Raw genomic sequence first — 60,948 nt, 5'->3', positions numbered from 1 at the left:
GGCCTGCTTTTCTCCAATTGTGACTGTTAAAATGTCCCTTTTGTATTTTCAGCCACTCAAAATGCTTTTCTCCCTTGCAATTACAAGCCTGCTTTCCTTCTCAACGTTCTGGTCTAGTTTAATGGAGCATTTTAAATCACCTTCTGACAAAACATGATTCCTAAAGTAAGTTGTAACCAGCATAATAGACCACTATGTAACTGGATGTCATCAATATGTGGATGACACCCAACTCTATATCTAAGTTCCCCTGGTGATGCAATAGAGGCCTTGAGTTGCTACCCAACAGCTGCAGTAATTGGCTGAAAGTAAACAAATTGAAACTAAACCCAGACAAGATATAAATGGTGCTTCTTGGGAATCTGGAGATATTGAAGGATGTGTGCCCCACTTTTGATGGATTCAATTTACCCTTGCAGATTCATTTAAGAGCCATAGGGTCATATTGGATCCAGCACTGCTGCTAGAGAAGCAAGTTAATGCAGTCGTAAAAGAAATGCCTTCCGTCTAGCTCAGAAGTTGACCCACCACCTTGACACTCTGATCTGGCCACCTGGATTCACACTATGGTAATATCAAGATTCCTGTAATGCACTCTACATAGGCCTTCTCTCAAATTCAACTCAGAGACTCCAGCTGGTGCAGAATGCCTTCACTCCATTACTGGAAGCTAGATGGAGCATGCACGTTACTCCTATTCTGCAGTCACACTATTGGCTACCCATCAGTTACTAAGCTCATTTCAAGGTTTTGGCTATCCCATGCAATGCTCTTTATGGCCCCTCTCCCTATGTTCTGTCCCAGCAGTGAGAAAGGCAGACTATAAACTGTAACACATTAAAAAAAACTTATACTACCACAACCACCACTTACTCCCCCATACAACTCAAAGACCTTTAGGGAAATAAAGGTCTTCTAATTAGCCTGGAAGGCCTTCAAAGATGGGGCCACTCTACTTCCTGAGGAAGTCGGGTAACTGGGAACCAACCGTTGAAATGGTCTTCCTCCAGCTCCGAGCCAGCCAAACCTGTGAAAGCTTGACACAGCCCCCTCCTGGGTTAATGCCCTATGTAGGCCTCAAGTCACTTTTTCAATAATAAAGCATTGGTGCAGGTAATTTTAGACTTAACAGGCTTATTGAGGGCCCTTTAGATGGTAACGTGTACATCAAACATTAAACTACAGCTTACCTTTGTGCTTACAGACCTGAGCCAGTCATGAGCATCACTGGTAGGAAATGTCCTTTAGATACTCTGAGCCCAATTCATTTAGTTGGCTATTACTGTATTACTCAAATGTAAGACTAGGTTTTTCCTGCAGGCATGCCATAAAGGGGGGTTGGTCTTGCCTTTGTATACAAGTTATGTCCAATAGTACTTTGTGTGTATGTAATTGGGAGAGTGGAATCATACATTCAGGGTCACCTTCAAGTAAATACAACACTCTCATCAGTGTCCATATTTGTTGCTTCAAGGTTCCCACCCTTACTTCTCGGGCCTTGACTATGTCCCATTTTCATTTTGCATAAACTAACTTACTGTTTCCCTTTTCCCATTCTAGCCATTGAACTGCTCCTTAATGACTCATTAATACTACGTCTTCACTTGCTACTCATTTATCATGAGTAGGCAATAGTTAAGTGGCAGAGTACATGTTCCTAAACCGAATCCCCATTTCCCAAATCTACATTTATGATTTTAGATGTTTGTATTGAGGAAGACATCTGCTAGACAATTTTTGCTTGTTAACAATAAAATGAATTGTCCAAAGGCTTGCTAATACAAAGAACGGCCATCTGTACCCATCTGCCCTCCAGTATTCAAATCTTTCATATCCTCTTCTTCTCTACTTTTGCCTTGTATTGTGTATGAAACCACCAAGGCCTTTTCCGTGTTTTTTTTTTTCAATCTAGTCTGGTTATAAGCAGAAACAAGAACCTTCACCTTTTTAGCCAAATTGGACCCCCTTTCAGCTTTATTCCAGCCAGCTGAAAGCTCATCATTCTTGGATGCAGTGCGTTAAGAAATGCTTTAGTGCAACTTGTATTTACTTACAGAGCTGTAAAGAAGGGACATCCCCAACAGAATTCTATTAGAGAGATTTGATTTCTACAGCTATATAGACTGTATATAGACGCCCTTTGAAACCCCAAATATTTTAAAACTGGGTATTTTCAGAAGAGGCAAAAGATCTTGATCTGTAAGTAGTAGCTGACCCTAAATACTAGTGCTTATATCCAAGTACTGCATTTGTTTCTATATGGAAATCGTGAGTATTAGTCCTGGACATGCTTGGTCATGCTACAAATCATAGAAAAATATTTAACACAGTAGTAGTGACAATAAACTATCATTTTTAGCATGCTCTATTTCAGCTAAGTATACAGGATACCACCACCACCAGATGAGCCTGGTAACATTTTGCAAAAGGAATATAATCATAACTTCACACTGGTTGGAACCTTCTAGAACCCAGTACATTCACAGCAGAAGAATGCCCTGAAGCAAAGTTAACAGAAATTTAGAAGACTTGCCAGATGAGGTAATTTAGTTTCATTTGGAGTCATTTCTTTTTCCAGGAATGGTACTTTGTAATACTTAACTGTTTTGGTAGAGTATCATAGCTATGGTACAAGATTGCTACTATTCTAGTAACCAGAAAAGTTTGTTGTGTGTGTGAAAGATTAAGATATGATAATATGTATTAAACTGAAATTATGCTTATATTGCTTGTGTGGTTGTGTATTTGTTCAACTGAGCAGAAGGGAAAATATTTCACTGCAAAGTCATTTCCTTGGTTAAAATGATTAGTCAGTGGTAAGTATGATCTTGGAGGAATTAAATAATCAAGAGGAAAAGAAACTATGGGATAAACCAGAAAACCGGTTTTTGACTGCGTTATGACATGCAGGTAGGTGCTGAAAAACAGTGTCAAAAAAAAGCAAAGCAATTACAGAATTAAACATATACAGTGGCTTTGTTCTACTCGATTACCCATTCAAGTGAAGATCGCAGTATCAGAATCTACACATTTGTTCAGTTAAAGACACTTACACCGATATAACATTGTTGTAAGTTTTAATGTTTATTTTCCCCAAGACAGCCTAGCCTGCATTCTACTTGGATAAATTTCACAAGCTAGTTTTCTGCTGCATCTAGTTTTAAACTTTTAACCATGTTTCTGATGACAAGAAATGCTGCAAAAATACTCTAGTCCAACAAAGAGTTATGATCACAAAATAATCTTTATCCATTCTACTGCGTTTCAGAATTACCAGCTGATTTTAAAAAAAACACAAGGTAGATATAGATGCTAATGGTGGCTAACCTGGTATGTTTTCTTATAGCAAACTGTTGTTCATGCAACACTTGTGCTCAAAGGGGAAGGCACAGCATTTCCTACAATGAGCCACCTTATAAAGAGTTCTCCTTTTTTTACATATTAGTAATGTCACTTTTAATTTAGTGTGCAGAACCTCAAAACTGAGGTATTATTCCAATTATAAAAAACACTTGCATTAGGTATGCAAGTTAAGAATACAAAGTTCTCTCTAAAGTGGCTCAAAATAGATTGTTCATGGCTGCCTACATCTAAAGATAAAAAGTCTAGAACAATTGGACAGATTAGGTGGTATTATTAACTGTGTTCAAACCATGACTTGATTTGTACATCTATTCACATCTCTTATCCAATCTTTATTCAGCAGTACATATGCACCAAATTTTATTTTGAGGTTTCCATATCATTTTCATAGAAAACAAAGTTTGAAAACAAATAACATTGAAACACAGCACAGTATCCTACCACAACAAAAACAGCTGGTTACAAGACTTAACAAAATCTAAAAATGAGCTATGCTGTAGATTACCACATGCAAAAATAGCTGTATGTCATCTCTGAAAATGAAAAAGGGTGGTAAGTATTTTACTGATTTCTAGAACTATGGCAATTTGTGTACTGCAACACAATAGTTGGAAGAGGGAAATGTGTGTATGGATTTCATGCAAAAGTCTACACAAATTAGTTCTGATGATATGGAAAGCTTTTTTTGTAACACAGATCTGGTGCAAATGCACAGGGAAGCCTTCCTCCAAGTTTTCTGACTTTACAAGCAATTAGTAATAAGCCATACAGAAAAGAAAATAACTAAATTAAAAAGGGGGAAAAAACAGGCTGCAGGAGTAAAACCATAGTCTGCTGCTAAACCGGTCTCTGTTTTCGTGTCCAGTGTTAACACTTATGCACTCCTTTTGATGATTGACTAGGGTTATTATCAGCCCCCTGAAGGCAAATCAAGCTTGCATGCGTTCACATACAGCATCACAACCACACTCTCGTACACACCCCACTCCATGACTAGGAGTTTGCTTCATGAGCAAAGAGCCCCAAATCTGAAACACACACGTGGCCCCACAGCACTGAGTCCAGCCATTCACTCAATGTTGTCCATTCACACGGTGCTTCATAGCAAGGCCTGGGCTCATTCTCCTTGGACTTATATGGGCATCCTATTCTCCTTTATGCTTACATGGCTTGATGATGGTATAGTACTGCATTTCCCCCCCACTTTTGCGCTAATTAAGTCAATGTTCCTCCTCAGGCACTCAAGATCTTTTGACCTGTAGCCCTTTTTTCCTTTGAACAACCTATATAAGCATTCAGTGTGAAGTTTTTCATTACATTTTGCCACTCACTCTCACTCGCACCCACTCGCCATCTTGACTTCATTCGGGCTTTTCTGTGATTCCAAATGAAATCTTCACATTTTCTTTCCCGATTTAATGCAGCAGCGGATCCCATGAGCCAAGCTTGATGGATCAAACCTTTTTTTATTCAGTGCTGCATTGTACCTAACTTCCAAAATACCACTCTAGAACTGGAACCCTTCTGCAGGTACATTGGCAGATGAATTGAAACCAAATGTTCCACCTTGTATTGCCTCTGGAACAAGGCTTGGATCTTCATCTATCTGTAAATAAACCACAAAAAACAGAAATAAGAACTGTAACATCCAGCTCAAGACATATCATATTTATCACTATATATCATCATGAAATGACTGGCCCCCAATGCAAGCAGTAAAACCAAGCCAGACAATGTGAAGAGACTCTACATACTCAGGGGACTCCAAATACAAAAATCCTATTTTATAAACAGTAACATTTGATATGACTGAGATTAGATTACATAGTTACTTACATCATCTGAAGAGAAGAACTGATCAATGATCTCATAAGCCAGTTTGTAGATGTCTTCATTTTCATGATTTTGTAACTGTTCAATTTTCTCCAGCCCTATAAGAGTTTAGAAAAATGAATGGAACGCCAGACTTAGCTTTATAAAAGCAAACTAAGAAATAATTCCTTCCCAGAATGTTTAGAGCCATTTCTCAAAATATTAAGAATATGTACATTTCTCCAGAGAAATATTCCCATATCAGTTACAATACATGATAGTTATGAAGAAACCTAACTAGTAAGTTCACATCTCAAACACCTTTGTGTCATTAGCCAAGCATTCACTCATACCTCCACATTCTTCAATAAGGTTGGCTATGGTTTCTGACTCATCTTCAGCCATTTTTAATATATTACTTAGTCCATCCAGCACTACTTGTACAACCTGAGCATCTTTTACTGTTAACAAGTTGCAAAAGGGAGGAATTACATTTTGTTGAATTAGGTATGCCACCTAGAAAAACAAAAAAGTACATTAATCAAGTTACAATTGAAGAGAAGGACATATATGGAAGAGCAGAAGAATAGCATTTAAAAACATACATAAATGTTCTCAGTACACAAAACATTATCTTGTTAAAGAAGTAGCAGTTACTAAAATTAGTCTCCCCTAATAAAAAAAATTACTTAATTTATACCACGTTTCTCCCCAATGGGTACCCAAATTAGCTTACTGCCTTCTCCTCTCCTCCATTTTTCTCCTAACAACAACCCTGTGAGGAATGTGAGTGTGTGAGTGTGTGACTGGCCCAAGGGCACCCCAAGAGCTTCCCTGGCAGAGCAGAAATTCAAACCTGGGTCCCAGATCCTAGTCCAATACTCTAGCCACTATATCATGACCTTATCTATAAGTTAGTTTGGGCTACTTAGAAAAGACAGGGTAAAAACATTTCTGAATCTAATAGTGACAACAGGGCCAGCCACAATTACAATTTAGGATTCTGCAAACTCAAAAGGTACTCAAAAAATTCACACAAACTCTAATGTGGTAATAACTCCCTCCCAAGAGAATAGCAACTTCAAAAATCCATACGCACTTTCTCCTTGCTGTAACAGAAGGTCCAACAATTATTCCATAAGGTTTTTTGTAGAAAATTCTGAAAAGCAGCTGTGATTTATCCCTTATTCTAATGGGTCATCTAGACCCAAGGTATCCCATTTCAAAATGTTTCTTTTTCAGAAAATCAGTCACTTCCACAATCCTGAGCGTAATACTTTTCAATAATGTCATTTCACACATCCAGCAGTTGATGGGTTGGATCAAGGGTTTCCAACCTCCAAGTAGGGCCTGGAGCTCTCTCTCAGCATTGTAACTTCTTATCTCCAGACTGCAGAGATTAGTTCCCCTTTTTAAGTAATGCCCAGGAAGTTCTTTTCTTCTTGCTACATCAAGATGGCTCATCCAGGAAGCAACGAGGAGCATGAATGGCTTGCACAAGGGGGTTGCAGGTAGCAATTAGGGTGAAAAATCCTCAACAGTATAGAAATATCCTTAGAGGGTAGTCATTGTAATGGCATTGCCGTTCTTTTGTATTTCAACTAGGGAGGTGCATGGGGTACAGAAGAGCCCCCCCCCCACCACTCCTTTAAGCCCCACTCTTTGGTCTTGGTCCCAAGCAGGTCCTTCCATTTCAGCTCATTCCACATCAGACTACTGTTATTTTAAACTAAGAATTTTTTTACATATGTTTCTCCTCTTTTTTGTGCAAGGCTAACAGGCATTATTTCATTTTCTCCTAGAACACACGAGGAGCTGCCATTTAGAATGGGAGAGCCAGCCCTAATTGGGGAGGGGGATGTTTGTAATCGGAGTAAGGCAGTCCCTTTGATCGCCTGCTTTGTGCAGGCTGAGGAGCCATCTGGGCAAAAAGAGGGTTTTACCATCTGGTCTCCTGAAATTTTTATTTTGCATTGTAAGTGAAATTTCTCTGGCAGCAGCAGGAGGTGTAAATATACCACTCAGAAGCAGCCATGAGATTTCAGTCACCATTTTGGTTTCAAAAGCATCCCATCAGAACACTAAATCATCAACCTTACATTGTGCTATGGGGAATATGCATAGAGTTTAGTGCCTTCTCTCAAGCTTCCCCAGTCTACAGCCCGTTGGTATCTGCTTCTACTCCATCCAGGAGCGGGTAAGGAGAAAGCAGTAACTAATGGGGAGGGAGATAGTGCTGGTGGCAAGGAGTGGAAATGTATTTCTTCTCCCCTGCAATTTCTTATGGGTCATTCTACTTTCTTTAAATAATGGATGTGAAGAATGTGGGTAATCAATTTTAAGATAAAAATTGGTGTATTGTGGTAGACTTTCTAGCTTTGATACCAAAGAGGTTTGTTCATTTTAAATGCAGATTGACCCTTCATGTGTGTTCCTAGTTCTTGCTTTAAGTTGCATTATCCAGTACACCCAGAATGTTTACAATGATTTTAATTTAGTCTGTTCCCAGTAGGCATAGATAATTTAAAAATTAACCAGAAGAAATATTGAATATACAAAGAACAAGGTACATATAACTTTAAAGACTACTATACTGGACATGATGAATTTAATTTTACCAATGAATGGAAACAAGGCACATAACAAATGATCATCATGATACATTATTATTCTTAATATGAATCCATGTCGCAGCTCCAGTTCTTTGATCAATTCCTTTCACTGTCCCCTCCTGCAGGGCTGTTAAATCTGCCACTGCTTCATTAAGCTTCCTCAGTAGAGGCCTACACATTGTGGCAGGACCTTCTAAAATGTGCTGGCAAGGTATCCTCTCAGGTTTTAGGACACAGTGCAGGGCAGAACCATTTAATACAACATTTCATTAGATATATTGTAGTTGTGTTTTTAAAAATGGCTAATATTTTATTTGAAATTGGTATATTTGTATTTTTTTAGACATCATTATTAGCTGCCCTGAGCTTCTCAGCAAAAAGGTAAGACTATTTTTTTAAAAAAAATTAATTTAAATAGTAACGTTCCCTCAAGAGAGTCTCTAGGACAGTAAAAAATCCTGGCCACAACTCAGCTAAAGCTATGTTCTTTTAAGTCGCAATGAATTCACCTTCAGAGAAGAGCGTGGCCCATGTTAGAGCACTAACAGAAGGTCACAGGTGCAGTGGTATCTTCAATTAAAAGGATTTCAGGTAGCAGGTGATGGGGGGGGGACTGTAATTTATTCAGTAACACTTCCTTCTCAAATGCACACAAGTTCAATAGTCAACCAAGCTTTACTCACCTGATCTTTTCTTCCACTGATTGTCAGGTTGCTTATGGCCCAAGCAGCTTCTTTTTGTGTACCAAAATCACCCTAAAAGTAACAACACATAATTAATCCCTCCACATGCCACCCTTCCTACAGCATGCATTTTCCAACTCAGAACGTATGCATTACACCTAGAAAAGCCATGTATGTCTATCAACAAGTCTGACCAAAAGGCAGTAGAGGTGATACCAACCCTCTTCCCTCATTTCCCTAAGCTAGCCCACAAGCTAACCTAGAACAGATATCACAGATGAGACTGGCATACATTAACTCACAATGAGCCAGCTGGGGATTAGATAAACTTTTGACAGGGTTAGGAGGATCTACGCATTTTGATACCTCTTTTCCTACAGCCTATGTGATCCTTCTGTCAGAGGAGCCAGGAATTGTCCACTCTTGCTCACTACTCAGGGAGTTCTCAAGTATACAGAATGGCAGGAATTAGAGCACCGGACCCTCCATCTTAAACAAGGTACTAGAATTGTCTACCCACTGCCAATCAGAAGGGAGATCCAAGGGCAGAATTACATGTTGTGAGAGAAAGTTTAACCTTGTTTACCCCTCAAAAAAGAGTGGTGCTTTAGCTAGGGAGAACTGATAGGCAGGAGTAGATGCTAAACCCTTCATCCAGCTACCAATCCTTCCCTATGAATCTCTCCCAAATCATTTTTTAAAAAAAACTGCTTCTTACCCCCTGCAAGATTCTAAGAGAGGAGGGAAAGCAGTGAAGGAGAGGGAGATCTACAGAGGTGAATTTAGAAGTATAGAAAGAGCTGCAGGCAGCTAACAAATTTAAAACAAATTAAATTATCATCTTAAAAGCCATTAAAACCAACACATAAACACATCATTAAAACAATTTAGAATATATATATATATAAACGATAAAAAATAGTTTAAAACATTGGGGAAGGAAGAGGGATTACTGAGGGAATGACAAATGAAACAAAAAAGTCTTCACCCTGTTGGCAGAAGACTGCAACAGAAGGGGACAGGCAAATCTGTTTGGGAAGAGTGTTTCAGAGTTTTAGTGCCGCTACTGAGAAGGCCTTCTACTCATCTTAGAAGCCAAAGGTAGTAGGTTCCCACCTTCATTCTATTTACCAAATAAATGTGAAGATGAAAAGTAGTCAGGGCTGTTTTGTATTGGTACTAAGTAAGATGTTAGGTAAAAAAAATCCAAACACTTTAGCCATCTTCTGCGGTGGTGGAAGATGAAGAGGTGTATCTAGCAGAATCTTCTTTCCCCTTAATTTATAAGCATGAATAAGGAAGAGGTGCCAGCATAATGATCAAATAATTTTCTGTTATATAAATAATTACCTGAACAAAAAGATGGCATTCATTGTTTTATCTGCCTGTCACTAGAACAGCACTCTCCAACCTCTTTAAGCCTGTGGGCACTTTTGGAATTCTGACACAGGGTGGTGGGCACAACCACAAAATGCTGCCACAGGAGGCAAAGCCCTCCCCCCGCCCCCAGGTAAAAGTCCAAGTGCAGGGAGAAGGGGGTAATTAAAAATATATATACTGGAAAAGATGAGTGAGAGAAAATAAAGCCAACACTGTATGGAAGCTACCACTGAAACAATGCTATTTTAATGCCCAGCCAACCAGATCTCCAGTGGCCAATTAGAAGCTCTGCTGGGCAAGTGCTGCATGTGGCCCCACCTACTTTTTAAACACACCTGACGAGTGCCAGGAAAAGTGTTGGCAGGTGCCATAGCACCCATGAGCACCATAATGGGGACCCCTGCTCTAGAAGGTAAAATCAATCCCATCCCATCTGGTGGAAATTCCTGTATACTTTCCTGTAGAAGTAATGCCATTTGTACAGCTAGTTATATACTATGGAGTAGGATTTGGCATTTTTAAAAATGTGATTGAAAGGCGCACATAAGTGTTAGCAGAACATACATTCAGATGCATTTGACTGCTCTCATGTAGAAGCTGAAAGGATTGCTATCTGCAACTGCCTACAGCCATAACTCATCAAATCATTTTCTCTCTATAAAATGTAATTCTAAATTCTTGGACCTCTTATATCCTTATAATTCTTAAAATTACCCCAACTGTGAGTCCTTTGGAGGCAGAAAGATGTGTACCTGGAAAGACTGCTGTAAGCCATTCTGAACATAAGAGTAGTCTATAAATCAGCACAAGTATCTAAAGATAAGATTCAATAATGTGCAAGAGTTTCCTATACAACAAATAGTCTAATACAGTGAAAAATATGCTTTGTAATATTGGGGAGGGGGGGGTCTAACCTTATCTAAGAGGTGAATTATCATTGGAACAAGGTTTGCATCTATCACAGCCTGAACTTGCTGCTGATTTCCTGCAGTGATGTTAGATAGGAACCATACAGCTTCCTGCAACAAAAAGTGTAATTTTAAAATACTAGAAATACCACAAACAATCGAAGTATGAGTTGACCTCTGAAAGTTAAATGCATTCACAGAGCACAATAAGAGCACAATTCAGCTAAGCTTAATATTTAAATCCTACATTTAGCACTTTTTTAAAATTCAACTTAAAATCTGCATAACTTTTCAAATTAGTTTGTCATTTCAGACCTTGCATCAAATCAATGTTAGCATAAATCACCATTTCCCACTTCAAGCCAGTGTTTCTAATTGCAGTTTGCCAGCCAATCACAAACAGCAGCTTGTCAAATTTCTTAACTATGGTTTGTCATGATGCCTAATTTGAGCCAAATAAAGTATTTTATGCCAAGAACTGGGCACTTAAATATTCTACCCACACGAGTACCGATCTCAGTGGCAAGAGCAACGGAAGATTTTATATGATTGACTTAAGGAAGAATGAAAGAATTTAGAATTTCTGTGTGTTTAGGAGTATGAATCAATTTGTAAGGTGTTGCTATCTTAACTTCAGTGCTATCTGCCAACACATGAGCTGGCTTAGAACCTAAAACTCCAGGCACACTACATTTTCAGGCATCAGCTGCAACACTGAACATACTGTATAAATCTTTAAAAAGAATTTAGTACATGGCATGCCTGTTTAAAGGCTGGATTTCATAATGCCATTTTTTTAAAATAGCAAATGAGCAAGAAAGGTATAATGGCATAGAGCCTTTTACATAAAGCAAGCAGAAAGTGTCAGAAAGCACAAAACTTGCATTTATTTATTTATTTACTTAATTCATTTATACCACATCTTTCACTCCAATGGGGACCCAAAGCGGCTTATAACATTCTCCTCTCTTCCATTTTATCCTCACAATAACCTAGTGAGGTAGGTTAGGCAGAGCGTGTGTGACTGGCCCAAAGACACCCAGCAAGCTTCCACAGCAAAGCAGGGATTTGAGCTTTGTCATTAGAGGACAGTTAGGGGTAGGCCCCCTGCAAATTTGGTGAAATTTGGTCAAAAAGTGACCACCACCACCCCCGGCCACTGGACAGCCCTGAATTGAGTTTCCCAAAGGAAACAATGGCCAAATTTTACTGATTTTTTTTTTTTTTTGCTTTACCAAACCGAACTGGAGAATGAATTCAGTATTCAAAGGGTGCCGATTTTTTTTTCTTCAATTCAGTATTACCGAACTGAATCAACTGAATTTTTTTCCTGTGCACACCCCTACACTGAAGCCACAGATCTGGGATCAAAAACAAACCAAATGAGAGGCGGTTCCTCACAAGACTGTAAGAAGAGTTGATCACCGCAAGGAACCCTTATCAATTGTACATAAATCACAATAAATCAATGCTAGTACCAATAACGTATAAACTGTAATAATTCTCTCTCACATCAATCATAATAGTTCATTCTCATATACAATCAATTATGTCAATAAATATCATCTGAATACACAGTCGTGAAGTCCTTAGTTCACAGGCGTAATCAGACCGTCTGTCTCCAACAGAGCCTTCCTGTGGCCATGCAGTCTATTGCCTCAGAGATAGAAATTCAAGAATTCAAAATTTGGCAATTACTCCATGGACGTTGAAAATCATGGCCAAGCAACCCAGAGGTTAGAGATCCTGATTAGAAAATAAGGAGGTTGAAGTCTTGAGACTGGAACTGTGGACAGTCCAAACTTTTTAGATGGTAGAAAGTTGTGAGGTGGAGTACAAGATCTCAGAAAACCACAGGGTTCTCTGGGCAGCAGACAGCCTGTGAACTAAGGACTTCACGACTGTGTATTCAGATGATATTTATTGACATTATTGATTGTATATGAGAATGAACTATTATGATTGATGTGAGAAAGAATTATTACAGTTTATACGTTATTGGTACTAGCATTGATTTATTGTGATTTATGTACAATTGATAAGGGTTCCTTGTTGTGATCAACTCTTCTTACAGATCTGGGATCAGCAACCTATGCTCTAGAGCAAAATGTGGCTCAGTACAGAACCAAAATGGCTACTTTTAAAAAAATGAAATCTTAAGTTCAAGATATATTAGAGGGTAAGCTGGATCCTCGAAAAACCAGTATGTGAAAGGAATGGCAGGCAAAGACCATGGGACTAAACAGCTTCTTAGAGATGCTTTACAGATAGAGAAATGACAGAGGTGAACAGCTGCCAGTAATCCTGGTACAAATCACATGCATATTTATAGCCAATGCACTAAAACACCTGTGCTGGATGCTCCAGTATATATTTATTTACCTATGGTGAGACATCGCGTGTGCCACTTCCTAATTAAAGGGACTGCTCAAATATTTCCATGAATATTGCATCAGGACAAGGAGCTTGACTGAAAAGACTGCTGCTGAACCTGCCGGGGGGGGGGGACGGGACTTGAAGCAGAATCCTATGCACTAAAGCAACGGAGCAGCTTGTCAAAACTAACTGTTGGCCTGCCAATTAATTATCCTACTATATAAAAGGCTAAGCATATTCAAGACGCTTAGGCAGAGGTTCTTTCTCTAGGCATCCCGTCACGTCCACTTGGCTCCCACTCGCCACAGCCAGCTCCCCTTGCTCCCCTAAAAGCACTCTGCAGCCAGAGGGAGCCAAGTGCGTGGGCAGTGGTGAGAGGGACAAGGAGCCTATTGCTGCTGCCAGCTCCCTCTGACTGGGTAGGGGAGCAAGGGGAGCCCACTGGCAGGGGTGAGAGGGACGAGCTGATCACTGCTGCTAGCTCCCTCTGCCTGCCGCCAGTACAATCAGTTCCCTCTCGCTTCTGCCCGCATGTTTGGCTCCATCTAGCTGCAGAGTGCTTTTAAGGGAGCAAGAGGAGCCAGTGGCAGCAAGAGGGAGTCAATTGAGTTAGACAAGATGCCTAGAGAAAGAACCTCTGCCAGGGAGAAAGGGCCTTTGGACACTTACCGTGAAGGGTCCTTCTCCTCTGAGGTTAGGAGGACATCCTGGGTGTTTTCCCACCAACCTATCGGGGAGGCAGGAAGTTGAAAACTCTTCCTCTTCCTGTAGTGTATGGATGGGAACACCCCCTCAGGGCTCAGTTCGGGATGTTCCCCTCAGCAGTCCTTATCTAAACATAACTATCCTATAACAGTAACAGGAAAAACTTTTGGAAAGAATTGTTAGTCAACTTATCAACGAGAAAGATATAAGGTATCTATTACCCTATCCGAATCAGTGATCAAAGGGTGAAGCAAACAGAGAAAACGAAAGAGAACTGGGACGAAGACCTTGGGAGGGCAGGATGTCCTCCTAACCTCAGAGGAGAAGGACCCTTCACGGTAAGTGTCCAAAGGCCCTTTCTCCCTCTGAGGCGGAGGACATCCTGGGTGCTCCCAAAGCAGTCCCGAAAGGTTCAGGGTGGGATGAGGTCTTCGTCTTCCATAACGTGTTGTAGCACTCTCCTGCCAAACGCCGCATCCGCCGACGCGTAGGTGTGAAGGCAGTAGTGCTTGATAAAGGTCGAAACGGAAGACCAAGTAGCCGCCTTACAGATGTCTTCCACTGAGGCATTCCTCCGTATGGCCGCATTAGTTGCTGCACTCCTAGCCGAATGGGCAGTAATTCCCTCTGGAATGTCCAATTTAAGGGCTTTGTATGCCTCTCTGATGCAGGCCTTGACGCTGTAAGCTATGGCAGAAGAGGACAGACGTTGCCCCAATCTTGGTTTAGAAATGTTAATGAACAGAGAGTCCGTCTGTCGTATGGGCTCTGTCCTGATAATGTATGCCTTTAATGTTCTCCTGACATCTAGATTATGCCAGTCCTTTTCCTTTGGATGCCTTGGGTCTGGACAAAAGGATGGGAGGTTAATCTCCTGTTCTCGATGAAACTTTGAGAAGGCTTTGGGCAGAAAAGTCGGGTCAGTCCTTAAAACTACTTTATCTTTGTGGAAAATACACAAGTCCGGTCTTACTGAGAGTGCGCCTAGCTCGGAAACACGCCTTGCCGACGTGATTGCTACTAGGAAGATGGTCTTTAGTTTCAGCCATCTTAGAGAAATGTCTTTCACTGGCTCAAAGGGATGTTTGGTGAGCGCGGACAGAACAACATGAAGACGCCATGTTGGGAAACGATGAAGTGTGGGAGGACTCAATATCGTAGCACCCCGAAGGAACTGTCGTATATGGGGATGAGCTGCCATAGGTACCTTTCCCATTCTAGGAATGATGGTGCTGATAGCGGCTACCTGTTTCCTTAATGTAGCCGGTTTCAGGCCCCTATCAAGACCCTCCTGGAGGAAGCCCAAAATGACAGTAGTCGATGGACAAAGAGGATCTACCTTCTTGCGACGGCACCAGCGAACGTAGGCTTTCCAAGTGGAGTTGTATATTCTCTGAGTAGACTTCTTTCTTGAAGCTAGAATGGTGTCTACGACTTGTGAACTGTATCCCTCCTTTATGAGCGATCCCCGTTCAATCTCCACCCGGTCAAGGACCACCATTCTGGGTCCGGATGCCAGATTGGTCCCTGTAGAAGGAGATCTGGTCGCACTGGTAGATGGAATGGGGGATGGTCTGCAAGGCAAAGTAGCGTTGGGAACCACGGTCTCCTTGGCCAGTAGGGTGCCACCAGGATCACGGTGGCCTTTTGTTCCTGTATCTTTCGGAGCACTTTCGGGAGGAGTGGTAGAGGCGGGAAGGCATACAAAAGTCCTCTGGGCCAGTCTGATGTCAAAGAGTCCGTACCCTCCGCCTTGTGATGAAAGTATCTGGTGAAGTATCTTGAGGTCTGGTGATTTAGGGGCGATGCAAACAGATCCACTACCGGACTGCCCAAGCGAGCCGAGATGAGTCTGAACGTCTCCTTGTTGATCGACCATTCTCCCGGATGCAAGGTCTCCCGGCTCAACCAATCCGCCTGAACATTGCAAGAACCCTTTATGTGTTCCGCCCGTAGCGAACGGAGCTTGATTTCCGCCCAACTGATGATGCAGTTCGCTTCGTTCTGAAGCCGGGAGGATTTGGATCCTCCTTGCCTGTTGATATAAGTTTTGGCTGCCACATTGTCCGTACGTATGAGAACATGTGTCAGAGGTATCAGTTGGTTGAAATGTGTCAGAGCTAGAAATATAGCTCTCAGTTCTAGTACGTTGATTGGCAATGTCCGTTCTGTCTGAGACCAGACCCCTTGAACTGGAGTTTTGTCCATGGTCGCTCCCCAGCCCGTTAGGCTGGCATCCGTGAAGATTTGAGTGTATCGTGGAGTGAGGAAACTCTTGCCCTGTCGGAGGTTGTCCCGGCACGTCCACCATCTGAGGCTGTCTTTGACCCCGCGGGGAACCTGTACTTTGATTGCCTGTTTCTGAGCTATCTGAAACTGGTAAGGTCTCAGCAGAGCCTGCAGAGGTCTGGAGTGAAAACGACCCCAATAGATAGCTTCTGTGTTGGACACGAGGAGGCCCATTAGCTTGGTCAGTTCCATGAGAAGTGATCGTTGTTGTTTGATGACAGTCGATGCTAGGTGTTTGGTCTTTATTATCTTCTCCTCGGGAAGGGTGAAAGTGCCCTCTCGAGTGTCTATAATCAGACCTAGATGTTCTAGTCTCTGGGATGGTTGCAGATGACACTTGTTCCTGTTGACCAGGAATCCATGACTCTCTAGGAACTGAATCACCGTCTGAGTGTCCCTGAAGGAGGTGGCTTTGGACCCCGATCTGATGAGGATGTCGTCGAGGTACGGATGTAATTGTAGGCCCCTCTCCCGCAGTCTGAGAACCGGCACGATGAGTAGTTTCGTGAAGACACGTGGAGCCGTTGCCAGGCCGAAGGGCATTGCCCGAAACTGAAAGTGTATGTTTCCGACGCAGAACCTGAGGAATCGTCGATGGGGCAGGGCTATCGGAACATGTAGATATGCTTCCGTCAGGTCTATTGATGTCATATAGTCCCCCTGACGTAAAGCCTCTGCGATGGACCTCAGTGTCTCCATCCTGAAGTGTCGGAGTTTTATGAACCGATTCACGTATTTCAGATCTAGAATCGACCTCCAATCGCCATTCCTCTTCGGGACGGTGAAGAAAATTGAGTAAACCCCTGTTCCTCTTTCGTGTTGAGGAACTGGTTCTATAGCTCTGATGTTGATGAGATGTTGAATAGCTTTGATCGTAATTGCGCGTCTGTTTGGGTCTCTTTTGAGAGGAGAGACCAGAAACCTTTCCGGTGGGTGAGAGGCAAATTCTATTAAGTAGCCAGATGAGACGATCTCCAAAGCCCAGGCATCCGCTTGGGAATCCAGCCAGGCCTGGCGGAAAAGAAGCAGTCTCCCCCCCACCGGAATGTCCTTCGAGTCAGGGCTTCTGTCCTTTATCCTCCACGTCTGGTCTATAGTTGCGGCCTCCTAGTTGTTTGTGTGGTCTGTTTCCGAAATTCCCCTTGCGGGATTGAGGTCTCTGTAGGTTCCAGGGTCGCTTTGTGTCCTGTCTAGGCCTAGGAAGAGTGTGATTCGTTCTGAAGGTTTGGAACTGGAAGGATCGCCGGTCGTTCCTTCTCAGGGACCTGGGCAAGGCCCTCTTTTTGTCTTTTGTTTCCACCAGGATCTTATCTAGGTGGTCTCCAAATAGCTTTTTTCCTTGGTAGGGGTAGGACGTCAGGATCACTTTTGACTGGATATCCGCTGGCCACGCTCTGATCCACAGAAGGCGTCGTGCGACCGTGGTGGAAGCCATCGCCCGAGAGCAGAAGGATAAGGCGTCTAAGGTGGCATCCGCTGTAAAAGCGCTGGCCTTTAGTATCCTATTGGCCCCTTCTAACAGCCGTTTGTTATTTTCTGGCAAAAGTTCAATCACTCTTCTGACCCATACGACTGAGGCCCTGGCCACCGTAGATGCGATGGCTGAAGCTTTGATGGCTAAGGCCGTCGCCTCATGCACCCTCTTTAATGCTGTCTCTCCCTTCTTATCTATGCTGTCCTTGATCACTCCTTGGCCGTCCTCAGAGAGAAGACCTTGTGACTGTATAGCCGCCACTGGTGCGTCTATGGCTGGCACCTGCAAGAGTTCGTCAGCAAAGTTAGGGAGAGAATACAGTTTCTTAATAGCATTAGGGACGTGCTTGCACCTGGCTGGTGTAGCCCACTCTGCCTTGAGTTGGCGCTCATAATATTCGGGGAAGGGGAATACCTTAGCCTTCTCTTCTGATCTGGGAAAGAACTCTTTATTTCCCTGAGGTCTGGATTTGGAAGCCCCTGCTGATGGTTGCTCCTCCTCCCCCCGCTTAGATTCTTGTAAATCTAACGCTGCCAAAGTTTTACTCAGAAGATATTGGTAATCTTCTGCATGGAAAAGTCTGTTAGACTGGTCATGGCCTGGGGACTCAACTTCCTCTTCTTCATCGGGAAGGAATTCCCCCGGGTCAGAGTCCTCACTGGGTGAGGGTTCCTCTTCCAGCCACCCAGTTGCCCTGCCTACAGATCTACTGGGAAGGGTCTTCTTTGCTGCCTTAGTAGGCCAGGGCCCATTGTAGCACTGTCTCTCCTGTGGATCCTTAGAAGCCTGGGAGCTGTGGGCCTGTGGAGGTGGAACTGGGTTGGCTTTACACAGGGCTAGGATTTCTTCTCTCATTGTTTGCCGCATAAAAGACACAAATTCTGGAGGCATTGCACGGTGGGCACCACTTACGTGACTCTCTAGGCCTAGAGAGTTAACTCCGTGCTGAGCCGCCCCTTGTTCCTGCGGCGAATCTCCCGCCGGGAGATTGGGAAGCGCGTCTTTCCGGTTTGGCGGGAAAAGGCTCTTCGCGCCCGCTGTTGCCGCCAAAATGGAGTCCCGTCCTTCTGCGCTGCACTCGGCCGGCCGGCTGTGGCGCGCTGGACTCCTAGGCTCCCTCTGTGGCAGACGGGGCCGTTTTCTAGAGGGCTGATGGACGTCCTCTCCGTCGCTGGCCGTCTTCTCGCCGGGGAGCCGCGTAGCCATGGAAGACACGCCGGCGCCGGCTGGGTCCGTTCCCGCTATCGGTAAGACAGCTCCTTGGGAACGGCCCGCCCTCTCCATAAAGCTGTCTTCTGAATCTGAAGAGTCCACCGAAGCCATCCTGCCTTCTTTCTTTTCCTCAGCAAAGGGGAGGGAATGAAAGGAAGGGACAAGGCAAGAAGGCACAGCTAGAGTAAAGAAAGTAAGAGGTTAGAGAGGAAGAGTAGTGTAGGAAGATGATTATTTGGAAGAAAGGCAGTAGAGCAAGCCTAAAGAGAACTGCTCTCCCCGGAGGCAGGAAAAGAACTGAGCCTTGAGGGGGTGTTCCCATCCATACACTACAGGAAGAGGAAGAGTTTTCAACTTCCTGCCTCCCCGATAGGTTGGTGGGAAAACACCCAGGATGTCCTCCGCCTCAGAGGGAGAAGAGGGATTCTCTCCTTCTCCTGACCGAGATTCTTTCTCACTGCACTTCCTGTGGAACCTTGTCCCCCACGCGTCAGACGTCTCGTCTGTTTTGGCTCTAGTGTAGGAAGTCCTCAAAGGGATGCTTGCCCATGCAGATACCTTCATACCCCCAAACAATGGATCAACCAAGGACTTTGCTTTATTTCCTTTAAAAGAGCTGAGGTATTGGGATATAACTGCAATTACATATATTGAATTAATAACAGATCACACACTCATTTAATTGAAGAATCCCCCAATGTAAGGTGTTTTTAAAGTGGGTGTTGCAATTTTTAAAGCCTAAAGGAATAGTATGAAAGGTTACATTATTTAGAAAATAGCAGAGACTGATTGTATCAACAAAACTAATGGAATAAAATGTCCCTAACATTACTAAATTTGCTATAGTGCAGAGCAAACACTTTACAAAACTTTTCCTCTCTCAATTCTATACCTCATGTCTATGCTTATTAAACATCAGACATGGGATGGTGGGAAAATGTCCTGTTCTAAGCTTACTTAAAATCATTAAACTGAACTCTCGGATCAGACCACAAGTTCCTTTGTATGACAAAATGAACCTGTTAGAGGTTTAAGGTGTTTAGGTGCAAATTATGAGCTTATTTCGGGCTCTAATCATTGGTGATGTTGCAGCAAAGACCCTATGATTTAGCAACATGCCTCAGATGCACTCCGAAATCAGCAGTTTCGTATGTCAGTGCCCACAATTTGCACCATTAAATGGCCCTAGTAATATACACGCACACACACACACCTAATTAGAGTACAATTTGTCATCCTCTCTCTCATACACATACCCTACCCCTCACCAAGGACCTCTATTTCATCACTTCCAAGAGTCAGTTTAATGCAGAGGCCGACAGAAAAAAAAACTGCAGATCCATTGTTAGGTTGCTTACAATCTAAAACCTGTTGGTTGTTGAAATTCTTACAAAAAATTTTTGATCTGATGCTGCAAGGCACTTCTCCTCATCTGTTTATATGGCTTAACTGTCAAAAGATCCTGAGTATTCAATCTTCCTTTGTGATTTTAAAATATATTGGCCCTCTATGAAACTGAAGTTTAAAAAAAGTGGGCTAAGCAAAAGTGAAGTTAGCCAACACTTGGTTTTTGTATATTGGTTTTTATATATTGTATTCTAAAAAAAACCTATTTAGTAGCTTGCATATGAAATAAGACTAGTCCTCTGTAACAGTAGATAAACCTGAAAACATACAAAGAATTGAGAGGTTGCAAAGTGTAAAATGGATAACCAACCAGACAACACTAATATATGTCAAGTTTCCAATTATCTCCTTGGAAAGTAACCTCAGTGTTATAAAATAAGCCAATGAAGAAGAGTTGCTTCACCCAGCAGGTTCAGAGACTGACAATTATCACAGTTGCAACTAGATAGTAATTTTCTAGAGAGCATGAGCTCTATATCATACACATAATTAATTTTAATTTTTTTGCATGTATCACATACCTTATTAATTTTTTCTTTGGGGTGTGTCAATAGGGCAGGGAAGTGCGAAAGAGCTTCACAATTCAGAACTACTTGTGTCTGCTCATCAGTACCAGTAACAATATTTCCTACAGCTCTGAGTGCAGCAGTCTGAAACAAAACATTTCAAAAATTCAAGGGTGGGAGGGGAACAGGAGAAATAGTTCTAATTTATATCTGCAGCTACCTGGCAGTTTAACTTTTCAGACATTGGAAAATTTTCTGAGAGTTCAATAGCTGTAGGGAAAGCACTGTAGATAAACACATTTAAAGATCCCCTGACAAAGATATGGCAAAATATGCAGGGGCTTTTTAGTATCCATTTTTCATTTCCCACTGAACTATCAGCATCTGTCTTTGCCTTCTTTCATCTTGGTGACTAGCGCAGCCTTCTTTTTTGAGGAATATAAAGAGTTTCAAGATATAAAATCTAAAGTTAAATAATAAATCAATTTAAAGGTTGAGTGTTAAGATGTACTATGGTCAAACTAGGCACGTCAAGAGATATGTAACTAGGAAGAGTCAAGGGATTGTTTATTTCAAACATTTGCATCCTACCTTTCCACTCAATTAGGGCCCTCAAGGTGGTGAACAGTTAAAGAAGACATTTAAAATCCACCTTAAAAACAGTACATAAATGTAATACAGCAATTAAAACAAACAGGAAGAAAGGTCGAATAAGGAAACACTAAAACAAAAAAAAAATCTTCACCCACTGGGGGAAGCCATTGATAAAGGGACATAGATAAACCTCTCTGGGGAGGGAATACCACAGTTTTGGTGCCACAACTGAGAAGGCCCTTTCTTGGGCTGCTACTCACGTAGCCCCAGAAAGCCCCTGAAGATGACCACAATGTTCAAGGCAGTGCAGATGGGAGCATGTAGTTGTTTTGTTCAGTTTTTAACTATGTTCAGATTTTAAGGATGGGTTGTTGAACCATTCCTCCCATGTCTTTTACACATATATCCTGGATCCTGAGCTGCAAGTAAATTAGTAGACAAGCCAGCTGGAGGGCTCACAAGTATACTACCTATATGTGTCAGCTCTGTTGGAGAGGAGGCCTAAATAGGAACGAATCCTTTATGTGCCCCCTCAACCCTCCCCCAAGACCTAGCATTGCAAAAGGAGGCTGTGTTATGTATACCACGGAAGAAAGGGAAGTATTAGCACAACCCCACTGACTTTCTTCTGATCTTTTAAAGCATTACAAAATGCTTTAAAGCTTCAAAAAATCCCACAAGAAATTCTAAGCAGCCTCTCTTATTATCATGTCTACTTTGGACGTTTATGGCTGATATGCAATGAATCTAAATATTTTTCTCTATTAAGAAAAAATGTCCATCAACACTAAAATAAATATTCGTTAGAATGCTTTACCTTTCTGAACTATATAAAAAGTGACAGAACAGGTATTAAACAAACAATATGCTTCACGTTGTGAATCTTCTCTTTATGGCTGACCATGAAGAAAGCCTCTCTATACAGAGAGTATGTGCCAAATACTCACTTGAACTTTAACTTCCTGATGGCTGAGAAGAGGAACCAAATGAGGTACTATCCCAGAGTCTATCACCATCTGAATCTGTTCATTGCCTGAATCCGTTAGGTAAGAGAGGGCCCAGACCGTATCTACCAGTATCTGATTTGTTTTTATAAAAGGGGTGGAGGAGAATACAATGCATCAGAGGAATACGGAATACAAACAGAAAAAAATTCACAAGACAATGAAATATTTATGTCAATAGTAATATTTTAAGTGTTTAATATATATTCTATGGCTATTTACTATTTTAAAGTTTACCGTGTCACAAAATTAGCCAGGTAGTTTAACTAGAATTCCTAGGTCGGAGCTCTATCTTTCTCTGCAGTGACCAACCTCTTCTGTGCACATTACGTTGCTGATTCAAGCCCTGACCCAAATCCAGAACATTATGCATGCAGAAAACCATGCTTCAACCCACCTATCCCTAAGCTGAACAAAGAATCTTATTTGCAAAGGAGTGCTATGAAGCTAGTTTGCTTATCCAACAGTCAAAATTACGGACACAGAGCTGGATGCAGCAGAAGAGTTCACAGAAGTAGTTAGCAAAGAGTATCCCTTTCCCCCTTCCTTGAGCATCCTGCTTTTGGTCCCAGAACACCTCTCCGCAGATCAGAACATTTGTAAGCAAAATGCACACCAGGCACGCCATAAGCATGGCACCAATAATGGGAAATCGGGGGGGGGGGGGGATCATGCCTTCCTTCTTCTACTGGTAGCCTGCATCAGTGGAGGAAAGAGGGAGATTTTACCTGACTCCTCCTTGTCCTGTATTTTGCCAGCAAGGCTCTTCAAACTATCAAAGTGAAATTCTGGGGACAAATATAAGGATGCTTGGGGAAGGGAGAAAAGAGGTCCACTCTGCCAACTCCACTATGTTGAACCAATCCATTAAATGCTTTCACACAAGGTTAACCAATCCCTTAAGCATCGGTCCAGACCATTCCTTCTCCAGTCCCTCCTAGTTTTCCCCTGTAGTGTTAAACATGTTAATACAAACTAGGATACATTGTTAATTAGGTTCCACATCAATGTGTAAAACCCCTACTGACTCAAAACCTCTACTGACTCTTCACAGGATTGTACCACTCTCACTTTTATGGTCATGACCTCTACTCCTCCAATACTGCTATACTGTGATGCCAAGAAATCACTTGCTAAGTACCCCAATTTTAACTAGTGTCTCTTGTTGTGTCTTACACTTCTCTCATTTGCTTTGAATCCTCCTACACTTCCCTCTCTCTGTAGTTCTTTCCCATTGTCTCTTTTGTACTTCAAACAGGAACTTATTTCTTTGCTCACAGGACTAAGGTGCCATGTTCACCAAAGGTGCTGTATAAATAGTAACCACCATGGCTAAGAGCATCACGATGAAAGACAAAAGAAGCATGGAAATCCTGTGGTTTGCTCCGGTAAGGGATTGTGTATTACATTTGTACTAAGTTCCTGGTTCTGTACGGGCAATGGTTTTTGAAATACATTTTATTCTTTTGACTTCTACATCTGCTTCACTGATGATTTTATAGTTATAAGCTTGTCAACTAAGCATGCATACTTGCATTCAGTAGTTGCCTTTTTAACAAAAGAAATACTTGCTTGTAAGCAGTCATTAAATAGCTAAGTGGTATAAACTGATACTTACATTTACATCCGTATGATGAATTAAAACACAGAGTGCTGGAAGGATCTAAGACAGAAACATAAAAAGGCATTCACGATTCTGAAGCAAAATTCAAATAATAAAATTGCAATGAACAATTAAGCAGTATTACCTCCTGGATGGTTTCCATTGGTGGAGGTGGGTCTTTGTGGCGGCATAAGTTGACCATTACCCAAGTAACATTTCTTAAGAAAGTTATGGGAATAGATGGGCTGATGAATGACAGCAGAGGCTTCACAACTCCAAGGCTAATTACATAATCCCTACACTGGGGTCCATCACCTGTACAAAACATTAAATTTGTTCACTGGCATAAAATCCATAATTGTAATTTAGCAAAACTACCTTCTATGTTACTGTAGCGAATCTTCTGAGCCAGTAATCTGAAGGTAATCATTTCCATTTATATGCAGAAGTACTTGCTGGAAAGTCTAGGCCATTAACTGTTGTACAACAACAGTGCTATTCCAGCACGTGTACTGTACTATCTATATATCCAGAACCTAATAACATCCTTGTATATATAAGCACATCCAAAAATTCCCTACTTCCTTGCAGTATGGAAGTGTCAGCCAGCTTTATCATCTGTTCAAGAAGTAGAGGTAAGATTGTAATTACCAGATTGTCGCAGTCACGTTGAATTATTAAATTGCCAAAAATGATTATCATGCTACATGCTGAAAACAAGACTGACAGCACAGTCCTATGAAGCGCATGAACAACGACAACACTTATATACCACTCTTCTAGACAGATTAGTGCCCCACCCAGAGCGGTAAACAAGTAAGTGTTATTATTATCCCCACCACTGTTGTGCTGAACTGCATTCCTAACCAATGCCCTGTAACCTGTTAGCATTTGCACGGCCTATTTACCATGCATCCGTTCACCCCTGCTTTTTACCTCCACCCCTGCTTTGTGGTCCATAGACATGCAGGACAGCAATGGCTGATCTTTCCCAGCACTCTATTGATGATAATGTTTAGATTATGAGCCATGGCACATGGTACTTGTAATTTCTGAAATTAATGTATTTCAAAATAAAAACTGGGTGCTGGTTCCACAGCAGTTCCTGCTTTTTACACAAAATTGTGCTCAAAATCACCATTCTCTGAGCGCTTGCCTCTGACCATACACAACTTAGCAAAACGCCTTCCTTAGCGCAGTCGCTCGCATCTTGCTCTGCTCTGCCAGTGAAACATGTACATTGTGTTACATAAGGCTGATCACAGTAACCAGCTATCCTAAGGTAACAGCTTTTGCACTCAGTCATACCCGGTTTGGGTTCGTTAATTAAACCAGTTTCAGGGCCACAGAAAGCCTATGTATCTATAGAATGTATAGTCTTCCTTTGAAAGGTAAAACTGAAGCATCTTGGAATTTGCTCTTTCACTAAACATACAGTTATACAACAACATTTCTGATTCTGTATTAAAACAGTTTAAATGTAGTTTATCACACAGAAGTAGTATAAAAGCATTAGTTTCAACATGCTGCTGCAGAACCTACAATTTTGCTTGTCATGTAAGGTATACTGACATAAGCACACTACATGACCTGAATAACTTGCTATATTTTTCCATGAGGTGAACTTTCATGCACCTCAGTAAAAGATGCTTCAGGGAAGATACACAAAGAAAAAGCAGGACTGTCAACAAGGCTTCTCTAAACAAAGATAGTTTTCATAAAATTTGCAAGTTCTTCATTTCAAAAGCAGGCTGAAGTTTTTACATAGAATGTAATACTAACCTATGATATTGCCTAGAGCCCACACTGCCTGCTCACAGACATTTTGATGGGGTGAATGCAGAAGCCTCAAAAAAAGTGGGACAGCATCTGCAAAATAAGGAAAGATTATTAAAGCACAATTCTGTTTCTCTAGTACTATGTTTATTTAGTACAGAATAAGGCTTACCATTATTTTGGAACGTAAGCAATTTAGCCATATGAACAGCTGTCAAGTTTTTTCTTTTTTCAAGTTTTCAGGAAAAAATTTATAATATTTAAGAAAAACTTTAGATACTAGTGGTTTCAGAAGCTATTCTTCAGAATTACTAACTGTATCTGTTAAGAAGCTGTGTATAACATGTATAGTTATATGGTTCATGTTATCACTCAACATTTCAGGAGTCTAATGTTGGAAACTTGTTCATGAATGAAGAGTTTCTTCCTGTTTCTAACTTCACAATGTCCAATATAAATCTCACACTTCAGGAAAGATGCACAAACTGTTCCCACTGAGAAAGATGCAGGCAGTCTGTTTCAGGCCTATCAATACAAAGAATCAGGAAGCACTTAGCTTCCTGCTTTCTTTGCATTGGCCTAATGCCTGAAGCTCTTCTTAGCTCAAGCCTCTAGCAGGAGATGGATCATGTGGCCTTCCTTATTACCACTCAAGAGCTACAAAAACACTTCTCCTGTAGCATTTTCTATCATGCAAAATTTTAATCAGCAAGACAGTTTATGTTTCTCTTTACATAAACTGAAGCATCGAGTATACCTGCACTGTCATTTCTTCTGAAAGCTAGATTCTGCCTTTTGTTTATATAAAAAAACAATTGAACTCAAATTGTCATTAACCTGTGTCACACACTTACAAAGGAACCATTTGATCCAACTCAATCTTTAGCATCAGTACTTCAGTGATCTTCTATACAATAAAATTTTACAAAATCTGCCCTTGCCCTGCCACATTTCCCTCCACCTTTTTAAGGTTTTTTCTACAAACCTGGGTGTCCTCTTATTTATAATAAGATCTCCCCTAGCCATAGCTGGCCCAACTAGTGGAAGTTCTGATCCTCATGCTGAGGGCCATTAGATATATGATACTCCTCATCCTGGTGTCTGGAGGGTTCATGCTATACTGAGGTTTCTGATACTTAGAATAATTAGTATTGTGGACTGCAGCTTCGCACTATTCCTTCGTTAGAAACAGTTTTAAAACAGCAGTTTTATGAGTTTTGACCAAATGCACACCAAATATATTTTATGCAACTGCTGCCAGTATACTAAAACTTATCTCTACCATGGTAGGAGACGTTCTCTTTTCACTAAACATGTTTTCTTTAGGTGTGTTTATTAAGGCAGTTCACATATGCCAAACTGCAATTATATAAAAAAACTAAAGTCTTTTGCACCAAGAGAGCTTGAACAAAGCAGTTGTTTCTTAATAGTATCAAGAAGTAAAAATATTTTATAAAAACAGTAGTTCCAATATATTTGTTCGAAACAGCACAGAAAGGAAGCATATTCAGCAGCTTGCAAATTACAAACTTTCAATCCACTGGTTTGCTGGTGAATACTACTGAGCAAGAAATGCAATGTGTGTGCAGTTCTACTGCAACACTTGATCTTCAAAGGAATTTCTGTAAAAGTTATTGTGCACTCATTAATGCATTACCTACTATTAAATAGTGATGAACTTACTGGATTGAACTACAGCCTGTGTTTGTTCAGAGGTTCCAGACGCAATATTTGTCAATGCCCATGCTGCTTCAAACTGTAAAGATGGACTATAAAAAAAAAAGTTTCATTTTATTTCAATACTTTCAAATACCTAATTTGGTTAAGAACTTTTCATAACTAATTTAAGAAGGCAGAACATAAATTTTGTAAAATAAAATAAATACTCACTTGTCATCTCTTTCAAGACAATGCACTAATATGGGTAATATTCCTGACTTTATAAGGTCATCAATTGGTGGGTTGCGATCACTTGACAGCAGTTTTCTGTTTAGGAGCACGTATGAGAAAAAAACAAGTAAGAACCTTGCAGGCCATGTTCACATTGTTCCAACAAGACCTTCAGAAGATTGTATAAAAAAACGACTGACTGCAGTTATTTATTCTGGCATACCCCATTTCTTCCCTTCAAAACTCTACATGTTAGAAAGACTGCAGGAACTAATGCTCCCTTACTTGTAAATGCTATGATTTAAAGAATTTTAATCTATTTTGACAATCTTAGACATATTTCATTTAAGGACACAGCACCACCTTTTAAAAATTTGCCAAGATGTCTCCTGCAGACAAGCCCTTCAGCAGAAAGAGCTGACTATCTCGCAGAACACTGTGAATTCTCTGAAATCCTCAAACTCTGTTCATTAACAGCACCTGCCATAGTAAAACAAGAAATCCAAGTGCATTTTGCTCTTACCTTGCAGCCTGCACTGCACTTAACTGTACGCCCTGGTTGTCACTTGAAGCATTCTACAAAAAAAAGTTCAGAATTCAGAAACTTTACAGTGAACAAGTGGTTGGGGAATGAAAAAAAGGGAATTATATTTACCTGCACTATTGCCTCCAGGGATGTGTTTTGCTACAACAAATTAGAAGTTACAGAAGTTAGAAATGCTTTTATAAAGACACACAAACAACTATTTATATAATTATACTAATTCAGTTCTTACCACTCTGAAGTCACCATCTATATCAGAATCTTCACAGATATCTTCATTAGGTACATTTCTTCTCTTTAGCAGATGTTCATCTCTCTTAGTCTTTTAATAAAAAATACGAAATTAGATTCTGGCAAAGCAATATTAGCAATCCTTAATGTCTTAGAAAATTACCATTAATATAAAAGCAAAACAGTTACCTTAAAAAAATACTTAGGTACAAACCGTAAGAAGCCTTGTATAGTACAGAAAGATTTTACCTACTACATTACTTTGTTTTTATACTAGACAATCCTACACAATTTGTATTTATATTTACTCTTAACCTGCCTGACAGATTTTACGTTCATACCTATTAAATATATTAGTCTTCCATGTAAGAAACTGAGATAGTGTACTGCAAACACTGGTTCACATTAATACAAAACAATCACATTAATACAAGGAACTGAAATTCAAGACACACACAGTATTTCTTTGTTTTTAAAAAAAGGTGCTAGTACACACACACACAGTTGCACTGATTTCCACCAATCTCCCCCTCAGGACTCTGGAGACCCTCAAATGCTGCTGGTACTCAAGAGTCACAAAAAACCTGTGCGTGTAACTCAGTACATGTAAGTTCAGTTTGTATGAATTTTCTTCTGCTAAAAATTTTAATTTTCTGAAAAAAATAAATGATGCAGCTAAACAAAGATATACACAGAAATGTGTATTACATGACAGTACTGTAGCCAAAGCAGAGGAAGAATGCTATTCAGAGCAGTAAATATCCATCCCTTGAAATTGGAAGCTCTGATCAACCCCCCTACAGTTTCTAAGAGGACACATTTGCTAGGGATCCCCCCCCCCGGATAATCATAAAGGCAATTATTTTCAAAAGATCTAAGATTATCTAGATATATTGAATTTACACCACCTCAATTATTTCTAAAATATCGTCTCATTACATACGCCCAAAAGAGTTCAGCCAAAAAGCACAACTTGTATATCTACTGTACTTAGAGAAAAAATAAATTATCAGAGGTCTGACTGAAACAAAAAACGCCCAATAAAGAGCCAGGAAATAACATGAGCAAATACCCACTCTTATGCACAGAGCTTAAAGTAATCCATTATTATACACAGAAAACAATGGTACAGATGTAAGCAGTAGTATTAGTAAAGCTCAAATGCTTTGTATGAAGTTGAATAGAGGTGAGGCAGATCAAGTGAAAGCAGCTTCCCACTTCAGCTGTTTACCAATGTGAATGACAACCATGGCTAGGGAAGTCCTAGATAGTAAGGCATCACAAGAGTATCAGGGCTGCAGAAGCAAACATCTTACTTATTCTGAAATGAAACACCAAAAAGCCCAGAAAGCAACACAAGCAGCCTCTTCCTCCTATGCGAGAGCCATATTTACAATACTGCATACAGTTCTCATTAATTGCATTAAAATAATAATAGTAACAACAGCAACAACTGATTTATATTCCACCCTTCAGTACAACTTAACCCTCACTCAGAGCAGTTTACAAAATGTGTTATTATCCAGACAACAGTCACCTTGTGAGGTGGGTAGGGCTAACAGAGCTCTGGAAGAGCTGTGACTGACCCAAGGTCACCCAGCTGGCTTCAAGCGGAAGAGTGGAGAATCAAACCCAGTTCTCCAGATTAGAGTCCCACTGCTCTTAACCACTACACCAAACTGGGTCTCACAAAAAGATATTCTATAACTCGAAAAAGTACAGAAAAAGGTAACTATTGATCAATGGTCTGGAACATCATTCCTAGGGGGAAAGTTAGCATTTGTAGCTTTTTAGCTTAATAAAAAAGACAACTAAAGAGGAGGAGATGATAGAGATTTATAAAATAATGAACTTCATACAGAAAGAGTAGAATTTCTTCTAATGCTACAAGTTAATGTATAATTTTTGCAGTAACCTCTACAAGATGTGATATATATTAGACATGGCGGTGGTGCAGAGTGCCTTCAAGTCAAAGTTGACTCATGGCAACCTCTGGTGGGGTTTTTGTGGCAAGAGACTAACAGCGATGGTTTACCAGTGCCTGCCTCTGCAACCTTGGACTTCGTTGGAGGTCTTCCATCCAATTACTAATCAAAGCCAACTTTGTTAACTAGTGAAATCTGACAAGATCAGGCTCACCTGGGCTATCCAGGGAAGAGCATATATTAGACATGCTATGCATTAATTTATCTATCAATTGCTAGTAGCCAGGACAGTTACATAAACTCTCTAAGGTCACAAACTTCTGGACGCTGGGGCGGGGAGACTATCATGAACTGGTCATGGACTTCAGGAAGTATTTATATGGTCAATGCTGGAAATACAGTGCCATACTGGACCAGATCTTTAGAGTGATCCAGAAAGGTAGCATCGGCCGCACAGAAATACAGATTGTAGGGTCTTCTCCTTTAAAGAAATCATCCTTTATTTACCTGGCCTACAGACAGCAATTGACTCACTCCTAAATTCTAGCAACAGAAGGCAGCAGAAAGTCTCATACATCCTGCCTACCTCTACCCAGCAGGGTGATCAGCAGTATCAAAGGAATCCAAGGTGCTCTTATTCATCTACTGGGCTGCATCAACTATGCACATGGAAGGCTGTACTTCCTATTTTGGAACAGCAACTAGAGCCGTGAAAGAACTGGAACTTAACATCTTGATTTACACTGCTACAACGTTAAAGCAAAAAAGCTCATTTCTTGTTTAAGACTGGAGAAAAATACAAAAAGGGCACAGAACAGTGTGCCTTGAGCAAGGTAATGATTTTACTGTAAGTGACAAAGTGTCACCAACAGTTTAAACTGTAAATGTTTTGTATTTTTAGTTATAGAAAAAGTAAAAGCTGAAAAAACCCACATACTAACCGGAAAGAAAAATGGAACAACACATCTTTTAAAAATTTATCAGTAAGACAACTTGATGAATGGTTCACCTTAACTATAAACATCTGCAATTTTAGTGAAATGCTAAATATACTCATAGAGCATACCTTGACAGAGAAGAAGGAAAAGACTGGACAGGAACATAGGAGGCATAAAAAATACTCCCCTTCTCACTGCAGTGTCTGCACACACCAAGTGTATTATTAGTTCTAAAAATCAGTGGTAAAAATATAAAATAACCTTACCTTTCTTAATTCCACAACTACTTCATTTCGCTGTCTTCTCATTGTCTGAAAGTTCAAGACAACATTCATTAAGACACAGTCCAGAAGGCTTTTTGAAAAGTTTTATAAGTGGGTGCTGTTTTCACCCAGGATTCTTTCGAATGTTCCCCACTAGTTTAAAAAAGAAGCAGTGCCTCATGGCTTAGAAAAGAACAGCTGGCATTAAAAATGCAGTGAAAGAAAACGAGGCATTTTAATATTAAAACAGTTAAAGCAGTAAATCAGCACTTGGCTATGAATAATCCTGACATTATCATTTTTCTTCCATTCTAATTACTAAGTTTATTTACTTCTGTGTTTAATTCCATATGAGACATACTTCCAACTTTAATACTGCCGCATGTACTAAGAATACATTATTAATCTGTATTTACTGATGTTCACTTCTCACCCTCCATGTATAGTAGTGAAAGGAAGAACTTTCCCCTTTGATGTGAATCCCTTCCTTCACTAATACAGTATTATCCAAAATTTGGAATAGAAGAGCCTTCTGTTCTTTGCTTGCATCTTTGTAGTGCTTGAAATGGTTAGACAAAAATGAAAAACTTAGGATGTAGAGTACAATACTAATAGATTTAAACACTTCCTTCTTTGGAATTAAACGGTATCCTGAATTCTCTGTACAGGTAGATGTGGTCCTATGACGCAACAATATCTAGACCACACTGCATGATACACAACGTATTTTTAGCAATCATCTCTAAGTCAACATTCAACTCATGCATAATACTTTTGCCTGTCAGCAATAAGACCCATTCATTTCCCCATGGATCATAAAAAGAACAGCCAGCCAATTGTTTTTAAAAACAAAAAGCATGCTGTTCTTGATAGGGAAGTAGGCATAAAGATGTGTTTCAACATCCAATTACAAGTGATTTAGATTTAAGATCTGAAATGTATGCAACATTTATACTTTTATAAACAAGCCAGTTTTTAGAATATAGCTAGCTACATTTTAAGTTAGACATTACAAATTCAATCAGACTTATTATAAATTCAAACACTAAACTGTTAAAATCATGCTGCCTTCCTGCAACTACCTTCCAAGAAGTTTGTCCAGAGTCCTTCAACAGAAATGTACTAGATTCAAGGCATCGCCACCCATAACAATAAAGCTAGCTAGTATAGGATTACATCATTCTATAGGAAGGCCACTTGCGCAGGACTATCACCAGGACTCTGACACACGTCTATAACATAAGCACAGAGGGTTAAGCCTGAAAAGCTCTCTCCCTCCTCAATCCACATTAAATCCCAGCAGCTATGCATTCCTTTGCTTAACAGCTAAGAGCTAATCAAGGAAAGCAAAGTAAGGGAACAATGAAAGAGTACCATCATTTGATAATGCAGGTTTTAAGTGTCTGTCAGACTGGCACAGTGTAGTAGCTAAGAGTCTGAGCTGGAAAGTTTCCATTTCAAACCCTGTCTAAGCCAGACACACTGTGGTTCCACAATATGAGGATAAAAAAACTAGTATACTTTACATGGTTAGTGTAAGAGCTGGTACATGAAGTGCTATGTACTAAGTATCACCTTAAGGTATAAGGAATGGAAAAATTGCAAACATCAAGGTGCTTAAAAACCTACACCAGCATCAAATTTCAACACTATACAGCTCTATACAGAAGTGGAAGCACCCCCTTATGGTGTTTCCAAAACTATTAAATCTCTCCACATGAGCAGAAAGTTAGGCCCAAATCACATTTTAATTGTTTAAGCAATGATACAAGAACTAAAGATATCAAGGAAACCTGAAGAGATTGTATTTATAGTCATTTTCACTCTAATTTCTTCATCCCTGCTGCCATTCAGCAAGGAATTCCTTGATAGGACAAAATACAGCATGTTATAGTCTTGGGAACTCTACATGAAAGCACAATCAACCTTATAAAAAAAGCACAGGATAGGAACTGTGTCAACTGTTGCTCAAACAGCACAACAGATCAACACACTACAGGACTAAAAACTAGCTAAAACTTCCATTTAAAAATAACGCCTTCAAACTTAGAACTAAATTGTTGTTTGCAATAGACAAAAATCAGTTTTTAGACTCCAAAAGTAGAAATGTTTTACTATTGCACACTTAGTGGAAAGCACAATTAAGCTGTGCAGAACTGCCAATTTAAAGTTTTTCTTGGCTAGACATGCAAGAACTCAACAGCAGTCAATGACTGGTATAATAGGGGCCAGCTCCCATGAAAACCCATACTTGCAAAGAAGCGGATGCACATTCCATACACACACACACACACAGTAATTGTGAAACAGGCACTATGATGACTGGCTCAATAAAGAATGGAGGAAGGGGAGAATGGATATGAATGGGGCATATGCACATAAGCATCAGCAGTGGACCTGCATTCCTATTTTTGCAAAGTGAAAAAGCTGTCATTTGTTCTATATCTGTAGGTTCTTAATATAAAATCAACTAAATAAATGCAATAACAGCTTGCCTAAGTCTGACTTTCATTCCACTATCAGTATTGTACAAACTGTTAGTGTAGTAGCCATTAGTATAACAAAACAAGTGAAGACGTGCACCATTTTGCAAAATAGTTTTAATAATTTCACACACAGCAGTCACCTTTCTCAGACTCTTACCAGTAGACTGCTGGAAGGGAAGTGCTTCAGCCTCACACACAACAAGGCAGGCTGCGTGGCTTCCTCGTCAGACCTCTCTTGGGGAAGCTGCCCAGTCTGCTGTGAAGAGCGCCAGCCTGGGAGGTTCTCTCATGAGAAGATCTGCTGCTTGGGAAGCCACTCAGAATTTCAGGAATCTTTCCCCTTGAAAGTGATCCTTGGCTGCCAAAGAGGAAGATGCTCAGTATCATCTCTCTCACTCTGATTTTGGAAGTGGTTGTGCTTACTTCTTGGTGTTAGAACATTGGGCTTCTGTTAAAACTGAGCATTATTAGTTTGTTCAAGAGACAGAATCAATGCCACACAGAGCAGTTATGGGAAGTGAGCGAGATACATTTTTCTCTATTTTAGGAGTTTTGCAGAAACTTCTGGATGACTTGTCTTGATAAGCATCCTCTTGGTCTTGCTTGCATAGTATTAATTAACTGTCTTTCTGTCTTTCACTGTCTATAGTGTCTATTAACTGTCTATAGGAAACAGTCTTTCACAAGGAAAGTAAGCAAGATAACCCAGTGTTTGGTCTCATGGTATCTGTAAGTTATTGGCAAGCCTGCCTCTGCCATGACCATGCTACCTTCAGCCTCAAAGCGCACAGCTTACCATAGATACACAAAGAAGAAAACCCAAACCCCGCTCCCCCCAAAACACACCTTGATGTGGAAGAATAAGCAATCTTATTAAACTACAGAAAACAAAATATCTCAGAACGTAACATTTTAAAGCATGGCACAGCACACTTTTAATATATCAATATTTAAATGGAGCATTTCAGGCATGTTTTCTTGAAGATGTTAATGTTAATTTTGCACAAGTAAGGATTTTGCAACCCATTCATTTGCTTAAGATACTGGCAAAAAATAGAAAGGGACAGTAGTTTATACATAAATGAAGACAGTATTTTTAAAGATAACAGAATACTTGTGATATGGCATGCTTTAGTTTTGGGGCAGAGGGGTGCACTTTTTTCATTTCTGCGAATTTAGACTTTGTCACGTGTGTGGTACAAATTGTTTTTTATATTTTGTAATCCACTTTGAGACTCAGTAAATAAATAAAATGAATAAAAGTGTGCCCCTGCTGGTTGACTGTCTGCCTGCACAAGGAATCCAAGTAACACTTACAGGAGCAAAATTTTAAGAGTACCTGATCAAAGTGTTTCCACACAGCATCTTCTATAGCAGTGGTCCCTGTACTATGATAAGTTCAGGACCACTGACTGCCATTTAAATGATTTGCTCGTTACGTGGGAAGGTGTTTGAGATGATTCTAAATGAGAACTCAACTGTTGCATTTGTTCTCTGTCACCATTACACACTGAACCTATACTAGCATATACATATACATATCTAACCTCCCAGCCCAGTTGTGTTAGTTTCTACTGCAGCCAATGGAACTGTGGAAAACATAAGCAGACCTCCACCTTAAATTTTAAAATCTGAATTGAAGAGCTGCCTCTTCAGCATGCAACATGGCCATCAAAGAAATTTCTAATACTTCAGTATTTTCTTTTATTTTACTATCTGAAAGTACACCAGTGTTTACTGGTGACCACTAGAGATCCTGCAATAATCCCCCCCCAACCTTGTAGCATAACCATATTCATATGAATTTTCTTCCTGATGCAATTTATTCAGAGCCAAAGTGAACTTCTGTGAACCTGCAGAAATGCCACACATGCAGGCATTATTACCTTCAACAAAGGGGGAGGTTATGGATATTAGATCTCTCAAGCAACAATTATGAGATTAAGACATTGGACTGGGTCCCATGCAGTGCCAGTGGAAGGTGCTGGCAGAGCCAGATCTTTCATTCTTTTTTCCCCCTCAGCAGTCACTTGCAAGCACTGAAAGGGTACTGCTGGTAGTGGTGATGGTGGGGAGCATGTAGACTGAGCCACACAAAACTGTTAACTGTAGAAGGAAGAAGTTGAAATTATGTCTCTTGCATCAGCAGAGCTTCTATCAATGGAAGGTGGGAAGAAGGCATAGGATTCAAAGGAGTGGGCATTAAGTTGTCCTGAAGGGGCGGTATATAAATCAAATGTTGTTGTTGTTATTAACTCATATGCTCCAAGTCCAAATATTAAGAGAAGTTTATTCTCAAAATGAAATCATGGCTTCTCCCATGCTTTTTCTTACATTCCATCACAAGGATCATATGCTTGCCAACAACAGTATCTATGAGATTAATACTTTACTTTTTTTAAAAATTGAGACCGATTTGATTGATTGAGTGCCAGCATGTTGTGGTGGTTAGAATGTTGGATTAGGATCTGGGAGATCTGGGTCTGAATCCGCACTCTGCCGTTAAACTTGCTGAGTGACCTTGGGTCAGTCAATCTCACTTACTCTAACCTACCTCACAGAGGAGCTGTTGAAAGGATATAATGGTGGAGTGGCAAATAACATTATAAGATGATTTGGGTCCCTACCGGGAAGAAAGGCGGGGTATAAATAATGAAATACATTGTTGGTTTCTGTAAGGTTCATGAGCTAATGCTTTTGTCGATTATTTGTATATCACCTTAAATAGGTGATACTATTTTATAAACACCTGAAAAATTTTGTAACCAATGTTCTCCCATCTGACTCTTTTCTGATAATTATAATAAAAATTTTAGTTAAAACTATTAATTTTAAATATTGCTAGTATAAAGTTCTGGGATAAATTTATCTATTCAAATATTGCACAAGTCAAATCATGGTCACAAAAGCAGTTAAGATTTCAAATGACTGAAGGTCAACCAAATAAGATACAGTGAAATCCATGAATTGATCTCCCGAGAATTTTAAAATTGGTAAACAGCAGCTGCAAGGATCCTGATTTGGTGTTCAATCCTGACCTTACATCACCACCCCCCAATGTCCAAGTTCTTTGCACTGCTGAGGGAAACACAGGCAACATACAGATCTCCATGTTTCCCCCAACAGGGAAATAACTCAACAAGGCCATCTGAGGAAGGGAAAACCGTGCAAGAAGAAGTATTAACCCCCTCCCATCAATGCCATCGTCCGGAACATTGTCCGGGCGGGGGAGTGATTATTTACCAGTTTTAAAATACTTGGTAGATCTATTCCCAGCATTTCTGTTCCACCCTCCATGATCAGATTCTCCCAGTATTATGAAATCTTCTGTGCTCCAGGAGCATTGGTTTCAAACTTGCTTCCCAAGAAGTAGAACTGAAGCCATGAAGCATCCAGCCTAACATACAAAAGAATACTACACTATTATACTAACGTACGGATAAAGAGTCTCATATCAAAATAGTGGTTAAAAAAAAGAAATACAAGCTCCTAGCATCACAACTTGCTCTGGTGCTCCAAACTCTGGCCCTTCTGCTCAAAGGGCATGCTAAATATCTCAGCTTAGGAATTCTTTCTGAGCTCTGTAAGGAGCATATTCTTGAACCAAAATATAGGAACATTAAACAGTGAAACTTTTATCATGAGCATGCACTTCACTGAAAGTAACAGAAAAGTGCTTTTAATGGTTCAAAGATTGCTTTCTGAACTAAGAGAAAGTGTTCAAGCTATCAAGAAACCCCTGGTTTCTTTGCTTTTTAAAGCCGTATGATCACCAATATCGTACCAACATCTGACAAAACAGTTCGAACATATAACATTCAGAATAAGAACATTAACAGAATAAAAGCAAATTATTATTCAGCATTTGCAGATCAGCCTTCATCGCCATCATCGAGTTAAAGGTCATGTTAACTGCTGCCAAGAATGCAAGCAAGTTCCTTGAAGACCAGAAATCAGAATATTTCCCCCCAGTATAGTGCACAGAATTATGCCCCTCAGCTATAAAAGAATGCAAACATTGATGGTGTGATTACACAGATGACTTGTAACCCTACTGCCATAGCTGTCCAAAGAACTGGGGTACAGGAATCGCGGGGGGGTGGGGGGGATCAGCAAGACAAATGTGCCTTCTCTGTTCACTTGCTATTATTGAGGCAGTCCCATTCTTGGTTTACCCTTCCAGAGAGCTGTGGGGAACAAGACAGCACCCCACATGTCAGGAACAAACTTTTACATACCTCACAGTGTTTTGTTGTGGGGATAATAATGGCGCACTTTGTAAACCACTCTGAGTGGGCATTAAGTTGTCCTGAAGGGCGGTATATAAATCGAATGTTGTTCTTATTATTATGTGCTGTACAAATCCAATCATGAGAAGCACATGTACCACAAGTGGGACAGGCAGCAGGTGTTTTGAACTATACCTGGACAGGTGAAGGAAGACTTGTGAGCCTAACTATGACAGAATCAGATCAATACTATCAGTCTCTAGTGATTTTTCTACTTACTCCTCAACTCAGTAGATCAGGAGCAAAAATCTGCCTCACATATTGTAGTGGAGGGAACACAGATCTATATTCATTCTTAATTCTGCACTGGCATTCTCTCATTCTTCAGATTTTTCTTGTGACACACTTCTTGTGACACACACAAGAAGCTGGGCCATCAGTGAAATATGCCATGTAAGATTTAGAACCCTAAATTCCTGCAAACAAAACCAGAAGCCTACACACACCTGGCATTGTTAAACCTTTGTTCAATTAGAGGTAACAGCAGCAGTAGCTACTTCTACCAAGGTGGCCTTTCACAGATTATCATATCTCAAACAAGGATGTGATAAGACACTAGTAAATCATATTGTTTTCACAAGGCAAGCATGAACGGGCAGCCTGATGAACAGGATTTGGAAATCTCTCTCCTGGAGTAGGACAACTATCTGGTGAAGTTTATTGGTCTGCTTGTATAGCAGACCAATAAAAACGTTGCTTCCAAACTTCATTTTTTTGTGTCGAATACCCTACAAATAGCACTACCCTGCATGGATACTGTATCCCTCCGTTAATAACATTTCTTGCGTGTGATTTGCAAAGAAGAAAGTGGAGGACACTCTCCAGATGGACGTTATACATTTTTCCCGGTGAGAGGGCGCAAAGCAAGTTTCACAGAGGGGAGTTTCTTTCTTTTTATGTCCTATGATGATTAAGCAATTTTAACTACGCAGCACCCCCTCCAGATTTATTCCCGTGGCTAAAGGAAGGGCCGGCTTTCTCAGCCTCCACTGGGCCAAGGCCTGACTTTAAAAAAGCGGGGGGGGGGGAGAGAAACACACATGTCATCCCACAGGCTGCCCCCCAGCAGGCAGCCCAGAGTGGGTAGGGAGAAGGGGCGGCCCCTTCCCCTCCTTGGGACCCCCCAATTGCTTCTCCTCACCATCTTGCCTCGGAAAGGGAGCCCTTCCCCGCCCACCCCTTTTAGCAGCGCTTCCCGTCGGGAGGGAAAAGAGGAAGCACAAGGCGGCGCCGGCGCCCGTGGAGCCGCCTAGGCCTCTGCCCTCCCCTCCCTCCACAACCCCAAAGCCGCCCGCCCCCGGCCTGTCAGTCCCCGCCGCGTCCTCCCCTCCACAAGCGGCCCGCTCAAGGCAGGCCCGCCACGGCCGCGGGAGATTAGCAGAGACGCCACAGCCGAGGCCCTGCCTGCCCGCCCTCCTGGGCCCGTCCTCCGGCCGCCGAGGCCTGCCCCCGGGGCCCCTCCCTTCGCCCGAAGCGGCGGCCCGTGGCCCGGGAAGGCGCTACCTCCAGGTCGCGGCCTTTGTTTTTGAAGTTCTTCAGCCGCTGGTTGTCCAGCTTCTCGTTGTCGGCCATGGCGGGAGGCAGGAGCGCGGCCTCCTCTCCTCCTCCTCCTCTCCGCTCGCCTTCCGGACCCAGCCGGGGTCCCCCTTCCCGGCGCAGTTTCCGCCTCTGGGCCTCGCCCGGTCGCGTCTCCTCAGCAAGCCGGCTCCCGCCCCTCTCGCCTCAGCCGAGCCCGGCCCGGCGACTCACTAGGCGGGTCGAGCGGCCTCCCTTCTGGCCTCGCCCGCGCCTCTCTCGAAGGCCGAGGACTTGGCAGGGCGGCCGAATGTGCCGGTAGCGAAGGCAGCGAGCGAGCCGGGGAGGGGCGGGCAGCGAGAGGGGAGGCGGGGCCTCGGTCGCAGGCAGACGCCAACGGCCACGCCCCCTGGGCCGCCTCCTTCTTCCGAGAGGAGCTTCCCTATTGGCTCAGAGCGGAGAGGTGGGCGGGGAGAATCGGACGCGCGCGCGGGGGAGCGCATTCGAGGAGAAAAGGAACGGCCGCGGCCGAGAGGATGGTTTCTTCCCCTGCCGATAGGGGGAGCTCCCTGACAGCCTCGCCGGAGGCCTTTGTGAGCCGTTGGTGTGAAGAAGTGCGGATAACCAGATCTGCCAACCTCCAGGCGGTGGATGGAGATCTCCCGGGGTTACAACTGATCTCCAGGTGGGGTTGCCAGCTCTCGGTTGGGATTTGGAGGCGTATCCAGTGGACAGCGGGGCTTGGGAGAGGAGGAACCAAGGTATAATACCACGGAGTCCACACTATTCATACCAGCCATTTTCTCCAGGGTCCCAAGGAGGTTGTCAACCTCCAAGTGGGGGGCTGATGATCTCCCAGAAATACAGCATCTCCAGGCCACAGAGATCAGCTCCCCTGAAAAAAATGACTGCTTTGGGCCATGGGCTCTGGCATTATGCCCCACTGAAGTCCCTTCCCTCCCCAAACCTTTCCCTCTCCAGGCCCCACCCCCCAAACCTCCAGGAATTTCCCAACCTGGAGCTGGCAACCTTGGATAGTCATCTTTGGGGCCAAGAAATAGTAGCGATGCTTTCTATGTTTTGTAGAAGGGTAAAGCTGTGCATGAAGAGAAAGGAACTTTGCAGTGCCACAAGGGTACGTGTGAGAGAAGTCTGGTGTATATGCAAAGCCTCATTTTCACATTGTCAGCACATACATGTTACACACATACAAACGTGCTCCCATACAGCATATGAGACAACATATTTTCACATTAGAGACAACACAAAGCTACCTTATATTGAGTTGGGCGATTGGTCTACCAAGGTCAGTATCATCTATTCTGTCTGGCAGCTGCTCTCAAAGATTTGAGGATGTACATCACTCGTTATTTAGTCCTTAAATAGGCTTGCCAACCTCAAGGTGGGATCTGGAAATATCCTGGAATTACAACTCATCTCCAAGCTACAGAGAGATCTGTTTCACTGGAAAAAATGGCTGTTTCCACTGAAAAAACAGAGATCTGTTTCACTGGAAAAAATGGCTGCCTTGGAGGGTGGACTCTAATGGCATTATACCCTGCTGAGGTCCCTTCCCTCCCCAAACTCCAACCTCCCCAGGCTCCATACCCAAAATCTCCAGGAATTTTCCAACCTGGAGTTGGCAACTTTAGACTTAATGCAAAGCAGATGCTCAACCACTGAACTGTGGCCTTAAATTAAACTGTGGACCAGTTCCTGGATAAATGTGGGATTTAAAACGTCCTTAACCATGTGTGTATTGAATGTAAGGCATAATGTGTTTGCAAATAAAATGTGTACACTGTAGATGAATTGTCTGCATGTTCATTGTAGCATACTGTGTCCAGGGCTACTGTTTATCAACAAAATTGTTGGAACCAGTTCCTAGGTAGGCTCACTATTCTATCTGGATTGGCAGGTATGGTCACCAGCAATCAAAATGACTCCATCGCTTCCCTGGTGTGATGGAGCTAGTGTAGGCTTCTGGTGGGGCTACAGACTTTGGGCATTTGAAATGGCCCCATCTACTGGAAAGGAGACAGGATCGAGTAGTAAATGCAACTGTGCACACTCTTGTTTTGCTAAAGGAAGTAGCTTTTGGAAAAATATTTCTCTGCAAATTGTAAATAAGAATATATTTACAATTTGCAGAGAAATGTTTTTGCAGAATGGAAAGCAGAAATGCCAGCAACAACTTCATCCTACCTGTGCTATTTTCCTGGAAGTATCAGGACTACAATAACACACTTGAGGGCTATTGTTACATGCAGTATTGTATTCTGTATCAGTTTCAGGACATTTTTCAGGGCACATGGCCTCATTTCTAGCTTGGAACCAGTTAGCTTAATCAGGTTTGAGCATCATACCTCTGCAGATGGGGAACTGTCAAAAATAGACTTTCTCCTGTGGCCATTTGAGGACAGGTGCAAAGTCTAACCCCTTTTAATGTTAATGCCCTTCTTAGGTTTATTTTTATGCACATAGCAGAACGTAGTTTAATGATAGTATATTTGTATCATTTTTGTGTGTGTGATTTCTACTTGAATGAGGCCACAGGTTATCAGGAGCACTCTGTGCTGTATCTTATGTCTTGTCTCAATCAATACCCGGCTTCTGTGATGAAGCTCTGAAATACCCGCATAACAGCACCAGAGTATCACAGGACAAGCAAACATGAAAACAACCAGAAATTAAGAGCAAGCATTTTTACTCTTCTTTCATAAACAGGGCTTTATGCTTCTCAACACCCCCACCCCGCTTTATACCAGTGTTAAGTGCAGTTGCTTACAATACAACCATAAAAAAGTAAAAACTGACACACATAAATAGAGGTCACAACTGGTTCTTCACCTGTTGTAGGAATTCAGTTTTCTCTAGGTGTTCCTTTTTCAATGACAGACATTCATTCAGTTTGAGAAAACTTATGCAGAGTCAGCCATCAGTTGTGCATATCTCTCATGCTTCAAGTGGACTGTCTGCCTTTTTTAGTGTCATATACATTTAATCACTTAGAATGTCCTTGTCATGTTTTACAAAAATCCTAAAACATTTTTTAAAACAGCACAAAACTTTTCCAAGGGGAAATATCCTATTCACCTGAAATCAAGACTAGGTTTGTTTTTAGTTTTTTTCCCCACAGTGCTATCGAGAAAAAAGGGATGATCTTAAATTTACATATAAATTAGAAGTATATTTGTAATAATTTTTTTGTGCATTACCCTTTTAAGTGGGGTTGTCTTAGAATCATACAATATTTGGTATATCTTCCTACATGGCCTACTCTCCCTCCTCCCCCAATCCATTATCACTGTAGGCTTCATTTTGATTCTTGTCATGTTCAGAAGCATGTTTTTATGATGTTCAGAAACTGATTCCTGATGTCTGTTATTTGGGAACACTAATTTAAACGTAAAGGGGGAAGAGCTGAAGAGTTCAGGATTTTGTAGTTTCTGATTCAGTTAAGCGTCATGAATAAACTTGCATTTCTCCTGGAAACTGCCAGCACCTACTTAGACATGCTTATAACAACAACAACAGTGCTAATATAATTAGTCTTCTAGACAAATTAATGCTCCACTCAGAGCAGTATACAAAGTCAGTGTCATTATTATACCCACAATACAGCTCTGGAGCTGGAGCTGAGAGGAGTGGCTTACCCAAGGCCATATACTTGAGCTCATGGCAGTAGTGGGATTGGAACCAGCAGAGGGCTGATTCCTGGTCTAACCACTTACGCCACATATTGAAGCTATAGGCTGGAATCCAAAATTAGGTGAGCATAGCCAAGTGCAACAAAAGAGAACTTCCCAATTCCCCCTCTCAAATCCCCAATTCCTCCAACATTATGCTCCCAGAAATTGGCAGATATCTGGGAGTGGAAGGATGGTAGGCAGATATGAAGCCTGCAGTGGGAAATCCCCACACACACACCTTTGCAGTCAGAAGTGCTTCTACAAACAGTAAAAGAGTTTAGGATCATGGTCAAATAGCTATATTAAGAAATAATCCAGAACCCTGATTTCAAAAAATTTAAAGTACAAAGAGCTTTAGTGGTTTTGAGTACAAGCTCAGAAATATTATATGGGGAAATAGCAAAGGAAAACTAATTACTTTGCATTTATTCGTGAGATTCCAGAACAGGATTTAGCATATTCAGTGGAAAAATACTATTTTTATAGTTTACTATGTAATAAAAATTTTAAGGACAATGATACAGATCACTGAACTACTATCTCTCAAGTTACAGCCTAATTTTGTCCAGGGAAGCAAAAGGTGAAAGTTCATTGACTGTTGAGAGCGCAGATGTCAGATTAGTATGTTTCAGTTCTCTAATTATGTCAGGCCTTTAGTATTCTAGGAGAAAGTATCCATAAATTATTAGTTTAAATCTAATTTGCCAAAATCGTTAGTAAACGCTGACACATTTAATGTATTAACTTTGGAATGCAGAACTTGAAAAGGAAATGCTTTTTTAATAATATAACAACACTCCTTCTAACAGTAAACTTTGTGACCCTGTGGGGATTGGTAGGGCAATAGAACAGGGCCACCAATGGAATGGGTAAGGATTTCTGCAAACGCTCCAGGTATGTCAAAAATATTAAGGTAATAAAAATATTTGTAATACTCGCTTGATGAACTGATTAGGACTGCACATTCTCTGGAAGCTGTGAAGTGAACAGCCATTTAAGAGGGGAAATGGAAATTGGCCTTGTGCCTCTCACAGCTTACGATGTTTCAGAGAGTATAAAGTATGCACCCCACCCCCCATCCCTAATTTCACTGCCTCCTATATAGCAAAGGAAAGGTACCTTCTTTCCCACACGCTACTACTCAAGTTTAGAGCTTATTTGGTGACTGTTGTGAGGATAATAACACACACTGTAAACTACTCCGAGTGGGAATTAAGTTGTCCAGAAGGGCAGTATATAAATTGAATGTTATTAACAATAATAATAATAATAACATTCAATTTATATACTGTCCTTCAGGACAACTTAATTCCCACTCAGAGGAGAAAACGTTGTGATGCAAGCACCGAGTCTTTACTGACGAAGAGGAAAAAATCACGGATTGGAGGCAAACGGAAGATATCCGATAAACATGCGGGTAATGGGTGAATGTGGATTTGACCTATTTCCTTACAGCACAGCCTTATTATCTGTGTAAAAAAGCTCTCCTGAATAATTCAGTTTTGCACAGTTTGTGGAAAGCCACGAGAGTGAGAGCTTTCCTGACCTTTTCAGGTAGGCTGTTATGTAAGGTGAATACCATCACAAAGAATGAACATGATAGTAGAAAGGCAGTCCAGGAACTTGAGGTATTTCCTGTCTTGAATGGAGTTATACTGACACTGAAAAGTCAAGATAGCAGCTTGGGAGTGCTGCTGGACACAACAGTCACCTTAGAAAATCAGATTGTTGCTGTGATTCAAAGTACTTTTGCCCAGCTTTGGTTGGTGCATCAGCTGTGCCCATTCCTGACTCAGAGCCAAACTACAAGTGACATCTTACACAGGTTGGGCACTAGTCGGCTTCCCTCAAGTTTTGATGGGAAATGTAGGCATCCTGGTCTTGCAGCTGTAATGGAGAGCCAAGCTGTAAAACCAGGGCGCCTACATTTCCCATCAAAACTTGAGGGAAGCTGACAAGTGTCCAACCTGTGTAAGACGTCACTTGTAGTTTGGCTCTCAGTCAGATCTAACCATAGTGATCCATAGTTACATCTAGACTAGAATTTTTCTATGTGCTTTACTTGGGGCTATCCTTGAAGAGCATTCAGAAGCTGCAACTAGTGCAGAATACTGCAGCTAGACTGTTCGTTAGGGCCAGTTATTGGCCACATGCGACCCTGATACTAAATATGTGATTTGGGGTGATCCAAAGATTGTTTTGGGTTTCAGACGGCTTATACTTCCCTACTTTCTTATTCACAGCAATGTCAAATACAAGTTTTTCCCAGGCAGGCCACATAGGAGGCCTTAGGTCCAGAACCAGAGACTGGATCAGCACCAGCACATGTCCTCTTGTAGGGGACAGTCTCTGGAGTGCAGGGTGGTGTGATCTGGGGTGATCCAAAGATTATTTGGGGGTGTAAAGGCCTCTTATATTTCCCAGTTCCTTATTCACAGCCATGCCTAATACAAGGTTCTTGGAGGCAGGCCAAATTCGAGGCCTTAGGTCCAGAACCAGATACTGGATCAGAACCAGCACATGTCCTCTTGTAGGGGACAGTCTCTGGAGTTCAGGGCTGTGTGATTTGGGGTGATCCAAAGATTGTTTTGGGTTTCAGAGGGCTTATACTTCCCTACTTCCTTATTCACAGCAATGTCAAATACAAGTTTTTTCCAGGCAGGCCACATAGGAGGCCTTAGGTCCAGAACCAGAAACTGGATCAGCACCAACACATGTAGGGGACAGTCTCTGGAATGCAGGGGTGTGTGATTTGGGGTGATCCAAAGTTTTTTTCTGCTGCAGCTGCCGCCCCTTCTTTTTGAATTGTTCTGGGGGCATCCTATTTTGAAGCTGTTTACTCAAGATCTGGGTTTTGTAGGATGACCCAGTATAGGTCCACTTAGAGTGCTGAGTCTTCTGAATATGGAGGTGTATAATATGTGCCCCTGCAAATTTCATTTTGGGGTGCAGAGCTTTTCAATTTCCCCACAATATTTTTCTTTGGCTTTGCGAATAAGGAACAAGGAACTGTGAATAAGGAACTGGGAACTGGGAACCAACTTCAGCTTCGTTCGTTAGGGCCAGTTATTGGCCACATGTGACCCTGATACTACAGCAATTAAACTGGCTACCAATCCAGCCCCAAGCACAATTTTAGGTTTTGTTTTTGGCTTTTAAAGCACCGAATGACTTGAGACTGGGGTATATGTAGGACCATCTTCTTCCATATGTTTCTGCTCAGGAATTAAGATTTATTTATTTATTTATTTATTTATTTATTTATTTATTTATTTATTTATTTATTTATTTCAAATTTGTATTCCGCCCTCCCCACTAGCAGGCTCAGGGAGGATAACAGCATATTAAAAATACAATTAAAATACAATTAAAATGCATGTTCATTAAAAACAACACATTTAAAACAAGATGGTGGACAGCCTTCGCAGAGAGGGTTTTATACACCCCTTTTTTCCAAGCCGGCAAAGGCCCAGCCTCAGCCATATGTCTGGCGGAACAACTCTGTCTTGCAGGCCCGGCAAAAAGAATGTAAGTCCCGCTGGGCCCTGATTTCAGCAGGCAGAGCATTCCACCAGGTGGGATCCAGGACCGAAAAGGCCCTGGCTCTAGTCAAGGCTAGGCGGGCCTCCTTGGGGCCAGGGACCACCAACAGCTGTTTGTCCCATGATTGGAGTGTCCTCTGGGGAATATATGGGGAGAGACAGTCCCGTAGATATGCTGGTCCCAGTCCGCACGGGGCCTTATAGGTCAATACCAGAACCTTGAATCTGATCCGGTACTCCACTGGCAACCAATGCAGCTCGCATAAGAATGGTGTTATATGCACCTTATTTGGCAGGGAAAGGCCCATCAGCTAAAGAAGCTCGCCTGGTAGATACACATGAGAGAGGGCTTTTTCAGTGGAAGAAGTCCCATGATCATGGAACAGCGTCCTCAGGAAAGTGTGCCTGGCCCCCTCACTGCTGATCTTCAGAAGGTAGCTGAAGACATTATTATTTAGGACTGCTTTTAATTAACGTTGGTTCTGTGTTTTATTGGAAGTTTTAAACAGTGTTTTATTAATTTTATAATTGTTATTTTATTTATATTGTTAAGCTGCCTTGAGTTCCGAAAGGTAGAAAGGTGGCTAATAAATGTTTTAAATAAATAAGTAGACTGAGTTTGCAGAAGGCATTTCTTGCAGTTGCATGAACTTGTTTTTCTAGCATCAGTGCTGTATCCAGTATAACTCCTAGGATCTTAAATTAGTCTGTAAGAGTCAGCTAAACCCCATTGAAATCGGGGAACACAACGTCCTTCAATATCTCTGCCTTCCCAACCAGCATCCCATCTTGGCTGGGTCTGGTTTCAATTTGTTCGCTTTCAGCCAATTGACCACAGCTGTCAGATAGCAACTCAAGAAGAACTCTACTGTATCAACAGGGGATTTGGATAGAAAGATGTAGAGGTGGGTTTCAACATCATATTGATGACAACCAGTTCCATAGCTATGAATGATTTATCCTAAAGGAGAAAATCATAGTGTTTGAATAAAATGGGGAATAAAATTGGAACCCCATAAGACTATTTCAATTTCACTTACCCATTCAGTAATTAAAATGTACCTACTAAAAAGTTAAACCAATGTAAATACAGGCATCTGTCCAACTTGGTTCCCATACAACCAATGGAAGCAACCAGCTGGAGGCTTACTGGGGGAGGGACTCATCAGCTGGTAACATAGTAATGTCACTTCCTGTGCAATCCAGAATGACATCATCATGTAGGGGAAACACTTTACTATTCACCCCAAAACTCAATGGTTTTGAGGCAAATGCTAGAGTGTCTTCCAATGTGACTGCATTGGCAAGATGCTGATCCTCACCAAATTTCCCAAAGCATTTCTCTCTACCCAGTTGGGTAGCAGTGAGCCGTGCTGATGAGAGACAGGAGGTGTCGCACCAAATCAGGAGACCTGCCCCCCTCATGTCACCAGTTCAAAATCTTCTGCAGGTTCTGGTCCTGAACTTGCACATGAGATGCTTTGGACCCCAACTGCACAAGATCACAGGAGTTCTATGAACTCCCAAGCAGTTATCTTTTCAAAAGCAGGTGCACACAGGCCATATACAGACTGATACCACACCTCTGCAAAAGTGAAATAATCCCAAGCTGCCCAGCACCACTCTAGCTGAGCTAGCCTCATGGGCTGACTCTTTGCCTCTTTTGCATAAATATGCAAGTCCCTGTCAGGATGACATGTATGTTTGTTCCAATAGGGAAAATAGCAGTTCCATAGATGTGTTTCAGTGGTATGGGGAGAAGACTTAAACCTTTTCCCTCATGTGCTGCAGTCTTGGGCTGAATTGGGAACCTGAACCTGTCTTTTAAAAATAACACACAGTGTTGGAACTCATTCATGGTACCCCCAGGGTCATACATAGTTTGGCCCTTATGAAAATTGCCTCTTATGCTTGATTGTGCAGTCTTTCTGTTTTGTTTGATTTCTTGGTGACTTTGGTACTTAGGGCACTCACCAAATGGCAGAATAGGGGTGTGCCTGGTAAAATAAACTACTAAGCACAGTGCATAGGGTTTTATCTAAATACAGCCAATAGAGGTTTTCACTTTTGCAGGAATTTTGCTGCTGGTTTTGAATGTGATATAAACAACAGTGAGTTATTTCTTTGAGAACAGACTGCCCTAGCACAGATGAGACTATTCTTTTGCTGGCAATGCATGCTTGGATGGGGAAAAATGGTACTGAATCTCTTTGTTGTGGACAAGTAATTTCCACAGTAGAAACAAGAGCCACCGAAAGACAAAACTTCCGTAAAATAATGGTTTGTGTAAATACTCTGCTCTTTTCAAGTTTGCCCTAGTTTCAGAAGTCTCTTTCGAAGTTAGGGTTTCTTACTGTGGATTTATGGGTGTTCTTTTATCTTTCAGCAAAATAACCTGTATCTTTTCAGTGATGAATTGAATGTATTTTTCTGGAACTCCTCAAGCGTTACAACAGTACTGTGCTTAATGATGAATGTGGGTGAAATGTTTCCCCAGAACTCCATAATCATTTGCTGATTCTCCTTGCTTGCTTATTCCTTCTCATTTTTACCACTTCTTTCTTTTCATCCTTAGATGGCAAACTCCATGAGCCGCAAACTTCATCTCTGCATGGGGCACTGTTTCTCCTCACGTTCCCACCCACTCCCTCTGCACGTCTCTTTTGTGCATCCCTTCCCAAATCCTATATTTTACACATCGGTAATCTTGCCATGAATTCCATGAGGATATTTTTCTTAGGGAAAAGAATATACAAGAGAGCAAATATACATGGCAAATATCTGTAACCGTTATGGCCTATTCAGTATATTTCTGTTTCTCCACAGCAACTGTAACATCTGCTCTGGCGTGGTCTGAGTTCCAGGAACATCAGTTTTATAAATTGACCACAGGACCGCTATAGGTAATGGAAATGAGAAAATGGGTGCATTATATATTTCTTACATTTTAATCCCACCCTTCTGAAGGTGCCACCCTACAGGTGGGTAAGCTTGGCAACTGCCTGCTCACATTCTCTGTGGTGGGCCCCCATCTGGAGAATGGCCTGCCTGTCATTTCACAGAATGAGCAAAATGGAAATGTTTAGGATATTCGGCTTAATTTATTTACCTTGTTTATGCAATGTAATACAATTTTTAAAAATTGTTAAAACAATCATAGTAGAAACAGCAGCAAAACCAACATTAAGCCAATATAATGATGGTAATTAAACATTTTAAATATTTTCCTTTGGCAAGAATAAAAAAACAGGGTATAAATAGCATAACGTTTAATTTTAGCAGTGATGAAACCCAGACAGATGGAGCAAAAATGGCCACACCCACTTAAAAGCTAATTATTAAAACCAGGTGCAAATAAAAATGTGATCTACCTGGTAACTAAAACTTAATAGGTATCAAATACGTTGGCAGGGAGGGGGTTCCATAAGCAAAGTGCTACCTGCCTTGTGGCTACCCACCTCACTTTAGTAAATGGGGGGCACACTCAGCAGGACATCTGATTATGTAATTATATTGTGCCTTCTTGCATGGAACTCGTATCATCATACCTAAGGCTCACAGGAGTGGGCTGTGCAGACCCAGCCCTGCTTAATAATAATAATAATAACATTCGATTTATATACCGCCCTTCAGGACAACTTAATGCCCACTCAGAGCGGTTTACAAAGTATGTTATTATTACCCCACAACAAAACACCCTGTGAGGTGGGTGGGGCTGAGAGAGCTCCAGAGAGCCATGACTAGCCCAAGGTCACCCAGCTGGCTTCAAGTGGAGGAGTGGGGAATCAAACCTGGTTCTCCAGATTAGAGTCCCGTGCTCTTAACCACTACACCAAACTGCTTACCTTCAGCAAGGTCATTATATCATGTTACAGTCTTAGGTTGTATCCAAAAGTCCCATGGTAGAACTATTGTCATCCTAGCAGTTATTCACAACCTGTTTTTCCTGTGTTACCTATGACAGGAGCACAGAATACAAGTGTGTCAGTCCTGCATGTTACTTATTTCTTTAAGGCTACCATGGGATTCTCTGGAGTGATTGTAGGTAGCATAGACCAGTGTATATAGAGGGTATATTAGCTCTGACCACACCCAGACTGCATTACATTCACCACGTGGAACATTGCAAAAGAAAAAGCAGTGTTGTAAATAACAGTTTACAATGAAAATGGATTATGCTATGTATTATATATAGGGCCAGTGTTTATTGTTATGTTTTTTGTGCTTGTGTGACTCAAGAAATTGTTTGTATATATCCATGATGTCCTTGAGAAAGATACTTAGAAACAGGATTAGAGCTAGCAGCCTGTTGGACATTATGGACATCTAATTCTGGATTTGGCACAGCAGTGGCTTGGAATGTAGTCTGCAGAGATACAGGCATTGCGTATCAGTTGGTCAGCCCAGTAATGAGAACTTTGGTGATAAATCTGGAAGGACTAAATACACATACAAGGGAAGTAATGAATTGAGCAGTTACCTGTACTGAACTTACCTCTGAATCTAGAGCAAGATCTTGATATAACCTTGGGATTTATTTCCAGCCGGCTGTGTCTAAGCACTTTCATGTGGAGTGATAAAGAATTTTCTATGAACCTTGGAAATAATGATTTGGGACTTTAAGAGTTGATAGGATGTGAACATATTTATTGGTATTTATTGTGAATATTTATTGATATATATTGTGATATTTATTGTCTTGTATATTTATTCACGTATTAAGAACTGCACACTTTATTAAATTAAGAATTGTATATATTTGTTTCCCATGGAAGATCTTGTATCTTTAGCCTTCAGCTCAGTTACATATATGGCAAATATCAGGAAAAAAATGACAATTTATGAATGAAATGGAATTCAGTCTGTAGTTCTCTGTGTGTATGGTGACATCATAAGGTTTTTAGGCAAGAGCGGATAGAGGTGGTTAACCATTGCCTGCCTCTGTATAGCAGCCCTGGACTTCCATGGTGGTCTCTCATCCAATTACTAACCAGGACCCACCCTGATTAGCAGCCAAAATTTGATGAGATCAAGCTAGCCTGGGCCATCCAAGTCAAGGTAGGAAAAAATGCCACTGAGGTACAACTGACTCATGAAAACCCACCCGGTGAGAATTCAGGGAAAGAGACAAGCAGTGGTGGTGGTTTGCCATTGTCTTCCTCTACATAGTAACCACAGTCGTTCTTGATGATTTCCTATTCAAGTACTATCCAGTTCGGTGTAGTAGTTAAGAGTGGCAGGACTCTAATCTGCAGAGCCGGGTTTGATTCCCCACTCCTCCGTTTGAAGTCAGCTGGGTGACCTTGGGTCAGTCACAGCTTCTCGGAGCTCTCTCAGCTCCACCCACCTCACAGGGTGTTTGTTGTGGGGATAATAATAACACACTTTGTAAACCACTCTGAGTGGGTGTTAAGTTGTCCTGAAGGGTGGTATATAAATCAAACGTTGTTGTGGTGACCAACCCTACTTAGCGTTCCAGCTCTGATGAGTTTATGTTAAGTTGGGATATTCAAGCTGTTGGAATTTGAATAGGGATAGGGATATGTGACTTGAAAGATCTATGGATCTGCAGTTGTTGTTGTTTTTTAAATAAAGGTAAAAGGCAGATTGCCACAGCATAGGATGAAGGGAGTTTGGCCCTTTCACCTTCATGCTGCTGTCCTAGTTTAAATCACATATACACTCTGAGTTATTATTAGCCCTGCAAGTTAAAACATTCAGGTATATGTATAAGACAAACAGAAACTCCACAGGGCAATTTAAATTGCGAAATGGTAGTGGAAGAGGGTTGTTTTCTCTCCCTGCCACTATCCTATTCAGTTCCATTATCATAGCAACTGTTAAAAAACATGGGAAACTCTGATTACAAGAATTTGCATCTCATGTAGTTTTGATCCTGTATAGCACATTTCCAGTGCTTTATTACTAAAGTTACAGAACTGCAAAAGGCTCATCATAAAACAAAAGCTTTGAATAACCATTTAAAAGCATGGGTTTATTAGGCACATTCACATACTGCTATACCTATAGCAAAGTGATAGCCTACCAAATTGATGCACATGGCCAAAATTCAAGGTTTCAGGGGGGCACCCAAAGTAACGTGAACTGTTTTACTCTTAACATCAAGACAAAGGTACAAAACTTTAAAACTTAGCATTTCATACAATTGCTTTCTTTCAAGGAAAACATTTTTCTAACTTGTCTGTTTTACCTCAAAATAACGTGTGCCCCCCCCCGCAACCCTAGTTTACTTGGATCAATCGATCCCAATTTTTTCACTGTTTGCATCGCAAGCTTTAAACTTCTCTAATCACTAAACAAGGTATTCTACATAAATTTCAGTATTTAAAATTTGCTCCTTCCCTTTTCGAATGTGATTGCAATAATTTGAAAGAGCCACCAGGTGGCTCTCTTCTGAAACACTATAATTCCATACCTGTACTTTGTTAGGCTATTTGTATGCCCGCTTTCCTTACTTTTACAATGTCCATTGCTTTCATGTCAGATGTTGATGTCCTTGAGAGAAGAACGTGTTCCTTTCTCCCACTCCAGCTTAAGAGCAGGATGAGACCATCAGGCCATATTGCACTTCCAATACTTCTAAGTTTTAAGAGGTCATCTTACATATTTATTAACTTTATTATGTGTTTATTAGCTTTCTAAAATTAATACAATAGAGAAAATCAAATGCGGCAGAATAAAAAGAACAAGATGTAATATGTGGTAAAGATGATTCAGCAAAAAAGTAGGTAGTAAAAACTTTTAAATCATTAAAATGAAGTCAAAAAATTATAAAGCAATCAGCAAAAAAGCCTCTGCATGCAAAAATAATCATCTGATGCCTGAATGTTCAGATTAGGCATCAGGAAATTTGGCTGATAATATAACAACAACATAACATAACAATAGTATGCTTATATACTGCCCTTCTGGACAGATTAGCCCCACACAGAGCAGTGAACAAGGTCAGTGTTATTATTATCCCCGCAATACAGGTGGGGAGCTGGGGCTGAGAGGAGTGGCTTACCCAAGGCCTCCTACTGAGCTCATGGCAGTAGTGACTGTGGAACCAGCAGGGTGCTGATTGCGCTATCCACTTTTAGAAATGAAGCAACACAGAGCAACACAAATACAGATTTCAATTGATGGACACATTCATTTGGGAATAGGCAGTCTTTAGGCAACCTAGATGCCACCATTTAGGACTTCAAAGGTGAGAACCTGAACTTTGAATTGTGCCCAGAAGTGAACTGGAATTATTTCAGAAAGAGAGGGATATTTGGGGAGGCAATAAGTTGATGTCAAGAGCATGGACTATGGGGTACCTTAAAAGTAAGAATAAAGCTATGTATATAGGATACAGGCAATCCATTCTTGGCTACAGGGTCCTATCTAAATAGCATATGTGACAGCTACGGTAGCCAACCTCCCGGAAGGGGCTAGAGATCTCCCAGAATTACAACTGATCTCCAGGCCATAGAGGTCAGTTCCCCTGGAGCAAACAGCTGCTTTGGAGAGTGGGTTCTATGGCGATCCATTTCACTGAAGTCCTTCCCCTCCCCAAGCCCTGCCTTCTTTAGATTCCACCTCACGGATCTCCAGAAATTTCCCATCCTGGAGCTGACAACCCTAATGGCATGTCCTGTTATCTCATCTAGAAACTCTCCGCAGATGCTTTATAGCGGAGAGCCAGTTTGGTGTGGTGGTTAAGAGTGGCAGGACTCTAATCTGGAGAGCCGGATTTGATTCCCCACACCTCCGCTTGAAGCCAGCTGGGTGGCAAGATTAGGCCCAGAATGAGTGAGATGATTTCATTTGGGTTTCTTTTCACATAATGTTGAAAGTTCTTAATTTGTTTTCAAGGAAACTTCTGGGTTATGGAGCATTTGCGACACAAACTTCAGTCACTGCTTTGAGATAATAAAACATTGTAAATATAATCTAAATTTTAGAATCTGACATGCCATTGCATATACCTCCATTCCATGTGGGGAGAAGTTCCAGTAGGAGCACTACTGTGTTTTCATTTCCCTGAATGAGAAAACACTGGAAATGTACAGTGTTTGAAAAACTGGCTTTATTTTCAAGTATGCAGCAGAGCAGATGGGAGGCTAACAGGCACTCCTATAGCAAGCAACAGGTCTTTGCAGCCTTTCCCAAAGGCTGTGCCTCTAGTTTCAGCTCATTTAAGCTATAAACTTTCAGTTCCCTTTCACTGCAACTCATTGGCTGCAATCCTATGCACTCTTTTCTTGGAGTAAACTGACCCTTTAAACATAGTAGAACTTCTGAATAGAGATGTGTAGGATTGCACTATTTTCTCTGCTGCTCACCCCTCCCCATATACACACACTCTGCCGAGGCTGATCTGGGACCTCACCTCTTCAGATGAATTGTTCATACAGGAAACATTCATAGCTGTTAAATGAATATAATGATAGGCCCGTTCACAGTAATCAGACAGCTCAAAATAGTTATAATCCCATTTTTATGAATGCGTGATCAAAGAACAGACACTGATAAAAGAAAACAAATGTGTTGTTTTTTAAAAAATAGGAGCTAAACTTTAATCTCATTAAATTGCTTTCACCAGAAGTCACTTCTTTTGAATTTTCAGATAGGGTTCAATTGCTTCTAATTGAGCTTTGAAAGAAAAACCACATAAAGTTAAGTCATGTTTAATTGCTTTGTTCACTTGGGGATTTAGGAGTCGGACTCAGTTTGAAAAAAAAATTATGCACAGATTGTCCCATAGGAGGGGACTCAGCAGAGGGTGAAATCAACAGGACTGCATTTACATAATGTTTTAATGAATATATGTATTAACAGAGAATCTAGTGTGAATTAAGAAACAAACTGCAGCTTCTTATGGCTTAATGCACATGTATCTGTGACTGCAAATCTATTAATTTTGTTGAGCTCTACCCATCTGACTTCCTGGCTTTCATTGTGATAAGGGCTATGTGTGGGAACTCCACATTCCTAGATGGGGTTGCCCATGGCCAATTAAAAAAAAATCCCATCCCTTTAATAAAAGCTTATTGGGATTTTGTTTACCAGATGGTGTTATTTAACTCCATGCCATGAAAAGTTCAGCTGCCCGTTTCCAGGTATAAAGTCTCTAAAGGAACAGAACATTTTCCCCCAGGCCTCTTGGCAACCCTAATGAGAAAGAACTGGGCCATGTCCCTTCCTTTTTCCCCTTCAGCAGAGATAACGTAACAGGTACCGCAACTATGAACTGTAGAAGTAGAATAGGGGACAGACTTGTGTAGTTTGCCCATTGTGGCTGCAGCTGCCAATACAGCACAGTAGCAATGGAGCCTCCACATGGCAGATTGCCCTACAGTTTCCCTACCCCAGTTAAAAAAATGAAAGCTGGAAATTCAGAAAATCTGATACACAGATTGTTGTAATGTTATAATTATATTCAACTGCCAATTTAAAAAGAACATCTCTCAGTGGTAGGGGGAACAAGGGTGGAGAAACTGGTTGTTGTGTAGAAAGGAGCAGGAAAATCCATTTAAATAGTGCTATATTTAAATAACATTTAAAAAGTGATTGTCTCTGTCCTTGGCCAGTGTTACAGTCAAGTGGCTGAAGGAGAAGACACTGAAAAATCTGAACTGGGATATGAAGGAGGATATCAGGTGGAAAAACCCAATATTCTGGGAGAGATTGCTCTGCCAAGCATGGTTAGGCTGCTGTCCTAGCGACACTTTCGGTGGGAATAAGCCCCACTGGTCTGCCTAACATGGGTCTTACTTCTGCATAGACCTGCTTAGGTCTATTTTTGGCACAAGCATAAACAGCTGAGGGGGAGGGTCAGCAGCACCTCCTTTTTTCTTTACTCCCCTCCGCCCTTCTTTTTTGGCGGCATTTGTTGTAATGGCCCTTAGTATATTTTGGTAAAGATAGCACATCTTTTGCTGTCAGCTAATATTTGTAGAGTGCAACTATGTTTAAACTATTTCCCTCTAATCTGTTGCAGAGATCAGATTTTGTACCTTTTGCAAAAAAATGGAAAGAAACTGTAAAATCGCTTTTTGCAGTTTCAGGATGTAAAATAGGTTATAGGTGAAAGTTCTTTTCAGCCTGTCTTTTGCTTTCGGTATCTACATGTGAAAAACAAAGGCAGTTCTAAATCACGAGTAGCAGGTTTCTATCCTGAAAAGTAGAAAGGTAGTTTTTTAAAATGTATTTGTACTAGGTTATAGAATCTGTTGATGGCCATGCAGGAATGTTGATTTACAGTTGCATTTTGTCCTTCTTGAGCTGTACAATGCACGAGGGATCTTGATGTAAGATCTTTTGAGTGTAAACATTTACATTGACATTCCTGTTTACAGTGATAGCCAGAACACTCTTACTATATTCTAGGAATGTTGGGGTTTTTTGACATTACAGTAATGTTAGTTGATGTGCCCCATGTGCTCTGAAGGCTTGTGTGTGACTCTGATCTCTAAGTCAAGGTGAGCTATAGGATCTTATGCTCCCTGCCCCAGTCCCTTGCCTTATATGCATACATTTTCCTACCTTCTTACTCTAAGTGTAACTATGGCTGTTTTCATACTGCTTACCGGCCATGGAACATCGTGCCAAGCTCCCAGAATGACAGCATCTTTCTGGTGCAATTTCGCGTGAGAATGGTCATGGACCTTTCTGGACCTTTCCACACAAGAGCCCTTGTCCTGTGTGTTCTTAGCTGTCAATCACTTCGAGCACTGAACTTCTGCACTCTTTCCTCTCTCCAGTTTTCCAGCTACCACATCAGTTTACTTTCTTACAGACGAGACTCAATTCTAATTTTTTTTTTCTGTTGAAAATTCTGAGCAAGGGAGCTGTTGTCACCAGCGGTGCAATAGCACCATACTTTTTTCTTTTCTAAAAAATGTGCATGCGCTGTATTGATATTTATTTGTTTATTTATACATTTATAGTCTGCCTTTCTTATTGAAATCAAGGTGGATTACACAGTACAAGTGAAATATAGTATCATCAGCTAGGATATTAACTGAGCAAAATTCCCAGTTTGGACATTTGGTGAACAATACAATGTTAAATGTATTTTTTTATGTCCTTTACATTTTTACACTGGATTTAATTATTGATTGATTGATAAGGATAAGGATGTATTGTCATTGTTATGGTCTCTGACCTCAAATAAATTCATTCATTCAATACAATAAGGTATAGTAACAGAAAACAAGAATAAAGTCGAGCATAGATGAAATCTTTTTGAAACAATGCATAACTAATTTACATGCCATGTTTAGCAAGGTGGAAACTCCCTAGTAGGCATGTATTAGTACCCAATAGCATAGCACATAATTCTCGTCCCTACCAAAGCATCACTCCTTTGACACAGCCCTATAATCTGGGTAGAAAGCCCTCCTGAATAATTCAGTTTTACATAGTTTGTGGAAAGCCAGGAAAGTGGGATATATCAGCCCAGCACTAAAAGATGGGCTAGGCCCTGCCCTTCACCTCCATGCACATGTCTGAAAATTGCCATATTATCCCTGTGGAGAAACCCCTGGTTCACCCCAGTATTTGGACATTTGGGGCTGCAAACTGGTTTTAAAAGTCTTCCTGTTGACAAACAGCAGGCACACAAAAAGGAGTCAATTGCTCATCCATCTAGCCAATGGATTTCAAGCGGCCTGTATTTAATGCTTAGTCAGGTAAATGTCTCTAGCAGGTCAAGAACAATGCAGCGGGGCAGCCGGGCATTCTGAAATAGTCTCCACCAGAACTTAAAGTGATAGCAAATACTTTCCCACTGAATTCAAGACACTGGCATGTCTTACATTACCCTTGCTTCTGTGCCTTCTTATACTGCTAAATCACTATTTGGTGAGTATTTTTCTTAAAAAAAAATATTTGAAAATTTATTGATACAAGGGATAAAATTTCCTTATTATTGGGGTGAGGGGAAAGAGAGCACAGAGTGGGGCTGTCCCACAGTCATGGTCCAGCCAGCAGAGTGGGCAGGAAGTGGCAGGAACCAACAGAAGCAGAGGAAACTTTGAGAGCCAGTTTGGTGTAGTGGATAAGAGTGGCAGGACTCTAATCTGGAGAGCCGGGTTTGATTCCGCACTCCGCCACTTGAAGCCAGCTGGGTGACCCTGGGCTAGTCACGGCTCTCTGGAGTTCTCTCAGCCCCACCCACCTCACAGGGTGTTTTGTTGTGGGGATAATAATGGCATTCTTTGTAAAGCACTCTGAGTGGGCATTAAATTGTCCTGAAGGGCGGTATATAAATCGAATGTTGTTGTTATTATTATTATTATTATACACGGGAACAAAAGTGACTCAAAATCAGTTGTTAGAAAAAGATCAGAGTGAAAGTGGTGCCACAAAAACTTGGGGAAAACCCTCAGGAAAAATGTGAAATAAAAATAAATGACTAAAGAGAATGTGCAGAAGCCAGGGGATAAACCAAAGCCGTTTTGGTCGAAAACCAATGCCATAATGTTATGCAGAAATGTTCCATCACTTTAACTATGCTTAAAACCAATCACAGTTCTATACTAACCAGGATTTTGAAACTAGCTTCTCTCTGTTTTATTTTTTCCCCTTCTTTTTTCTTCAAGGAACTCAGAGCAGCACATGAGATTCTCTCTTTTATCCTCACAAAACCCTTTCAGGTAGGCTAGGTTGAGAGAGTGACCAGCCCAAGGACTTCAAATGAGCTTTGTGGCTGAATGGACAAATATTCTAATCACTGCACCACACTGCCCCTTGAGCCATAGTTGCAAGCCCTAATCAATATTAAACCCTGCTTATAATTAACCTAAATAATAAAAAAAGACCACCACCAGACCTTCATAGGCAAGGCAAGCTGTAAGCCTTGTGCATGAATAGTTTTGGGTAAACTCCACTATCTTTCATGCTGATTAAAATAATACATGTTGAAATTACACTCCAGTTACTTAAAGAGTCTGATTTGATCTCTATTGCCACTGCTAAGGAATTCACAAATAATGAAAATGTTTTGCTGCTTCCTTTGCATATAGAGATATTCATTCTTCTGCACCACTGAAGCAGAATACAATTTTGTGTTGGCGCTGAAACAATTCACATGGGATCTTGGTGCTTGCATATGCACCTTCCTTCCTTTAAAAACTAAAGTGTTTAATAGTATCTTTCCCCATGTTTGCAAAAATATTTCTTCTCTGTGAATGCACTTTGTGCCTAGAAAGAGGGCAAAAGTGGAGCCTAATCTTTATTTTAAAAAAAGATCTCCAAATATCCTCAAATTCCTAAAAATGGACAGGGGCTGTTTTCTTGCTACCTTGGAATTAGAATTCGCATCCCTCTGGAGGGGGATCCCCCATTCACAGCTTCTGGCCCCTGCCATTTCTCACATGGTTGGCGTGGGAGGGGGAGGTACAATAACGGGCTCAGGGAAACCCACAGTGTGCTTCCACGTGCTCTGGAGTATTTCTGTATTGCACTGGGAATTATATCATTCCCCGTGCATTGCGGAAAAGCTTCAGAGTGCATGTGTGCAAAGTAAATCTCTGGATTTGGCCCTAACATACCACCAGCCCATCCCTGGTTTCACACCCAGTGGGCCTGGCAAACCTACTTGGATTGGAAGCAGATAGCAAAGCAGTATGAGCACACTAGAAGCTGTAGTTTATTTTATTTATTTATTTCATTTACACCCCATTTTATTCATTTCATTTACACCCCAGTGAGGACAAAAAGTATTGTTCTTCTTTCCTTCATTGTATCTTCACAATAGGTTTACCATTTGATAACATATAACAACAACAACAACAACAACAACAACAACAACATTCGATTTATATACCGCCCTTCAGGACAACTTAATGCCCACTCAGAGCGGTTTACAAAGTGTTATTATTACCCCACAACAATCACCCTGTGAGGTGGGTGGGGCTGAGAGAGCTCCAGAGA

The 60,948-nt window shown here is 41.2% G+C and overlaps 2 protein-coding genes and 1 non-coding gene across 3 annotated transcripts in view; all 3 read right to left on the bottom strand.

Annotated features, from left to right (window-relative positions):
- Nucleotides 1–3,060: 3,060 nt before the first annotated feature.
- Nucleotides 3,061–40,133, bottom strand: KPNA4 (karyopherin subunit alpha 4). The gene is made up of 17 exons (XM_054982437.1): nucleotides 39,774–40,133; nucleotides 31,499–31,543; nucleotides 28,371–28,460; nucleotides 28,250–28,279; nucleotides 28,118–28,170; nucleotides 27,595–27,690; nucleotides 27,388–27,473; nucleotides 25,711–25,797; nucleotides 24,074–24,243; nucleotides 23,944–23,988; nucleotides 22,269–22,400; nucleotides 20,743–20,871; nucleotides 10,765–10,869; nucleotides 8,471–8,542; nucleotides 5,529–5,691; nucleotides 5,200–5,294; nucleotides 3,061–4,969 (listed from the first exon to the last, which is right to left on the bottom strand). Exons 1-17 carry the CDS (start codon nucleotides 39,840–39,842, stop codon nucleotides 4,871–4,873), a joined length of 1,566 nt encoding a protein of 521 aa, XP_054838412.1. The 5' UTR covers nucleotides 39,843–40,133; the 3' UTR covers nucleotides 3,061–4,870.
- LOC129332981 (small Cajal body-specific RNA 7) lies at nucleotides 19,794–20,108 on the bottom strand. Its single transcript, XR_008597380.1, has one exon. It is a non-coding gene; the product is annotated as a small Cajal body-specific RNA 7 (non-coding RNA).
- Nucleotides 40,134–60,353: 20,220 nt separating the features above from the next.
- Nucleotides 60,354–60,948, bottom strand: part of ARL14 (ADP ribosylation factor like GTPase 14) — a 6,297-nt gene continuing 5,702 nt past the window's right edge. Inside the window, exon 2 of the mRNA XM_054984044.1 lies at nucleotides 60,354–60,948. This exon is cut by the window's right edge and continues 4,716 nt beyond it. The gene's annotated coding sequence lies outside the window, so the exon portion shown is untranslated.

The sequence above is a fragment of the Eublepharis macularius genome, chromosome 6 (genome assembly GCF_028583425.1).
Source record: "Eublepharis macularius isolate TG4126 chromosome 6, MPM_Emac_v1.0, whole genome shotgun sequence".
Taxonomy (NCBI): Eukaryota; Metazoa; Chordata; class Lepidosauria; order Squamata; family Eublepharidae; genus Eublepharis; species Eublepharis macularius.
This window is presented reverse-complemented; position numbering and strand designations above follow the sequence as displayed.

Bases quoted from the DNA above. Each gene is read 5' to 3' on its own strand.
- KPNA4 (XM_054982437.1), bottom strand. From the start codon at position 39,842: ATGGCCGACAACGAGAAGCTGGACAACCAGCGGCTGAAGAACTTCAAA. The intron at 27,691-28,117 runs GTAAGAGCAAAA...GCTCCTAAACAG, and splicing joins AGTGCAGTGCAGGCTGCAAG to AAAACTGCTGTCAAGTGATC. The intron at 5,295-5,528 runs GTATGAGTGAAT...AAACTCTTATAG, and splicing joins CCTTATTGAAGAATGTGGAG to GGCTGGAGAAAATTGAACAG.